Here is a 72089-nt window from a genome sequence, read left to right as displayed (position 1 = left end):
GGACCCCTCCGGTGGTCCCGGTACAATACCGATAACCCCGAAACTTGTCCCGATGACCGAAACAGCACTTCCTATATATAATTCTTTACCTCCGGACCATTCCGGAACTCCTCGTGACGTCCGGGATCTCATCCGGGACCCCGAACCACATTCGGGTTACTGCATATACATATCTTCATAACCCTAGCGTCACTGAACCTTAAGCGTGTAGACCCTACGGGTTCGGGAGACAAGCAGACATGACCGAGACGACTCTCCGGTCAATAACCAACAGCGGGATCTGGATACCCATGTTGGCTCCCACATGCTCCACAATGATCTCATCGGATGAACCACGATGTCGAGGATTCAATCAACCCCGTATGCAATTCCCTTTGTCAATCAATATGTTACTTGCCCGAGATTCGATCGTCGGTATCCCAATACCTCGTTCAATCTCGTTACCAGCAAGTCACTTTACTCGTACCGTAATGCATGATCCCGTGACCAGACACTTGGTCACTTTGAGCTCATTATGATGATGCATTACCGAGTGGGCCCAGTGATACCTCTCCGTCATACGGAGTGACAAATCCCAGTCTTGATCCATGTCAACCCAACAGACACTTTCGGAGATACCCGTAGTCTACCTTTATAGTCACCCAGTTACGTTGTGACGTTTGGTATACCCAAAGCAGTCCTACGGTATCCGGGAGTTACACGATCTCATGGTCTAAGGAAAAGATACTTGACATTGGAAAAACTCTAGCAAACGAACTATACGATCTTGTGCTATGTTTAGGATTGGGTCTTGTCCATCACATCATTCTCCTAATGATGTGATCTCGTTATCAATGACATCCAATGTCCATAGTCAGGAAACCATGACTATCTGTTGATCAACGAGCTAGTCAACTAGAGGCTTACTAGGGACATGTTGGTGTCTGTTATTCACACATGTATTATGATTTCTGGATAACACAATTATAGCATGAATAAAGACAATTATCATGAATAAGGAAATATAATAATAATGCTTTTATTATTGCCTCTAGGGCATATTTCCAACAATGTTCCAGGAGTTAAAGTTAACATTTCAAGCAAATACCTGAGTTGAGAGATATGAAGTCTCCAACAAGTTCTATAGCTAAAAGATGGAGGAGAATCGCTTAACTAGTGAGCATGTGCCCAGATTGTCTGAGTACTACAATCGCTTGAATCAAGTGGGAGTTAATCTTCCAGATAAGATAGTGATTGACAGAATTCTCGAGTCACCATCACCAAGTTAGTAGAACTTCATGATGAACTATAATATGCAAGGGATGACAAAAATAATTTCCAAGCTCTTCGTGATGCTGAAATCGACGAAGGTAGAAATCAAGAAAAACATCAAGTGTTGATGGTTAACAAGACCACTAGTTTCAAGAAAAGGGCAAAGGAAAGAAGGGGAACTTCAAGAAGAACGGCAAGCAAGTTTTTGCTCAAGTGAAGAAGCCCAAGTCTGGTCCTAAGCCTGAGACTAAGTGCTTCTACTGCAAAGGGACTGGTCACTAGAAGCGGAACTACCCCAAGTGATTGGCGGATAAGAAGGATGGCAAAGTGAACATAAGTATATTTGATATACATCTTATTGATGTGTACTTTACTAGTGTTTATAGCAACCCCTCAGTATTTGATACTAGTTCACTTGCTAAGATTAGTAACTCGAAACGGGAGTTGCAGAATAAACAGAGACTAGTTAAGGGTGAAGTGACGATGTGTGTTCCAAGATTGATATGATCATTGTCGCACACTCCCTATACTTTCGGGATTAGTGTTGAACCTGAATAAGTGTTATTTGGTGTTTGCGTTAAGCATGAATATGATTTGATCATGTTTATTGTAATACGGTTATTCATTTAAGTAAGAGAATAAATTGTTGTTCTGTTTACATGAATAAAACCTTATATGGTTACACACCCAATGAAAATAGTTCGTTGGATCTCGATCGTAGTGATACACATAATCATAATATTGAAACCAAAAGATGCAAAGATAATAATGATAGTGCAACTTATTTGTGGCACTGCCGTTTAGGTCATATTGGTGTAAAGCGCATGAAGAAACTCCATGCTGATGGGCTTTTGGAATCACTTGATTATGAATCACTTGATGCTTGCGAACCATGCCTCATGGGCAAGATGACTAAGACTCCGTTCTCCGGAGCGAGCAACTGACTTATTGGAAATAATACATACTGATGTATGCGGTCCGATGAGTGTTAAGGCTCACGGCAAGTATCGTTATTTTCTGAACTTCACAGATGATTTGAGCATATATGGGTTTATCTACTTGATGAAACATAAGTTTGAAACATTTGAAAAGTTCAAAGAATTTCAGAGTGAAGTGGAAAATCATCATGACAAGAAAATAAAGTTTCTACGATCTGATCGTAGAGAAGATTATTTGAGTTACGAGTTTGGCTTTCAGTTAAAAACAATGTGAAATAGTTTCACTACTCACGCCACCTGGAACACCACAATGTAATGGTGTGTCCGAACGTCATAACCATACTTTATTAGATATGGTGCGATCTATGATGTCTCTTACCAATCTACCACTATCGTTTTGGGGTTATGCATTAGAGACAGCTGCATTCACGTTAAATAGGGCACCATCTAAATCCGTTGAGACGACACCGTATGAACTATGGTTTGGCAAGAAACCTAAGCTGTTGTTTCTTAAAGTTTGAGGTTGCAATGCTTATGTGAAAAAGTTTCAACCTGATAAGCTCAAACCCAAATCAGAGAAATGTGTCTTCATAGGATATCCAAAGGAAACTATTGGATACACCTTCTATCACAGATCCGAAGGCAAGACTTTTGTTGCTAAATTCGGAAACTTTCTAGAGAAGGAGTTTCTCTCGAAAGAAGTGAGTGGGAGGAAAGTAGAAAACTTGATAAGGTAATTGTACCTTCTCCCTTATTGGAAAGTAGTTCATCACAGAAATCTGTTCTTGTGACTACTACACCAATTAGTGAGGAAGATAATGATGATGATCATGTAACTTCAGATCAAGTTACTACCGAATCTCGTAGGTAAAACAGAGTAAGATCCGCACCAGAGTGGTACGGTAATCCTGTTCTGGAAGTCATGTTACTAGACCATGACGAACTTGCGAACTATGAGGAAGCGATGATGAGCCCAGATTCCGCGAAATGGTTTGAGGCCATGAATTTTTTGATATGATCCATGTATGAGAACAAAGTATGGACTTTGATGGATTTGCCCGATGATCGGCAAGCCATAAAAATAAATGGATCTTCAAGAGGAAGACGGATGCTGATAGTAGTGTTATTATCTACAAAGCTAGAATTGTCGCAAAAGGTTTTTCGACAAGTTCAAGGTGTTGACTACGATGAGATATTCTCACTCGTATCTATGCTTAAGTCTATCCGAATCATGTTAGCAATTGCCGCATTTTATGAAATCTGGCAAATGGATAAACAAAACTGAATTTCTTAATGGATTTATTGAAGAAGAGTTGTATACGATGCAACTAGAAGGTTTTGTCAATCCGAAAGGTACTAACAAAATGTGCAAGCTCCAGCGATCCATCTGTGAACTAGTGCAAGCATCTCGGAGTTGGAATATACGCTTTGATGAGTTGATCAAAGCATATAGTTTTATACAGACTTGCGGTGAAGCCTGTATTTGCAAGAAAGTGAGTGGGAGCACTACGACATTTCTGATAAGTATATGTGAATGACATATTGGTGATCGGAAATAATGTAGAATTATTCTGTAAAGCATAAAGGAGTGTTTGAAAGGAGTTCTTCAAAGAAAGACTTCGGTGAAGCTGCTTACATATTGAGCTTCAAGATCTATAGAGATAGATCAAGACGCTTGATAAGTTTTTCCAATGAGTAGATACCTTGACAAGATTTTGAAGTAATTCAAAATGGAGCAGTCAAAGAAAGAGTTCTTGCCTGTATTACAAGGTGTGAAGTTGAGTAAGACTCAAAGCCCGACCACGGCAGAAGATAGAAAGAGAATGAAAGTCATTCCCTATGCCTTGGCCATAGGTTCTATAAAGTATGTCATGTTGTGTACCAGATCTATTGTATACCCTGCACTGATTTGGCAAGGGAGTACAATAGTGATCTAGGAGTAGATCACTGGACAGCGGTCAGAATTATCCTTAGTGAAATAAGGATATGTTTCTCGATTATGGACGTGACAAAAAAGGTTCGTCGTAAAGGGTTACGTCGATGCAAGTTTTTGACACTGATCTAGAAGACTCTAAGTCTCGGTCTAGATACATATTGAAAGTGGGAGCAATTAGCTAGAGTAGCTCCAAGCAGAGCATTGTTGACATAGAAATTTGCAAAATACATGCGGATCTGAATGTGGCAGACCCGTTGACTAAGATTCTCTCACAAGCAAAACATGATCACACCTTAGTACTCTTTGGGTGTTAATCACATAGCAATGTGAACTAGATTACTGAATCTAGTAAACCCTTTGGGTATTGGTCACATGGCGATGTGAACTATGGGTGTTAATCACATGATGATGTGAACTATCAAAGTTAATCACATGGTGATGTGATCTAGATTATTGACTCTAGTGCAAGTGGGAGACTGAAGGAAATATGCCCTAGAGGCAATAATAAAGTTATTATTTATTTCCTTATTTCATGATAAATGTTTATTATTCATGCTATAATTGTATTAACCGGAAACATAATACATGTGTGAATACATAGACAAACAGAGTGTCACTAGTATGCCTCTACTTGACTAGCTTGTTAATCAAAGATGGTTATGTTTCCTAACCATAGACAAAGAGTTGTTATTTGATTAACGGGATCACATCATTAGGTGAATGATCTGATTGACATGAACCATTCCATTAGCTTAGCACCCGATCGTTTAGTATGTTGCTATTGCTTTCTTCATGACTTATACATGTTCCTATGACTATGAGATTATGCAACTCCCGTTTGCCGGAGGAACACTTTGTGTGCTACCAAACGTCACAACGTAAATGGGTGATTATAAAGGAGCTCTACAGGTGTCTCCAAAGGTAAATGTTGGGTTGGCGTATTTTGAGATTAGGATTTGTCACTCCGATTGTCGGAGAGGTATCTCTGGGCCCTCTCGGTAATGCACATCACTTAAGCCTTGCAAGCATTGCAACTAATGAGTTAGTTGCGAGATGATGTATTACGGAACGAGTAAAGAGACTTGCCGGTAACGAGATTGAACTAGGTATTGGATACCGACGATCAAATCCCGGGCAAGTAACATACCGATGACAAAGGGAACAACGTATGTTGTTATGCGGTCTGACCGATAAAGATCTTCGTAGAATATGTAGGAGCCAATATGGGCATCCAGGTCCCGCTATTGGTTATTGACCGGAGACGTGTCTTGGTCATGTCTACATTGTTCTCGAACCCGTAGGGTCCGCACGCTTAAGGTTTCGATGACAGTTATATTATGAGTTTATGAGTTTTGATGTACCGTAGGAGTTCGGAGTCCCGGATGAGATCGGGGACATGACAAGGAGTCTCAAAATGGTCGCGACGTAAAGATCGATATATTGGACGACTATATTCGGACATCGGAAAGGTTCCGAGTGATTCGGGTATTTTTCGGAGTACCGGGTAGTTACGGGAGAAGGAATGGGCCTTGATGGGCTTTAGTGGGAAGAGGAGAAAGGGCCAAGGGGTTGCTGCGCCCCCCTCCCGTCTAGTCCGAATTGGACTAGGGAAAAGGGGGCCGGCCACCTCTCCTTCTCCTCCACTTCCTTCTCCCTTCCTCCCCTCTTGGTGGACTCCTACTAGGACTTGGATTCCTAGTAGGACTCCACATCCTGGCCGCACCAATTGCCTTGGCCGGCCTCCTCCTCCTCCATCCTTTATATACTGAGGCAAGGGGCACCCCATAGACACAAGTTGATCTTCATGATCGTTCCTTAGCCGTGTGCGGTGCCCCCCTCCACCATATTCCACCTCGGTCATATTGTAGCGGTGCTTAGGCGAAGCCCTGCGACAGTAGTACATCAAGATCGTCACCACGCCGTTGTGCTAACGGAACTCTTCCCCGACACTTTGCTGGATCGGAGTCCGGGGATCGTCATCGAGCTGAACGTGTGCTAGAACTCGGAGGTGCCGTAGTTTCGGTGCTTGATCGGTCGGGCCATGGAGACGTACGACTACATCAACCAAGTTAACGCTTCCGTTGTCGATCTACAAGGGTACGTAGATCACACTCTCCCCCCTCTCGTTGCTATGCATCACCATGATCTTGCGTGTGCGTAGGAATTTTTTTGAAATTACTACGTTTCGCAACAAGTCGCCACACGGGGTGAGTCATGACGGATGTCACTAGGCAATACCGCTTCTGCCCCATAAACCATGAAGATGGGTGTGTAACCCGTAGACCTGTTGGGTGTAGTATTGATGCTCCATAACACTGAAGGCAACTCCTCTACCCAACAACCCGGCGTTCACTGTAAAGGAACCATAAGCTGGGGTTTTAGCCCTTTCAGAATTTCCTGATTGGCTCTCTTAGCTTGACCATTGGATTGAGGATGAGCTACAGAAGAAACATCAAGCCGTATGTGCTCTCGCTGACAAAACTCTTCCATAGCCCCTTGGGATAGATTGGTGCCATTGTCTATGATAATACTGTGTGGAAAACCGAAACGGAAGATTATTTTCTTTATGAACTGAACCGCCGTGGCTGCATCACACTTACTCACAGGCTCTGCCTCAACCCATTTAGTGAACTTATCAGCAGCCACCAGGAGATGTGTCTTCTTGTCCTTAGACCTTTTGAAAGGTCCCACCATGTCAAGCCCCCAGACCGCAAATGGCCAAGTGATTGGAATCACTCGGAGCTCTTGAGCCGGCACATGCGCCCGTTGTGCGAATTTCTGACATCCGTCACATCTACTGACTAGATCCTCCGCATCAGCGTGAGCCGCCAGCCAGTAAAAACCGTGATGAAACGCCTTGGCCACCAAAGATTTTGACCCGGCGTGATGACCACAATCACCTTCATGGATCTCACGAAGAATTTCTTGACCTTCTTCGGGGTAAACACACCGTTGAAACGCTCTAGAAACACTGCGATGAAATAACTCTCCATCCGAAATCGTCATGGACTTAGACCATCGGGTTATCTGTCGAGCCAGGGTCTCATCCGCTGGCAATTCTCCCCGGGTCATGTAAGCCAAAAATGGCACCGTCCAATCTGGGATGACATGAAGAGCCGCCACCAACTGCGCCTCCGAGTCAGGAGCAGCTAAATCTTCTTCTGTGGGCAATTTGACAGAGGGGTTGTGCAAAACATCTAAAAAGGTGTTGGGTGGTACCGGCTTACGTTGAGACCCCAGCCGGCTCAAAGCATCAGCTGCTTCGTTCTTTCGACGGTCAATGTGTTCCACCTGATAGCCTTTAAAATATCCTGCAACAGCATCGACCTCTCGGCGATAAGCCGCCATGAGAGGGTCTTTGGAATCCCACTTGCCAGACACCTGTTGAACCACTAGATCCGAATCACCAAGACATCTGACCCGGCTCAAGCTCATCTCCTTTGCCACTCGAAGACCATGGAGCAATGCTTCATACTCTGCTGCGTTGTTAGTGCACGGAAACATCAATCGTAACACATAACAAATTTTATCACCTCGTGGGGAAGTTAATACAACACCAGCCCCCAAGCCCTCCAATTGCCTGGACCCATCAAAATGAATAGTCCAATATGTGCTGTTCGGCTTTTCTTCTAGCATCTGCATCTCTGTCCAGTCATTGATGAAGTCAACCAGGGCTTGAGACTTAATTGCAGTGCGTGGAACATAATTCAGCCCATGAGACCCAAGCTCAATTGCCCACTTGGCAACTCGCCCTGTAGCTTCTCTATTTTGAATAATGTCTCCCAAAGGAGCAGAGCTAACCACAGTGATTGGATGTCCCTGAAAATAATGCTTAAGCTTCCGGCTTGCCATGAACACCCCATAAACAAGCTTCTGCCAATGTGGATATCGTTGCTTAGACTCAATTAGCACTTCACTGACATAATAAACCGGTCGTTGAACCGGATGCTCTTTGCTAGCCTCCTTGCGCTCTACCACCATAGCCACGCTAACAGTGTTGGGGAACGTAGTAATTTCAAAAAAATTCCTACGCACACGCAAGATCATGGTGATGTATAGCAACGAGACGGGAGAGTGTGATCTACGTACCCTTGTAGATCGACAACGGAAGCGTTTGGTTGATGTAGTCGTACGTCTCCACGGCCCGACCGATCAAGCACCGAAACTATGGCACCTCCGAGTTCTAGCACACGATCAGCTCGATGACGATCCCAGGACTCCGATCCAGCAAAGTGTCGGGGAAGAGTTCCGTCAGCACGACGGAGTGGTGATGATCTTGATGTACTACCGTCGCAGGGCTTCGCCTAAGCACCGCTACAATATGACCGAGGTGGAATATGGTGGAGGGGGCACCGCACACGGCTAAGGAATGATCACGAAGATCAACTTGTGTCTATGGGGTGCCCCTTGCCTCAGTATATAAAGGATGGAGGAGGAGGAGGCCGGCCAAGGCAATTGGTGCGGCCAGGATGTGGAGTCCTACTAGGACTCCAAGTCCTAGTAGGAGTCCACCAAGAGGGGAGGAAGGGAGAAGGAAGTGGAGGAGAAGGAAAGGTGGCCGGCCCCCTTTTCCCTAGTCCAATTTGGACCAGGGGGGAGGGGGGATGCAGCAGCCCCTTGGCCCTTTCTCCTCTTCCCACTAAAGCCCATCAAGGCCCATTGCTTCTCCCGTAACTACCCGGTACTCCGAAAAATACCCGAATCACTCGGAACCTTTCCGATGTTCGAATATAGTCGTCCAATATATCGATCTTTACGTCTCGACCATTTCGAGACTCCTCGTCATGTCCCCGATCTCATCCGGGACTCTAAACTCCTTCGGTACATCAAAACTCATAAACTCATAATATAACTGTCATCGAAACCTTAAGCGTGCGGACCCTACGGGTTCGAGAACAATGTAGACACGACCAAGACACGTCTCTGGTCAATAACCAATAGCGGGACCTGGGTGCCCATATTGGCTCCTACATATTCTACGAAGATCTTTATCGGCCAGACCGCATAACAACATACGTTGTTCCCTTTGTCATCGGTATGTTACTTGCCCGAGATTCGATAGTCGGTATCTCAATACCTAGTTCAATCTCGTTACCGGCAAGTCTCTTTACTCGTTCCGTAATACATCATCTCGCAACTAACTCATTAGTTGCAATGCTTGCAAGGCTTATGTGATGTGCATTACCGAGAGGGCCCAGAGATACCTCTCCGACAATCAGAGTGAGAAATCCTAATCTCGAAATACGCCAACCCAACATGTAACTTTGGAGACACCTGTAGAGCTCCTTTATAATCACCCAGTTACGTTGTGACGTTTGGTAGCACATAAAGTGTTCCTCCGGCAAACGGGAGTTGCATAATCTCATAGTCATAGGAACATGTATAAGTCATGAAGAAAGCAATAGCAACATACTAAATGATCGGGTGCTAAGCTAATGGAATGGGTCATGTCAATCACATCATTCTCCTAATGATGTGATCCCGTTAATCAAATAACAACTCTTTTGTTTATGGTTAGGAAACATAACCATCTTCGATTAACGAGCTAGTCAAGTAGAGGCATACTAGTGACACTTTGTTTGTCTATGTATTCACACAAGTATTATGTTTCCGGTTAATACAATTCTAGCATGAATAATAAACATTTATCATGATATAAGGAAATAAATAATAACTTTATTATTGCCTCTAGGGCATATTTCCTTCAGTCTCCCACTTGCACTAGAGTCAATAATCTAGTTCACATCGCCATGTGATTTAACAGCAATAGTTCACATCACCATGTGATTAACACCCATAGTTCACATCGATATGTGATCAACACCCAAAGGGTTTACTAGAGTCAGTAATCTAGTTAAAATCGCTATGTGATTAACACCCATAGAGTACTAAGGTGTGATCATGTTTTGCTTGTGAGATAATTTTAGTCAACGGGTCTGTCACATTCAGATCCGTAAGTATTTGGCAAATATTTATGTCAACAATGCTCTGCACGGAGCTACTCTAGCTAATTGCTCCCACTTTCAATATGTATCTAGATTGAGATTTAGATTCATCTAGATTAGTGTCAAAACTTGCATCGGCGTAACCCTTTACGACGAACCTTTTTTCACTTCCATAATCGAGAAACATATCCTTATTCCACTAAGGATAATTTTGACCGCTGTCCAGTGATCTACTCCTAGATCACTATTGTACCCCCTTGCCAAACTCAGTGGTAGGGTATACAATAGATCTGGTACACAGCATGGCATACTTTATAGAACCTATGACCAAGGCATAGGGAATGACATTCATTCTCTTTCTATCTTCTACCGTGGTCGGGCTTTGAGTCTTACTCAATTTCACACCTTGTAACATAGGCAAGAAACTCTTTCTTTGTCTGTTCCATTTTGAACTACTTCAAAATCTTGTCAAGATATGTTTATATTGAAAAACCTTATCAAGCGTCTTGATCTATCTCTATAGATCTTGATGCTCAATATGTAAGCAACTTCACCGAGGTCTTTCTTTGAAAAACTCCTTTCAAACACTCCTTTATGCTTTGCAGAATAATTCTACATTATTTCCGATCAACAATATGTCATTCACATATACTTATCAGAAATGTTGTAGTGCTCCCACTCACTTTCTTGTAAATACAGGCTTCACCGCAAGTCTGTATAAAACTATATGCTTTGATCAACTTATCAAAGCGTATATTCCAACTCCGAGATGCTTACACCAGTCCATAGATGGATCACTGGAGTTTGCATTTTTTGTTAACACCTTTAGGATTGACAAAAACTTCTGGTTGCATCATATACAACTCTTATTTAAGAAATCCATTAAGGATTGCAGTTTTGTTATCCATTTGCCAGATTTCATAAAATGCGGCAATTGCTAACATGATTCGGACAGATTTAAGCATAGATACGAGTGAGAAACTCTCATCGTAGTCAACACCTTGAACTTGTCGAAAACCTTTTACAACAATTCTAGCTTTGTAGATAGTAACACTACTATCAGCGTCCGTCTTCCTCTTGAAGATCCATTTATTCTCAATTGCTTGCCGATCATCGGGCAAGTCAACCAAAGTCCATACTTTGTTCTCATACATGGATCCCATCTCAGATTTCATGGCCTCAAGCCATTTTGTGGAATCTGGGCTCATCATCGCTTCCTCATAGTTCGCAAGTTCTTCATGGTCTAGTAACATGACTTCCAGAACAGGATTACAGTACCACTCTGGTGCGGATCTCACTCTGGTTTACCTGCGGGATTCGGTAATAACTTGATCTGAAGTTACATGATCATCATCATTAGCTTCCTCACTAATTGGTGTAGTAGTCACAGGAACAGATTTCTGTGATGAACTACTTTCCAATAAGGGAGAAGGTACAATTACCTTATCAAGTTTTTTTACTTTCCTCCCACTCACTTCTTTCGAGAGAAACTCCTTCTCTAGTAAGTTTCCGAATTTAGCAACAAAAGTCTTGCCTTCGGATCTGTGATAGAAGGTGTATCCAATAGTTTCCTTTGGATATCCTATGAAGATTTACTTCTCCGATTTGGGTTCGAGCTTATCATGTTGAAACTTTTTCACATAAGCATCGCAGTCCCAAACTTTGAGAAACGACAGCTTAGGTTTCTTGCCAAACCATAGTTCATATGGTGTCATCTCAACGGATTTAGATGGCGCCCTATTTAACGTGAATGCAGCTGTCTCTAATGCATAACCCCAAAACGATAGTGGTAGATCGGTAAGAGACATCATAGATTGCACTATATCCAATAAAGTACGGTTATGACGTTTGGACACACCATTATGCTGTGGTGTTCCATGTGGCATGAGTTTGTGAAACTATTCCACATTGTTTTAATTGAAGACCAAACTCGTAACTCAAATATTTGTCTCCGCGATCAGATCGTAGAAACTTTGTTTTCTTGTCACGATGATTTTCCACTTCACTCTGAAATTCTTTGAACTTTTCAAATGTTTCAGACTTATGTTTCATCAAGTAGATATACCCATATCTGCTCAAATCATCTGTGAAGTTCAGAAAATAACGATACTTGCCGTGAGCCTTAACACTCATCGGACCACATCATCAGTATGTATTATTTCCAATAAGTCAGTTGCTTTCTCCGGAGAACGGAGTCTTAGTCATCTTGCCCATGAGGCATGGTTCGCAAGCATCAAGTGATTCATAATCAAGTGATTCCAAAATCCCATCAGCATGGAGTTTCTTCATGCGCTTTACACCAATATGACCTAAACGGCAGTGCTACAAATAGGTTGCACTATCATTATTAACTTTGCATCTTTTGGTTTCAATATTATGATTATGTGTATCACTACGATCGAGATCCAACGAACTATTTTCATTGGGTGTGTAACCATATAAGGTTTTATTCATGTAAACAGAACAACAATTTATTCTCTTACTTAAATGAATAACCGTATTACAATAAACATGATCAAGTCATATTCATGCTTAACGCAAACACCAAATAACACTTATTCAGGTTCAACACTAATCCCGAAAGTATAGGGAGTGTGCGATGATGATCATATCAATCTTGGAACCACTTCCAACACACATCGTCACTTTACCCTTAACTAGTCTCTGTTTATTCTGCAACTCCCGCTTCGAGTTACTAATCTTAGCAACTGAACTAGTATCAAATACTGAGGGGTTGCTATAAACACTAGTAAAGTACACATCAATAACATGTATATCAAATATACTTATGTTCACTTTGCCATCCTTCTTATCTGCCAATCACTTGGGGTAGTTCCGCTTCCAGTGACCAGTCCCTTTGCAGTAGAAACACTTAGTCTCAGGCTTAGGACCAGACTTGGGCTTCTTCACTTGAGCAGCAACTTGCTTGCTGTTCTTCTTGAAGTTCCCCTTCTTCCCTCTGCCCTTTTCTTGAAACTAGTGGTCTTGTCTACCATCAACACTTGATGTTTTTCTCGATTTCTACCTTCGTCAATTTCCGCATTACGAAGAGCTTGGGAATCGTTTCCGTTATCCCTTGCATATCATAGTTCATCACGAAGTTCTACTAACTTGGTGATGGTGACTAGAGAATTCTGTCAATCACTATCTTATCTGGAAGATTAACTCCCACTTAATTCAAGTGATTATAGTACTCAGACAATCTGAGCACATGCTCACTAGTTGAGCGATTCTCCTCCATCTTTTAGCTATAGAACTTGTTGGAGACTTCATATTTCTCAACTCGGCTATTTGCTTGAAATATTAACTTCAACTCCTGGAACATCTCATATGCTCCATGACGTTCAAAATGTCTTTGAAGTCCCGATTCTAAGCCATTAAGCATGGTGCACTAAACTATCAAGTAGTCATCATATTGAGCTAGCCAAACGTTCATAACGTCTGCATCTACTCCTGGAATAGGTCCGTCACCTAGCGGTGCATCAAGGACATAATTCTTCTGTGCAGCAATGAGGATAAACCTCAGATCACGGATCCAATCCGCATCATTGCTACTAACATCTTTCAACACAATTTTCTCTAGGAACATATCAAAATAAACACAGGGAAGCAACAATGTGAGCTATTGATCAACAACATAATTTGCAAAATACTACCAGGACTAAGTTCATGATAAATTTAAGTTCAATTAATCATATTACTTAAGAACTCCCACTTAGATAGACATCCCTCTAATCCTCTAAGTGATTACGTGATCCAAATCAACTAAACCATGTCCGATCATCACGTGAGATGGAGTAGTTTCATTGGTGAACATCGCTATGTTGATCATATCTGCTATATGATTCACGCTCGACCTTTCGGTCTCCATGTTCCGAGGCCATATCTGTATATGCTTGGCTCGTCAAGTATAACCTGAGTATTCTGCGTGTGCAACTGTTTTGCACCCGTTGTATTTGAACGTAGAGCCTATCACACCCGATCATCACGTGGTGTCTCAGCACGAAGAACTTTCGCAACGGTGCATACTCAGGGAGAACACTTCTTGATAATTAGTGAGAGATCATCTTATAATGCTACCGTCAATCAAAGCAAGATAAGATGCATCAAAGATAAACATCACATGCAATCAATATAAGTGATATGATATGGCCACAATCATCTTGTGCTTGTGATCTCCATCTTCGAAGCACCGTCATGATCACCATCATCACCGGCGCGACACCTTGATCTCCATCGTAGAATCGTTGTCGTCTCGCCAATCTTATGCTTCCACGACCATCGCTACCGCCTAGTGATAAAGTAAAGCATTACAGCGCGATTGCATTGCATACAATAAAGCGACAACCATATGGCTCCTGCCAGTTGCCGATAACTCGGTTACAAAACATGATCATCTCATACAATAAAATTTAGCATCATGTCTTGACCATATCACATCACAACATGCCCTGCAAAAACAAGTTAGACGTCCTCTACTTTATTGTTGCAAGTTTTACGTGGCTGCTACGGGCTTAAGCAAGAACCAATCTTACCTACGCATCAAAACCACAACGATAGTTTGTCAAGTTGGTGCTGTTTTAACCTTCGCAAGGACCGGGCATAGCCACACTCGGTTCAAACTAAGTTGGAGAAACTGTCACCCGCTAGCCACCTTTGTGCAAAGCACATCGGGAGAACCGGTCTCGCGTAAGCGTACACGTAATGTCGGTCCGGGCCGCTTCGTCCAACAATACCGCCGAACCAAAGTATGACATGCTGGTAAGCAGTATGACTTATATTGCCCACAACTCACTTGTGTTCTACTCGTGCATATAACATCAACACATAAAACCTAGGCTCGGATGCCACTGTTGGGGAACGTAGTAATTTCAAAAAAAATCCTACGCACACGCAAGACCATGGTGATGTATAGCAACGAGAGGGGAGAATGTGATCAACGTACCCTTGTAGATCGACAACGGAAGCGTTTGGTTGATGTAGTCGTACGTCTCCACGGCCCGACCGATCAAGCACCGAAACTACGGCACCTCCGAGTTCTAGCACATGTTCAGCTCGATGACGATCCCAGGACTCCGATCCAGCAAAGTGTCGGGGAAGAGTTCCGTCAGCACGACGGCGTGGTGACGATCTTGATGTACTACCGTCGTAGGGCTTCGCCTAAGCACCGCTACAATATGACCGAGGTGGAATATGGTGGAGGGGGGCACCTCACATGGCTAAGGAACGATCACGAAGATCAACTTGTGTCTATGGGGTGCCCCTTGCCTCAGTATATAAAGGATGGAGGAGGAGGAGGCCGGCCAAGGCAATTGGTGCGGCCAGGATGTGGAGTCCTACTAGGACTCCAAGTCCTAGTAGGAGTCCACCAAGAGGGGAGGAAGGGAGAAGGAAGTGGAGGAGAAGGAAAGGTGGCCGGCCCCCTTTTCCCTAGTCCAATTCGGACCAGAGGGGAGGGAGCGCAGCAGCCCCTTGGCCCTTTCTCCTCTTCCCACTAAAGCCCATCAAGGCCCATTGCTTCTCCCGTAACTACCCGGTACTCCGAAAAATATCCGAATCACTCGGAACCTTTCCGATGTCCGAGTATAGTCATCCAATATATCGATCTTTACGTCTCGACCATTTCGAGACTCCTCGTCATGTCCCCGATCTCATCCGGGACTCCAAACTCCTTCGGTACATCAAAACTCATAAACTCATAATATAACTGTCATCGAAACCTTAAGCGTGCGGACCCTACGGGTTCGAGAACAATGTAGACATTACCGAGACACGTCTCCGGTCAATAACCAATAGCGGGACCTGGATGCCCATATTGGCTCCTACATATTCTACGAAGATCTTTATCGGCCAGACCGTATAACAACATACGTTGTTCCCTTTGTCATCGGTATGTTACTTGCCCGAGATTCGATCGTCGGTATCTCAATACCTATTTCAATCTCGTTACCGGTAAGTCTCTTTACTCGTTCCGTAATACATCATCTCACAACTAACTCATTAGTTGCAATGCTTGCAAGGCTTATGTGATGTGCATTACCGAGAGGGCCCAGAGATACCTCTCCGACAATCGGAGTGACAAATCCTAATCTTGAAATACGCCAACCCAACATGTACCTTTGGAGACACCTGTAGAGCTCCTTTATAATCACCCAGTTACGTTGTGACGTTTGGTAGCACACAAAGTGTTCCTCCGGCAAACGGGAGTTGCATAATCTCATAGTCATAGGAACATGTATAAGTCATGAAGAAAGCAATAGCAACATACTAAACGATCGGGTGCTAAGCTAATGGAATGGGTCATGTCAATCACATCATTCTCCTAATGATGTGATCTCATTAATCAAATAACAACTCTTTTATTTATGGTTAGGAAACATAACCATCTTCGATTAACGAGCTAGTCAAGTAGAGGCATACTAGTGACACTTTGTTTGTCTATGTATTCACACAAGTATTATGTTTCCGGTTAATACAATTCTAGCATGAATAATAAACATTTATCATGATATAAGGAAATAAATAATAACTTTATTATTGCCTCTAGGGCATATTTCCTTCAAACAGCCCGTGAGTTGGCAGCTACATATAACAATAGCGGCTCTTTCTCAATTGGAGCAGCTAGGACCGGCGGCTTAGCTAGTTGTGCCTTCAGATCTTCAAAAGCGGCGTTCGCAGCATCACTCCAAACAAACACATCTGTTTTCTTCATCAACTGATACAGAGGCATAGCTTCTTCCCCTAACCGGCTTATGAACCGGCTCAAAGCAGCCACACGACCCGCCAGTCGTTGAACATCATTAACGCAGGTTGGTTTGGCCAGGGATGTAATTGCTTTGATCTTCTTCGGGTTAGCTTCAATGCCTCGGTTAGACACCAGAAAACCCAAAGCTTGCCGGCTGGCACTCTAAAAACACATTTGGCCGAGTTAAGCATCATCTTGTACACCCGAAGATTATCAAAAGTCTCTTTCAAGTCTGTGACCAAGGTTTCCTCTTCCCTGGATTTCACTAGTATATCATCCACATAGGCATGAACATTGTGCCCAATTTGATCATGAAGACAATTCTGCACACACCGTTGGTAAGTCGCCTGAGCACTCTTGAGCCCAAAAGGCATAGACACATAGCAAAAAGCCCCAAAAGGTGTTATGAACGCCGTTTTCTCTTGATCCTTGACTGCCATCTTAATCTGATGATACCCGGAGTAAGCATCTAAAAAACTCAACCGTGCACAACCTGCCGTAGCATCAATGATCTGATCAATACGGGGAAGAGCAAAAGGATCAGCCGGACAGGCCTTGTTTAAATCTGTGTAATCCACACACATACGCCAGGTGCCATTCTTTTTGAGCACGAGCATCGGGTTAGCTAACCATTCTGGGTGAAAGACCTCCACAATGAACCCGGCCGCCAAGAGTCGGGACACCTCTTCTCCAATGGCCTTACGCCTTTCTTCATTGAACTGCCGAAGAAACTGTCTGACAGGCTTGAACTTTGGATTGATATTAAGAGTGTGCTCAGTGAGTTCCCTCGGGACACCCGGCATGTCTGAAGGTTTCCATGCAAAGATGTCCCGGTTCTCACGGATGAACTCGATGAGCGCGCTTTCCTATTTCGGATCCAAGTTTGCGCTGATGATGAACTGTTTTGATGAGTTGCCAGGCACAAAGTCAACCATCTTAGTGTCATCAGCTGATTTGAACTTCAACTCTGGCTCATGCTCTGTGGTTGGTTTCTTTAATGACGTCATGTCCGCCGGGTCGACATGATCCTTATAGAATTTCAACTCCTCTGTCGCACAAATGGATTCAGCATAGGCAACATCCCCCTCTTCACATTCCAAGGCGATCTTCCGGCTCCCATGGACTATAATGGTGCCCTTGTGACCCGGCATCTTGAGCTGTAAATACACGTAACACGGCCGAGCCATGAAATTGGCATAAGCCGGTCGCCCAAACAGAGTATGATATGGGCTTTTGATCTTAACCACTTCAAAGGTTATTTTTTTCTGCCCTGGAGTCATACTCATCCCCAAAGGCTGCCTCCAGCTCGATCTTACCAACTGGGTATGCCGACTTACCGGGTACTACACCATGAAAAACAGTGTTGGATTGTTTAAGATTTTTATCCGTCAATCCCATCCGGCGGAACGTCTCATAGTAAAGGATGTTGATGCTGCCGCCTCCATCCATAAGTACCTTAGTAAACTTGTACCCACCAACCTGAGGTGCCACTACCAAAGCTAAGTGACCCGGATTATCAACCCGGGGCGGGTGATCCTCTCTGCTCCACACAATAGGCTGCTCCGACCAACATAGATAACGTGGGATTGCCGGTTCAACGGCATTGACGGCCCTCTTGTGGAGTTTCTGGTCTCTCTTACATGAACTGGTAGTAAAGACACGATACTGTCCGCTACTCAACTGCTTCGGGTTGCTCTGATAGCCGGATTGTTGCTGCTGTTGATTCCCTTGGTTGTGTTGCTGATTATATCCCCCCTGGTGACCAGGATGACCATGAAAACCTCCTCCGCTTGAACCGGCGCCCGGGCCCTGAAAGCCGCCTGAGCCGCCACCCGAACCATGACCCCCATCAAATGCGTTTGAATTTTTAAATGCCTTCATGATCATACAATCCTTCCACAAGTGGGTAGCTGGCTTCTCCCTGGTGTCGTGTCTAGGACAAGGTTCATTCAATAGCTGCTCAAGGGTGGGGCCTGACCCGCCCGATCGAGGGGGCTGTCTGCCCTTGCGCCACTGATTACTGCCCTGTGCATTAGTATTAGCAACAAACTCATCAGCCTTACGCTTATTACCTCCTTGATTTGCCAGGTTATGCTGGTGACCCTTGCCATTGTCCTTCTTCTTTCCCTTTGTTGCTTTTTCCTCATCAGACGCCGGGTCTTTGGTGGTATTAGAATCGGCATACTTGACAAGAGCCGCCATCAACGTTCCCATGTCATTACAGTCTCGTTTAAGCCGCCCCAACTTCTGCTTCAGGGGCTCAAAACGGCAATTCTTCTCCAACATCAAAACTGCTGAAACGGCGTCTATTTTATTAGACAAATGTATTATTTCCTTGACCCGGCGCACCCAATGAGTCGTAGATTCTCCATCCTCTTGCTTGCAATTGGTCAGGTCCACAATTGACATTGGCTGCTTACACGTGTCTTTAAAGTTCCGGATGAACCGTGCCTTTACGTCTTCCCATGAGCCAATGGAATTAGGTGGCAATCCTTTCAGCCAGGTCCGAGCCATTCCATCCAACATCATGGTAAAGTACTTGGCCATTGCAGCATCACTAACTTCCAACAGCTCTATAGCCATCTCATAACTCTCAATCCAAGCCCCTGGCTATAAGTCAGCCGTGTAGTTCGGTACCTTACGAGGCCCCTTGAAATCCTTGGGCAACCGTTCATTGCGTATGGCTGGGACCAGGCAAGGTACGCCTCCGGTTCTCGTAACTACACCTGCCTCCACCGAAGTCGCTGGGTAAGCCGGAAAAGTCTGGTGAGCCGCCTGCTCCGCTGCTATCTGAGCCACCCGTTCCGCCTCTTGACGAATTCTCTCCTGATCCGCCAAGTTGAGGGCTCCAGCCCGCACCGGCTCATGCCTATATGGTCGGTTGTGGCGTTGAGCGTTACTTGACATCTCTGCAGATTCCATGTGCCAACTGTAACTTGGGCTCCGGCTTGGGCGAGGAGTTGAATGAATCATGTCTCGACTGTAGGAGTATGCATCTTGCTGGGCCAAAGTTTTCTGAAGTAGTTCTCTTACCCTCTGGGTTTCAATTGCTGCTGGCGAGTCGCCTTCCATCGGGAGAGCTGCCAAACGAGCTGACGCCGCAATGAGGTTCTCCATGGGGTTGGAGAAGTGACCCAGGGGTGTTGATATATAACGGGGAGGAGCCGTATTCATGCGCGGTGGCTCCATGGTGCGTGGCTGAACTGGTGCTCCGGGTGTCTCGACCCGGTTTACCTCCGGCAGGTTGCTCCCTCCAGCCCCGGGTGTATGGAACATATTCCTCGGATCCAGTGTTAGAGACAGACGCGACTGAGTTTTCTGACGCCTCCTCCTCATGACTTCGTTTGACACATTAAGATCCATGGAGAGCCGGAAGGTTTCTGCTTGAAGCTGCTGAGCACGAGCATCCAAGGCTGCTCGTTCTGCTGCCATCCGGGTTCCCTCCGCAGCCAAATTTTCCTTAGCTTGCACCATCCCCTCCCGCACGCATGCCACTTCCACGTCATGCTGGGCTTTATCCGCCGGCTCTACCGCAGCGGTTAACAGAGTCGTCAGTTTATCCATGAGGTCCATGAGAACCTGATCCGGGGGGCGCGCGGGGTCTCCTGACCCGGCAGCTGCCGACCCGGTGGTGGCTACTGTCACTGCGGTGGAGTTCTGCCGGGCTGCGTCCCTGCCATGAAGACTCCGGCCCAATTTGGCGGCTCAAGGGGGTCCGGAATACTACTGCCATCGGAACAGCCCCCGAGCATGCCGTCTTGCATTTGGTAAAATGAGCCCGTCTCACCCGTTGAAGATGCAGTATCAGAGCAGATGGCCGTCTCCCCGCCTTCCATCGATCCTTCGGAGTATTCACCGCCATGGACGCAGCCTACGAAGGCATGCTTCACGACAGATTGAACACGGGTGGACCCGGCACGCTGAGCCGTTTCGATGAGGTCGGTGTGGACATCCGGCTCAGGGCCTGACTCACCGATCCCGCCGATGAAGACGTGGATTCAGCCGAAGGGGACCCGATACCCGTACTCGATTGAGCCGGCCTCGGGGCCCCAGCCTTTGTCGTCGATGTAGATCTTGCCGTGACGACTCTTGGTCATCCGGCCCACAGCGTATCCCTTGAGCCCTTTGAAGTTGCCCTTCAAGAACTCAAATCCACCGTGCGTTGGCCCCACAGTGGGCGCCAACTATCATGGAATTGTCACGACAGATGTCCTAGAGCAAGGACTTAGTCGTAGGGCCATCGCACTAGGAAGCTTAAAGGGGTTAATCGGGACAAAGGACACGAGAGAGTTTTATACTAGTTCGGCCCCTTACGACGAAGGTAAAAGCCTACGTCTAGTTGGGTTTGGTATTGCTGGGGTTTCGATCACCAAGAGGCTTAACTCGCCGGCTTGGTTATCGACTTGTTGTTTCTTGCCCTAAACCGCCACCGGGTCGTCCCCTTATATACACGGGTTGACGCCAGGTGGCCTACAGAGTCCCGGCCAGCTCATAATCATGTCCGGCTCGGTGACTTTCTTTACATGTCTTTCTGTACAAGTATTTCCTTACATGTGGCGTTTTACAATATCCGGCCTTAAGCCGGCCCCTGGCCTTTGGGCCTTCTATAAGACTTAATAAACTACAAACTTGGATGTTTACTGAACTTCTTGCGTAACCCTCCATTGAAGCTGACCCGGCCCCTCCTGGGCGGGTCTCAGCTAATAGTAACATCCCCAACATTTTTGCTTTGAGCTCTGGCACCTCTACAAATCCCTACTTCCCTCTGCGAAGGGCCTTTCTTTTACTTTATGCAATTTTTCTTTTGAGTCTTCATTTTCTTTTATAAAAGCACCAACTAGGAGGCAATATGATCGTGCTGAAGTGTTGGGTGTAGCTAATATTCAAGTGTGTTTCATTAATGGATCAATGTTTGAGCATGATGGGCTAGGGATAACTTATTTTAGCGTTGATATTTTGAAAGACATGGTTGCTTGTTGATATGCTTGAGTATCTAAATTATCATGTCAAAACTAGACTATTGCTTTGAAAAACAAAAAGTCCAAAATGTCCATGCTATAAAGAAAGAAATATGATATGACATGTTAGGCAGCATTCCACATCAAAAATTCTGCTTTTATCACTTACCTACTCGAGGACGAGTAGGAGTTAAGCTTGGGGATGCCGATACGTCTCCAACGTATCTATAATTTTTTATTGTTCCATCCTGTTATATTATCAATCTTGGATGTTTTACAATCATTTATAGTCATTTTATATCATTTTTTGGTACTAACCTATTAACATAGTGCCAAGTGCCAGTTGCTGTTTTTTCCATGTTTTTTACATCGCAAAAAATCAATATCAGACGGAGTCCAAATGCCTCGAAACTTTACGGAGAATTTTTATGGGCCAGAAGGAACACAACGGGCCCTGGTTGCACCTGGGGGTGCCCTAAGGGAGGCACAACTCACCAGGGTGCGCCAAGAGGCCCAGGCGCACCCTGGTGGGTTGTGCCCACCTCGGGTGCCCCCCGGACCACCTCTTTGCTCTATAAATACCCCAATATTCTAGAAACCCTAGAACAAGCGAGAAAATATTCATCCATCCACCGCAGAGTCTAGAACCACCAGATCCAATCTAGACACCATCTCGGATGGGGTTCACCACCTCCATTGGTGCCTCTCCGATGATGCGTGAGTAGTTCTTTGTAGACCTTCGGGTCCGTAGTTAGTAGCTAGATGGCTTCCTCTCTCTCGCTGGATTCTCAATACAATGGTCTCTTGGAGATCCATATGATGTAACTCTTTTGCGTGCGTTTGTTGGGATGAATGAACTTTGAGTTTATGATTAGATCTATCTTTTTATATCCATGAAAGTTATTTGAGTTTCTTTGATCTCTTATATGCATGATTGCTTGTAGCCTCGTATTTCTTCTCCGATATTTGGGTTTTGTTTGGCCAACTTGATCTATTTATCTGGAAACAGGAAGAGGTGCCTGGTAGTGGGTTCGATCTTACGGTGCTTGATCCCAATGACGGAAAGGGAAACAACACGTATGTATCGTTGCTACTAAGGATAAAACAACGGGGTCTATCTCTACATAGATATATCTTGTCTACATCATGTCATCATTCTTATTGCATTACTCCATTTCTCCATGAACTTAATACACTAGATGCATGCTGGATAGCGGTCGGTGTGTGGAGTAATAGTAGTAGATGCAGGCAGCAGTCAGTCTACTAATCTTGGACGTGATGCCTATATAATGATCATTGCCTGGAATCGGCATAATTATTTGAAGTTCTATCAATTGCCCAACAGAAATTTGTTCACCCACTGTTTGCTATTTTTCTCAAGAGAAGCCACTAGTGAAACCTACGACCCTCGGGTCTTCTTTCTCATATATTTGCCTTTGCGATCTACTTTTCTCTTGCATTTATTTTTAGATCTATTAAACCAAAAATACTTTGCTGCACTTTATTTTATTTGTGATCTATTTATTCAATCTATTACAACTTTCTCCTGTCCACGCACCAATTTCTAGCACCGTTACCCGAAAGGGATTGACAACCCCTTTAACACGTCGGGTGACGAGTAGTTGTTATTTGTTTGCAGGGGCTATTTATGTTGTGTTGCTTGGTTCTCCTACTGGTTCGATAACCTTGATTTCATATCTGAGGGAAATACCTACCACCGCTGTGCTGCATCATCCCTTCCTCTTGGGGGAAATACCGACGTAGCTTCAAGCGACATCACTGTCTCAAGATCCACCCCTGGACACAATAATAGATAGCATAAGTCTGATGGTTGTAGCTTTAACAACGGTACTGAAGGTATCCTCACAATCTAAACCATAGCGTTGGTTAAAACCCTTTGCAACTAGAAGTGCTTTGTACCTATCAATTAAGAAAAAGGGTTTCCCCCCGCTTTGTATTCCAAAGCAACCATCCGATACATCCAACGATAGATGCTGGGGCGGAAGCAGTACAAGCATGCCAAAAAAAAGAAAAAGAAAAAGGAAAAGAAACAAATGCCGATAACGGCGGATCAACAAAAACGACGAAGCCTCGCGACCGCTGCGTCCACTGGAGATCGCCCACCAAGCTTCGAGACTCCGAAGCATCGGTACCAATCAACACCTCCAGGAAGGAACGCGATGATGACGACGCTGCTGCCAAGGGTTTCCCCCGGTACGCGGCGAGGAGAGAGGAAGGGTAGCCCCGACGCCCTCCAGGAATGTCTGGCGGCACCCTCAAGCGCCACCGCTCGGTGTCGGCCAAACCAACATGGATTTCTCCCGATCCCATCCTCTACCTTAGGCACTTCGGAGCTCGCCACCAAACCGACCACCGCCGAGCGCCAACACGGACACGAAGCTTCCCACGCTGTCTCACCACCGCACCGCGAAGATGGCCTGCACAACGAAGAAGAGGAGCCGGGACTAGTGCAGCAGCACCGTCGGCATACGGGAGGGCCCCACCTCCACCGTCCACGACGGTAGCCGATTGGACACCATAGCAGGAGCCTACCGGGCCCGTGGCCCCACAGGCCCGGCCGGGCCCTCAAAGGCCCGGACAGCTCCCGCCTTCGCGTAGCAGCTAGCATGCCGACGGCGCCACTTTCCCAGTCCAAGCCACTCCCCTGCCTTCCCATACAGAGGACGTCGCAATCACGCCGGAGTCGACCCGCAAGGACCCAAACGGGACCCTACGGGCCCTGATCTGGGCTGGGGACATGGCGCCGACCGACCAGCACCACCGGACTGCCCTGTCGCCAAGAGGCGGCACCACCACGGTGAGCGCCGCCGGCCACCACAACAGGCCGTCGGACCACCACCGACTGAGCAGCACCGCCGCATCGCCCCATGCTACGTCTTGAGCTTGCGTTGGTTTTCCCCGAAGAGGAAGGGATGATGCAGCAGAGTAGCGTAAGTATTTCCCTCAGTTTTTGAGAACCAAGGTATCAATCCAGTAGGAGGCCACACTCAAGTCCCTCGTACCTGCACAAAGCGATAGCTACTCGCAACCAACGCGATTAGGGGTTGTCAATCCCTTCACGGTCACTTACGAGAGTGAGATCTGATAGATATAATATTTTTGGTATAAAGATGCAAAGTAAAAAGCAAAGCAAGATTAAAGTGATGGAGATTGATATGATGAGAATAGACCCGGGGGCCATAGGTTTCACTAGTGGCTTCTCTCAAGAGCATATGTATTCTACGGTGGGTGAACAAATTACTGTTGAGCAATTGACAGAATTGAGCATAGTTATGAGAATATCTAGGCATGATCATGTATATAGGCATCACGTCCGTGACAAGTAGATCGAAACGATTCTGCATCTACTACTATTACTCCACTCATCGACCGCTATCCAGCATGCATCTAGAGTATTAAGTTAAAAATAGAGTAACGCCTTAAGCAAGATGACATGATGTAGAGAGATAAATTCATGCAATATGAAATAAACCCCATCTTGTTATCCTCGATGGCAACGATACAATACGTGCCTTGCTGCCCCTTCTGTCACTGGGTAAGGACACCGCAAGATCGAACCCAAAGCTAAGCACTTCTCCCATGGCAAGAACTACCTATCTAGTTGGCAAAACCAAACGGATAATTCGAAGAGACTTGCAAAGATAATCAATCATACATAAAAGAATTCAAAGAAGATTCAAATATTATTCATAGATAGATGCCACTCATCGACCGCTATCCAGCATGCATCTAGAGTATTAAGTTCATGAAAACACAGTAACGCCTTAAGCAAGATGACATGATGTAGAGGGAAAAATTCATGCAATATGATAAAAAACCATCTTGTTATCCTCGATGGCAACAATACAATACATGCCTTGCTGCCCCTACTGTCATTGGGAAAGGACACCGCAAGATTGAACCCAAAGCTAAGCACTTCTCCCATTGCAAGAAAGATCAATCTAGTAGGCCAAACCAAACTGATAATTCGAAGAGACTTGCAAAGATAACCAATCATACATAAAAGAATTCAGAGAAGATTCAAATATTTTTCATAGATAATCTTGATCATAAACCCACAATTCATCGGTCTCAACAAACACACCGCAAAAAGAAGATTACATCGAATAGATCTCCACAAGAGAGGGGGAGAACTTTGTATTGAGATCCAAAAAGAGAGAAGAAGCCATCTAGCTACTAACTATGGACCCAAAGGTCTGAGGTAAACTACTCACACTTCATCAGAGGGGCTAGGATGATGTAGAAGCCCTCCGTGATGACGGCCCTCTTCCGGCGGAGCTCCGGAACAGGCCCCAAGATGGGATCTCGTGGATACAGAAAGTTGCGGCGGTGGAATCAGGTTTTTGGCTCCTGTTCTGATCGTTTGGGGGTACGTGTGTATATATAGGAGGAAGAAGTACGTCGGTGGAGCACCGAGGGGCTCACGAGGCAGGGGGCGCGCCCTAGGGGGGACGCCCCCACCCTCGTGACCTCCTCTTTGACCCCCTGGAGTAGGGTCCAAGTCTCCTGGATCACGTTTGGTGAGAAAATCACGTTCCCGAAGATTTTATTCCGTTTGGACTCCGTTTGATATTCCGTTTATCCGAAACACTGAAATAGGCAAAAAACAGCAATTCTGGGCTGGGCCTCCGGTTAATAGGTTAGTCTCAAAAATAATATAAAAGTGGAAAATAAAGCCCAAAATAGTCCAAAACAGTAGATAATATAGCATGGAGCAATCAAAAATTATAGATACGTTGGAGACGTATCACCCCACCCCGGGAAGGAGGAGCGCGCGCGGGGAAGGAACGACCCTTCGCCGCCGACACCACCTGGCCAAATCCGCGGGCGCGGGGGAGCGGGGCGCCGCGCCGAGCGGGCGGCGGCGGCGGGGATGGCCTAGGGCCCGCTGGCGGGGAGGGGGGAACCCTAGCGGGGGCGGGGGCTCTGTCAATCTCACCCACCAGTTCTCCGGAGAGGTTGTCTTTTCTTGATTCTATAGACCGACTTGCAGTAAATTATATTTTTACCTCTTAGATTTGGTACAAGATGCCATGTTTTGTTTCTCATGAGTGTAGAGTATTCTTCATCCATTACCTTCTTCCATTTGGGATATCCAAATGCATCTTCAAGCTTTATTGGTTCTCTTATAACACACAACATGCCCCATGGTATAGTACCATCAATTCAAACTTTTGGATTACATATACCTTTGTGTAGTCGGGTTGCAACATGCGAAGTCACAATTGATTGAGGCCTAGAAGGTTGTGGTGGTTGTTGCACAGGAGATGTTGTAGGAGATGAAACCATGGATGATCCTGGTGAGGAATTAGATACACTTTGCACATCAGATGTCGATCTAGAGGCAGTAGCCTCTTGTGTGTCCAACAAGCTACTGGTTGTTGAGCCTTGACGCACAGAAGATCCCGACCCAGGGGTTGTCTCCTGCGTGCGCGTGGGCTGCCGTGATCCCGAGCTGGCAGCTATCACGGGCCCGTGCATGGGACGCGGGATCTCGCTTGGCCCAACTGGCCCCTGCGGCACATTGGGGATTCTGATCCAGTCGATGTTGTACCGGTCGTTGTCACGGGCCCGCGCGTGGGACGCGGGGTCTGATTCCTGTGCGCCGACGTGTCCCGTTGCGGTTGGCCTGGCCTGGGGCTGCAGTTTGCCAGATCCGAGGGAGATTCCTAGTGAACGTGATCTGAGGCCTGGCGCGTAGGAGTTCCAGGTGGATCCAAATCCACCTCGTGTCCAGCGGATGTTTCTTCTTCCTCTAGCACATGAAATATGCCTTCGTTTTCAGCGATATTTTGATCATTTTCTGCACTTTTTTCTTCTCCGTTTTCTCCATAAACCTGCATAGGTGTAGGAAGAACACTTGAACTAGCAAAATCATTAGTTGGGCCAGTACAATTGTCACCCCCATGATCAAAGTCTCAGGGATTTGGAGGAAGAAGAAGAATTTCTTTCTTGAGAGTTGCTCTGGCATTAGGATGAAGGGACTCAAAAGGGAAAATAGACTCGTCAAAGACAACATCATGAGATATATAGACCCTGCCTATAGATATGTCAAGACATTTTACTCCCTTGTGAATTGGGTTATAGCCTAAAAAGGCATGTCTTTTAGAATGAAAAGCAAGCTTACGTGTATTATATGGCCAAAATTATGTGTGATAGATGTTGGGGGTATAACCCCACCATATAACCTGCCACGATGGGCCGGTGCTACCTCTTGAGCACTGCGTTGGTTTTACCTTGAAGAGAAAAGGGTGATGCAGTAGAGCAGCATAAGTATTTCCCTCAGTTTTTGAGAACCAAGGTATCAATCCAGTAGGAGACCACGTGCGACTCACCTCGTACCTACACAAACAAATAAGAACCTCGCAACCAAGGTGGTAAAGGGGTTGTCAATCCCTTCACGGCCACTTGCAAGAGTGAGATCTGATAGAGATGATAATAATAAGATAAATATTTTTGGTATTTTTATGATATAGATTGAAAGTAAAGATTGCAAAATAAAATAGATTGGAAACTTGTATGATGGAGAATAGACCCGGGGGCCATAGGTTTCACTAGTGGCTTCTCTCAAGATAGCATAAGTATTACGGTGGGTGAACAAATAACTGTCGAGCAATTGATAGGAAAGCGAATAATTATGAGAATATCTAGGTATGATCATGTATATAGGCATCACGTCAGAGACAAGTAGACCGAAATGATTCTGTATCTACTACTATTACTCCACACAACGACCACTATCTAGCATGCATCTAGAGTATTAAGTTCATAAGAACAGAGTAACGCCTTAAGCAAGATGACATGATGTAGAGGGATAAAGTCATGCAATATGATGTAAACCCCATCTTTTTATCCTCGATGGCAACAATACAATGTGTTGTTTCCCTTTCTGTCACTAGGATCGAGCACCGCAAGATTGAACCCAAAGCTAAGCACTTCTCCCATTGCAAGAAAGATCAATCTAGTAGGCCAAACCAAACTGATAATTCGAAGAGACTTGCAAAGATAAACCAATCATACATAATAGAATTCAAAGAAGATTCAAATATTGTTCATAGATAAACTTGATCATAAACCCACAATTCATCAGATCTCGACAAACACACCGCAAAAGAAGATTACATCAAATAGATTTCCAAGAGAATCGAGGAGAACTTTGTATTGAGATCCCAAGAGAGAGAAGAAGCCATCTAGCTACTAGCTATGGACCCGAAGGTCTGAAGCAAACTACTCACACATCATCGGAGGGGCCATGGACTTGATGTAGAGGCCCTCCGTGATCAATGCCCCCTCTGGTGGAGCTCCGGAAAAGGCCCCAAGATGGGATCTCTGGGGTACAGAAGGTTGTGGCGGTGGAAATAGGGTTTCGTGGTGCTACTGGATGTTCTCAGGGTATATGGATATATATAGGAGGAAGAAGTAGGTCGGTGGAGCAACGAGGGGCCCATGAGGGTGGAGGGTGCGCCCAGGGGGGTAGGCGCGCCCCCTGCCTCGTGGCCTCCTCGATTGTTTCTTGACGTCCACTCCAAGTCCCCTGGACCATGTTTGTTCCAAAAATAACGCTCACGAAGGTTTCATTCCGTTTGGACTCCGTTTGATATTCCTTTTCAGCGAAACACTAAAATAGGCAAAAAACCAGCAATTTGGGCTGGGCCTCTGGTTAATAGGTTAGTCCCAAAAATAATATAAAAGTGTAAAATAAAGCCCATTAACATCCAAAACAGATAATATAATAGCATGGAACAATCAAAAATTAGAGATACGTTGGAGACATATCAGTCGGGTCATTTAAATGGCGACTTACGATCAAGACTCGAGATCGGCCAAGGCGTCAAGATATCAAGACCTGCGGGGCGGCTCGCAGAGTGGGCCGGCTTAGGGCCCAACACTTGAAGGTGGCGGCTTGATGGCCCAGAAGTACAAGTCGCCACGTGGAGTTTCCCTTACTTAGAGAATAAGATAAGTAGGAAGTATATTAGTACACGGGTCGCAATACGACCCGGACTCTGTTGTAAGCCCAGGGTCTGAACCTATATAAAGGGAGCCCCTGAGGCAGAAAGGACCAGGTTAGAATCTCTCAAGTACTAGGTGTTGGAAATATGCCCTAGAGGCAATAATAAATTGGTTATTATTATATTTCCTTATTCATGATAATCGTTTATTATCCATGCTAGAATTGTATTGATAGGAAACACAGATACATGTGTGGATACATAGACAACAACATATCCCTAGTAAGCCTCTAGTTGACTAGCTCGTTGATCAATAGATGGTTACGGTTTCCTGACCATGGACATTGGATGTCGTTGATAACGGTATCACATCATTAGGAGAATGATGTGATGGACAAGACCCAATCCTAAGCCTAGCACAAAGATCCTGTAGTTCGTATGCTAAAGCTTTTCTAATGTCAAGTATCATTTCCTTAGACCATGAGATTGTGCAACTCCCGGATACCGTAGGAGTGCTTTGGGTGTGCCAAACGTCACAACGTAACTGGCTGGCTATAAAGGTACACTACAGGTATCCCCGAAAGTGTCTGTTGGGTTGGCATGAATCGAGACTGGGATTTGTCACTCCGTGTAAACGGAGAGGTATCTCTGGGCCCACTCGGTAGGACATCATCATAATGTGCACAATGTGACCAAGGAGTTGATCACGGGATGATGTGTTACGAAACGAGTAAAGAGACTTGCCGGTAACAAGATTGAACAAGGTATCGGGATACCGACGATCGAATCTCGGGCAAGTACAATACTGCTGGACAAAGGGAATTGTATACGGGATTGATTGAATCCTTGACATCGTGGTTCATCCGATGAGATCATCGTGGAGCATGTGGGAGCCAACATGGTATCCAGATCCCGCTGTTGGTTATTGACCGGAGAGTTGTCTCGGCCATGTCTGCATGACTCCCGAACCCGTAGGGTCTACACACTTAAGGTTCGATGACGCTAGGGTTATAGGGAAAGTATGTACGCGGTTACCGAATGTTGTTCGGAGTCCTGAATGAGATCCCGGACGTCACGAGGAGTTCCGGAATGGTCCGGAGGTAAATATTGATATATAGGAAGTATGGTTTTGGCCACCGGAAGTGTTCCGGGCATCACCGGTAGTGTACCGGGACCACCGGAGGGGTCCGGGGGTCCACCGGGAGGGGCCATGAGCCCCGGAGGCATACATGGGCCAAGTGTGAGAAGGGACCAGCCCCTAGGTGGGCTGGGGTGCCTCCCCACCAAGGCCCATGCGCCTAAGGGAAGAGGGGGCAAACCCTAAGGGCAGATGGGCCCTAAGGCCCATGCCTGGTGTGCCTCCCTCTCCCCCTCCCCTTGGCCGCCTCCCAGATGGGATCTGGGGGCTGCCGCCACCCCTAGGGAGGAACCCTAGGTGGGGGCGCAGCCCCTCCCCTCCCCCTATATATACTTGAGGTATGGGGCTGCCCAACACATGTGATTTGCTTTCCCTGTTAGCGCAGCCCTACCTCTCTCCCTCCTCATCTCTCGTAGTGCTTGGCGAAGCCCTGCTGGAGTCCCGCGCTCCTCCACCACCACCACGCCATCGTGCTGCTGCTGGATGGAGTCTTCCCCAAACTCTCCTTCTCCCCTTGCTGGATCAAGGCATAGGAGACGTCACCGGGCTGTACGTGTGTTGAACACGGAGGTGCCGTCCGTTCGGCACTAGGATCATCGGTGATTTGGATCACGACGAGTACGACTCCATCAACCCCGTTCACTTGAACGCTTCCGCATAGCGATCTACAAGGGTATGTAGATGCACTCTCCTTCCCTTCGTTGCTAGATTACTCCATAGATTAATCTTGGTGATGCGTAGAAAATTTTGAATTTCTGCTATGTTCCCCAACAGTGGCATCATGAGCTAGGTCTATGCGTAGTTTCTATGCACGAGTAGAACACAAAGCAGTTGTGGGCGTCGATATTGTCAATTTACTTGCCGTTACTAGTCTTATCTTGATTCAGCGGCATCGTGGGATGAAGCGGCCCGGACCGACCTTACACGTACTCTTACGTGAGACTGGTTCCACCGACTGACATGCACTAGTTGCATAAGGTGGCTAGCGGGTGTCTGTCTCTCCCACTTTAGTCGGATCGGATTCGATGAAAAGGGTCCTTATGAAGGGTAAATAGAAATTGGCATATCACGTTGTGGTTTTCACGTAGGTAAGAAACGTTCTTGCTAGAAACCTATAGCAGCCACGTAAAAACTTGCAACAACAATTAGAGGACGTCTAACTTGTTTTTGCAGCATATGCCTTGTGATGTGATATGGCCAAAAGGATGTGATGAATGATATATGTGATGTATGAGATTGATCATGTTCTTGTAATAGGAATCACGACTTGCATGTCGATGAGTATGACAACCGGCAGGAGCCATAGGAGTTGTCTTTATTTATTTATGACCTGCGTGTCAACATAAACGTCATGTAATTACTTTAATTTATTGCTAAAGCGTTAGCCATAGTAGTAGTAGAAGTAATAGATGACGAGACAACTTCAAGAAGACACGATAATGGAGATCATGATGACGGAGATCATGGTGTCATGCCGGTGACAACGATGATCATGGAGCCCCGAAGATGGAGATCAAAAGGAGCAAAATGATATTGGCCATATCATGTCACTATTTGATTGCATGTGATGTTTATCATGTTTTACATCTTATTTGCTTAGAACGACGGTAGCTTAAATAAGATGATCCCTCGTAATAATTTCAAGAAAGTGTTCCCCCTAACTGTGCACCGTTGCGAAGGTTCGTCATGTCGAAGCACCACATGATGATCGGGTGTGATAGATTATAACGTTCGAATACAACGGGTGTAAGCCAGATTTACACAGCAAAAACACTTAGGTTGACTTGACGAGCCTAGCATGTACAGACATGGCCTCGGAACACGGAAGACCGAAAGGTCGAGCATGAGTCATATAGAAGATACGATCAACATGAAGATGTTCATCGATGTTGACTAGTCCGTCTCACGTGATGATCGGACACGGCCTTGTTGACTCGGATCATGTTTCACTTAGATGACTAGAGGGATGTCTATCTGAGTGGGAGTTCTTTAAATGAACTCAATTATCATGAACATAGTCTAAATTGTCCTTGCAAATATGTTGTAGATAAATAGCTCACGTTGTAGCTCCCTGTTTCAATACGTTCCTAAAGAAAGATTAAGTTGAAAGATATTGTAAGCAATGATGCAGACTAGGTCCGTAGTCCGAGGAGTGTCCTCACTGCTACACAGAAGGCTTATGTCTTTGATGCACCGCTCGATGTGCAAACCCCTACAACGTCGTCTGTGGATGTTGTGAACACCTGACAGACACATCCTGATGACTACTTGATAGTTTAGTGCACCATACTTTACGGCTTAGAATCGGGATTCCAATGACGTTTTGAACGCCAGAGAACATATGAGATGTTCCAAGAGCTGAAATTGGGATTTCAGGCTCATGCCCGTGTTGAGAGGTATGGGACCTCTGACAAGTTCTTTTGCCAACAAGATGGAGGAGAATAGCTCAGCTGGTGAGCATGTGCTCAGAATGTCTGGGTGCTACATTCACTTAAATCAAGTGGGAGTTAAACTTCCAGATAAGATAGTGATTGATAGAGTTCTCTAGCCACTATCACTAAGCTGCTAGATCTTCGTGATGAACTATGAAATGCAAGGGATGGAATTGATCCCGGAGCTGTTCACGGTGCTTAAGACCGCAAAAGGTAGAAATCAAGAAGAAGCATCAAGTGTTGATGGTTTAACAAGACCACTGGTTTCAAGAAGGGCAAGGGCTAGAAGGGAAACCTCATGGATGGCAAACCAGTTGCCGCTCCAGTGAAGGAACCCAAGGTTGAACCCAAAACCGAGATTAAGTGCTTCTATTGTAAGGGGAACGGTCATTGGTAGCGGAATTACCCCAAATGCATGGTAGATAAGAAGGGTGGTAACTTCAACAAAGTATATACGTGTTATTAATGTGTACCTCGCTAGTACTCCTGGTAGCACCTGGGTATTGGATACCGGTTCAGTTGCTATTATTGGTGACTTGAAGCTAAAGCTACGGACTAAACGGAGACTGGCTAAGGGCGAGGTAACGATGTGTGTTGGAAGTGTTTCCAAAGTTGATGAGATCACCATCGCACGCTCCATCTGCCTTCGGGATTAATATTGAACCTAGATAAATGTTATCAGGTGTCTACGTTGAGCATGAATATGATAGGATCATGTTCATTGCAATATGGTTATTCACTTAAGTTAGAGAATACTGGTTATTCTGTTTACATGAATAATACCTTTCATGGTCATGCACCCTATGTGAATGGTTCATTGAATCTCGGTCGTGGTAATACACATGTTCACGCCAAAAGATGTAGAGTTAATAATGATAGTACCACTTTCTTGTGGCACTGCCGCTTAGGTCATATTGGCATAAGATGCATGAAGAAACTCCATGTCGATGGATATTTGGAGTCACTTGATTTTGAATCGCTTGACACATGCGAGCCATGCCTCATGGGTAGGATGACTAAGACCCCGTTTTTAGGTACAATGAAACGGGCAAGTGACTTGTTGGAAATCATGCATGTTGATGCGTGTGATCCAATGAGAATTGAAGCGTGCGGTGGATATCGCTATTTTCTCATCTTCACTGACGATTTGGGTAGATATAGGTATATCTACTTAATGAAGCACAAGTCTGAAACGTTTGAAAAGTTCAAGCATTTTCAGAGTGAAGTTAAGAATCATCATAACAATAAGATCATGTTCCTACGATCTGATCAAAAGGGGATTTTCTGAGTTACGAGTTTGGCAATCACTTAAGACATTGTGGAATTGTTTCACAGTTGAAGCCACCTGGAACACCACAAGGTAATGGTGTGTCCAGACGTCGTAGTCGAACCCTATGAGATATGGTGCGATCTATGATGTCTGTTACCAATCTACCGTTTTCATTTTGAGGTTATGCGTTAGAGACAGCTACATTCACTTTAGATAGGACACCATCTAAGTCTGTTGAGACGATGTCGTATGAACATTGGTTTGGCAAGAAACCAAAGTCATCGTTTCTTAATGTTTGGGGCTACAATGCTTAAGGCTTCAGCCGGAGAAGCTCGAACCCAAAGCGGACAAACACATCTTCATAGGATACCCAAAGGTGACAGTAGGGTATACCTTCTATCTCAGATCCGAGCGCAAAATTGTTTGTCGCTAAGAACGGGTCCTTTCTTGAGAAGGAGTTTCTCTCGAAAGAATTGAGTGGGAGGAAGAGAAAACTTGATGAGGTTGTCGAACCTTTACTTCAACCAGAGAGTGATGCAACACAGAAAGATGTTTTCTGTGGCGCCTACGTCTGTTGAATAGGAAGTTAATGATAGTGATCATGAAGCTTCGGATCAAGTTGCTATCGAACCTCGTAGGTCGACAAGGATATGTACTACTCCTAAGTGGTACGGTAATCCTGTCTTAGATATCATGTTGTTAGACAACAATGAACCTATGAGCTATGGAGAAGCGATGGTGGGCCCGTATTCCGACAAATGGTTAGAAGCCATGAAATCCGAGATAGAATCCATATATCAGAACAAAATATGGACTTTGGTGGACTTGCCCGATGATCGGCAAGCCATTGAGATAAATGGATCTTTAAGAATAAGACGGGCGTGGGTGGTAATGTTACCGTCTATGAAGCTCGACTTGTGGGAAAGAGTCTTTTCACAAGTTCAAGGAGTTGACTACGATGAGAATTTCTCACCCATAGCGATGCTTAAGTCCGTCGGAATCATGATAGCATTAGCTATATTTTTCGATTATGAAATCTTACAGATGGATGTCAAAACAAGTTTTCTTACCAGTTTTCGTAAGAAAAGTTGTATGTGATACAACAAAAGGTTTTGTCGACCCTAAGGATGCTAAAAGGTGTGCTGGCTCCAGCAATCCTTCTATGGACTAGAGCAAGCATCTCGGAATCGGAATATATGCTTTGATGGAGTGATCAAAGCTTTTAGGTTTATACAATGTTTGCTAGAAACTTGTATTTACAAGAAAGTGAGTGGGAGCACTACAACATTTCTGATAAGTATATGTGGATGACATATTGTTGATCCGAAATAACGTAGAATTTCTGGAAAGCATAAACGGTTGTTTGAAGAGTGTTTTTCAAAGGAAGACCTGTATAAAGCTGCTTACATATTGGGCATCAAGATCTATAGAGATAGATCAAGACGCCTGATGGTACTTTCAAGGAACGCACACCTTGACATGTTTTTGAAGGAGTTCAAAATAGATCAGTCAAAGAAGGGGTTCTTACCTGAGTTGTAAGGTGTGAAGTTGAGTAAGACTCAAAGATTGACCATGGCAGAAAAAAAGAGGAAGGACGAAAGGTCGTCCCCTATGCTCTTGTCATAGGCTCTATACGGTATGCCATGATGAAGTACCGCACCTATTGTGTGCCTTGCCACATGTCTGGCAAGAGGGTACAAAGGTGATCTAGGAGTGGATCACCAGATAGCAGTCAAAATTGTCCTTAGAGGAATAAGGAAATGTTTCTCGGTTATGGAGGTGATAAAGAGTTCGACATAAAGAGTTACGTCGATGCAAGCTTGACACCTATCCGGATAGCTCTGAGTAGAGATACCGGATACGTATAATGGAGCAATAATTTGGAATAGCTCCAAGTGGAACGTGGTAGCAACATCTACGATATAAAGTTTTGCGAAATACATAGGGATTTGAATATGGCAAGACCCGTTGACTACAACCTCTCTCACAAGCATAACATGATCAAACCCAGAACTCTTTGAGTGTTTATAACATAGTGATGTGAACTAGATCATTGATTCTAGTAGACTCTTGGATGTTGGTCACATGGTGATGTGACCTGTGAGTGTTAATCACATGGCGATGTGAACTAGATTATTGACTCTAGTGCAAGTGGGAGACTGTTGGAAATATGCCCTAGAGGCAATAATAAATTGGTTATTATTATATTTCCTTGTTCATGATAATCGTTTATTATCCATGCTAGAATTGTATTGATAGGAAACTCAGATACATGTGTGGATACATAGACAACAACATGTCCCTAGTAAGCCTCTAGTTGACTAGCTCGTTGATCAATAGATGGTTACGGTTTCCTGACCATGGACATTGGATGTCATTGATAACGGGATCACATCATTAGGAGAATGATGTGATGGACAAGACCCAATCCTAAGCCTAGCACAAAGATCGTGTAGTTCGTATGCTAAAGCTTTTCTAATGTCAAGTATCATTTCCTTAGACCATGAGATTGTGCAACTCCCGGATGCCGTAGGAGTGCTTTGAGTGTGCCAAACATCACAACGTAACTGGGTGGCTATAAAGGTACACTACAGGTATCTCCGAAAGTGTCTGTTGGGTTGGCACAAATCGAGACTGGGATTTGTCACTCCGTGTAAACGGAGAGGTATCTTTGGGCCCACTCGGTAGGACATCATCATAATGTGCACAATGTGACCAAGGAGTTGATCACGGGATGATGTGTTACAGAACGAGTAAAGAGACTTGCCGGTAACGAGATTGAACAAGGTATCGGGATACCGACGATCAAATCTCGGGCAAGTACAATACCGCTGGACAAAGGGAATTGTATACGGGATTGATTGAATCCTTGACATCGTGGTTCATCCGATGAGATCATCATGGAGCATGTGGGAGCCAACATGGGTATCCAGATCCCGCTGTTGGTTATTGACCGGAGAGTTGTCTCGGCCATGTCCGCATGACTCCCGAACCCGTAGGGTCTACACACTTAAGGTTCGATGATGCTAGGGTTATAGGGAAAGTATGTACGCGGTTACCGAATGTTGTTCGGAGTCCCGGATGAGATCCCGAACGTCACGAGGAGTTCCGGAATGGTCCAGAGGTAAAGATTGATATATAGGAAGTATGGTTTTGGCCACCGGAAGTGTACCGGGACCACCGGAGGGGTCCGGGGGTCCACCGGGAGGGGCCATGAGCCCCGGAGGCATACATGGGCCAAGTGTGAGAAGGGACCAGCCCCTAGGTGGGCTGGGACGCCTCCCCACCAAAGCCCATGCGCCTAAGGGGAAGAGGGGGCAAACCCTAAGGGCAGATGGGCCCTAAGGCCCATGCCTGGTGCGCCTCCCTCTCCCCCTCCCCTTGGCCGCCTCCCAGATGGGATCTGGGGGCTGCCGCCACCCCTAGGGAGGGAACCCTAGGTGGGGGCGCAGCCCCTCCCCTCCCCCTATATACACTTGAGGTATGGGGCTGCCCAACACATGTGATTTGCTCTCCCTGTTGGCGCAACCCTACCTCTCTCCCTCCTCATCTCTCATAGTGATTGGCGAAGCCCTGCTGGAGTCCCGCGCTCCTCCACCACCACCACGTCGTCGTGCTGCTGCTGGATGGAGTCTTCCCCAACTTCTCCTTCTCCCCTTGCTGGATCAAGGCGTAGGAGACGTCACCGGGCTGTACGTGTGTTGAACACGGAGGTGCCGTCCGTTCGGCGCTAGGATCATCGGTGATTTGGATCACGACGAGTACGACTCCATCAACCCCGTTCACTTGAACGCTTCCGCTTAGCAATCTACAAGGGTATGTAGATGCACTCTCCTTCCCTTCGTTGCTAGATTACTCCATAGATTAATCTTGGTGATGCGTAGAAATTTTTGAATTTCTGCTACGTTCCCCAACACTAGGCTTGCTAAGACGCGCCCTTGTAATCGAGATCATCATCATCAATATCAATCAATCAGGAATAGGCTTTTACCTCCACCGTGAGGGGCCGTACCTGGGTAACCCTTGTCTCTTGATTCCGATCTTCCCCATTCAAGCAATCACCTAGCAGCGATGGCCTCACGACTAAGTCCTTTCACGAAGACATTTGTCATGACAAAATCGCAAAAATATGAATATCAAACTTGATGACTTTGATAGGGAGCAAATTTAATAAGATAAGTGGCAGTCAAGAAGGCTTCATCCCAAAATTTTAGTGGCATAGATGCATTTGCTAGTAGAGCTAGCCCTACTGAAAGTGCTAATGGCACTTAAGCTATATTTTGGTGTGATGACAATGTGGTTAGTTGAACTAATATCGGTTGCTAAAGTTTATCTCAGGTTATTGGTTCTAAGTGCCCGCGATGGAGATGTGTGACCCCCCCCCCCCATTTCAAAAAGGACAAAGACGTGGTCTTTCGACGCTTCGAAGGTTTAGTTTTGGTTTGCTTCGAGTCGTAGGAAAGACCGCACTATTAAGAGGGGTCTGTGTGGATAAATGTTGTGTGGGAATGCCTTTGCCGAGCCTTACTCTCTTACCCTTCCCACTCCAACCACCTCATATGAACCTAGTGTGTGTGTTGTGGTACTCAGAAAGTTGCAACAGTAAGTTACTGGGTACCACGTGCGCATGAGGTCCTTTGACCCCCCGTGCGCACGGGGTACTGGGTAACTCTCTGGGTACCCCGTGCGCACGGGGTCTTTTGACCCCCGTGCGCACGGGGTACTGTGTAACTCTCTGGATACCCCGTGTGCACAGGGTCTTTTGACCCCCGTGCGCACGGGGTGGTGCGATTGTCTCTGGATACCCCGTGCGCACGGGGTCCAACGGGCAGAAATCCCCACCTCACATGAACACTATAAAAGGCCCTTCTTCCTCCTCCAACCTTTAACCCTAATGTCTTGTTGAGCTCCACCATTGCTACACCCCATTTTGCTCAGTACTCTCAATCCCTCCACCCAAACTTGTTCAAACTTTGGGGATTGGGAGAGCAAGATCCGATCTACAACTTGACCAAACCAAATCGCGTTCCCCGCAACATTTCTTCCCCATTGAATTGTTACTCTTGGAGCTTGGGCTCCTAGGCAGTTAGAGGTTCCTTCGGAAGCTTCCTTGCTTGTGGTGTGCTCCGGAGAAGTTTGTAAAGGTGTGGTGGTCGCCTCCAAGACCAACCCCGAGTGGTTCGAGGCTCATCCGTTGGGGGTGACTCGAAGGAGAATACGGTGAGCCTTTGGTGGCATTCCGCAAGCTTTGGCTCCGGCATCGCTCCAAACGGAGATTAGCTCTTCCCCAAGGAAGAGTGAACTTCGGGTTAAAATCCGCGTCCTCGTCTCACTTGTGGTTAATCCTTTCCGCACCTTTCTTTGTTGTTGTATGCTTGTTGGCTTGCTAAGTAGCTTGTTGCCTAGCTTTTCTTCTTGGAGCTTGCTTGTCATATAGGTTGCATTCACCTAGTCGCATATCTAGTAAACTCTTTTATCTGCTAAGCCTTAAAATCTACTAGAAATATTAAAATTTGTAGTCTCCTATTCACCCCCCTCTAGTCGACCGTATCGATCCTTTCAATTGGTATCAGAGCCTTGTGCTCTAATATAAGGTTTTACAACCTTAGAGGATATGTTCGATCTAGGGAATGAGGGAGGTGGCCTACCCGTTGCGGGGGATGGTCAAAACCAACCCCCCGCCGCGACTGAGACACTTGGTGCTCCGGTCGTTGCTCCTGCCGCTACTACTAACCCGAATGTCCCCTTGACCATGGCCGATCTTCTTTCAATGTTTGCGGACCTCAAAGTCTCTATGTTGAAAGAGGTTAGTGCCTCTGTCAAGGAGGAAATTGATGCTTGCCTAAAGCCATCAATGTCCGCATCAAACTCGTTTAACCCAAATGAGGTTCATGATGCGGATGACTCGAGGGAACCTCTTGCTTCCCCGGCTCGTACTCAAGTTCCCCAGTACAATGCCGTGGAACCCTTTTACTCTCCTCAACCCTTGCAACATCCCCGCATTAATCCTATTGGGCCTCCGCCCCCTTTGAAAGCTAATGCATTTGCTAAGTGGAAGCTAGATATGGAGTCTCACATGCGCAGTGCTTCAACTCAATGGTGGTGGATTGTGGTCAATGGATTCAACCCCAAGGACCCAATGAATCTCACTCCAAGGGAAGCAGTTGACGATCAACTCAATGCTACCGCACACAACATGCTTCGCAACGCTGTGACTGAAGACTATGGTGATTCCATTGCTCTTCTCAAAACCGCAAAGGAAATTTGGGATTGCCTTGAGGAGGCTCTTGGAGGAGATGAAGCAATTCGAAGATCTCGGTTGGCCTTGCTCAAACAAGAAGTCAATCTCTTTGTGAGGAATGAGGGTGAGTCCGCAGAAGAGGTTTACCGAAGGTTGAAGTCCCTTGTGCTCAACTTGAGAACCTTTGGGTGCACTTGGGCAAATGATGAATTCATCAAGGACAAGTTCATATATGCTATGGTTCTCACTGAACATACCATGGTCATGATGGTTCATCAACGTCCGGACTATCACAAGTTGACTTTGTATCAAGTTGTTTCCACCTTCTCTACCCATGTTCTTTTGGAAACCAAGTCCAAGAAAACATTTGCAATAGCTCAAGCAACCAAGAACTCCAATCTTGCCTTGAAGGCCAAGAAAGTGATGAGCCAATCCTCAAGGGAGGAAGAAGTGAGTGAAGAGATATGTGAGGAGGATAATGATACCTCGTGCCCGGAAAATGATTTTGCAGAAGACTTGGCTCTCTTAGTCAAGAAGTACTCCGGGACCATGGCAAACAAAGGAAGAAATCTTCAAGGAAGATCTTTTGGACGAAGGAAATGCTACAATTGTGATAGCCCAAGACACTTTGTTCATGATTGTCCATATGAGAGACGTGAAGACAAGTCCTAGAAGCTTGTGCTTAAGAAGAAGAAGTTCACCAAGTTTGCAAAGAGGAAGGATGACAAGGCTCTTTTTCATGAAGAATACATGTCTGGAGATGAAGATGACGGTGATGATGATCAAGTGGGCACGGCCGCCTTCGCCATGCATGCCACTACCTCCTCCTCCACCAACGGCCTCTTTGACTCTCCAAACGAGGACAAGCCATTCACTCATCGATGCCTCATGGCCAAAGAGGTAAAAACAAAGTCCAAACCCAAGAGACCCGACAACTACACTCCCAATGTCTCATGTGAGATAGTGGAGGATGAGTGTGAGGAGGGTGTGGATAATGATGAGGAATCCTTAATGGCTTTCATGAAAACTCTTCATGGTGAAGCTCGTGCTCGTTTTGGCGATCTCCTTAAGTCACTCGCCGAACGCGATGATTTTATTGAGAATGTCGAGAACCTCCTTATAGAGGAAAAAGAGAGAGTTGATCTCCTCGAGCACGAACTTAATGAAGATAGTGTCATGAGAGCATCACTTGAGGAAGCCTTATCTTCTCATCAAATTGACTTTGTTAAAACCAACGATGCTTGGCAACTTGCTCTTGAAAATAAAGATGCTCTTAACGTTAGAGTTGAAAAACTTCTAGTTGACCATACAAGACTTGTTGAGGAGCATGAGTTCCTTGTGATTAGTTCCAAGGTTGTCAAAGGTGACCTCATTGCTCTCACCGAGTCTTATGCTCAATTAAAAGCTACAACCATTAAGGCTCTCACTTCCGTACCTCATATTGATTTAAATGATGATGCTTGTACGGCTAACTTTGCTCATGATTGCACCTCCCTTCAAGAGGAAAATAAGAAGTTGAAAGCTCAAATTGAGAAAGGGCTTGTATCATGCATCCAAGGGGAGAAAAACCTAAACGATCTCTTGAGCAAACAAAATGAGTGTGTTGCCAAGGAGGGAGTTGGGTTTAATCCCGCATCTAAGAGTGGTAAGAACAACAAGAAGAACAACAACAAGAAGATCGGTCCGACTCCTTCCCCTCCCTAAAAGGTAGTGTTTGTGCAAGAAGGGCATAAGGAGAAGGAGAAGGAAATGAAGGGTGTTGGGAATGGTAAGGTCATTAGGGACAAGGCTATTCCCAAGAATTTTGCCGGCAAGAACAATCCATCATATGTTCTCATGAGAGGAGATGATGGCTATACCTTTACAAAATTTGTTGGAACTAACTATGATGATTATGCTTGGACTATTTGGGTTCCCAAGACCTTTGTTGCTAACTCACCAGGACCAATTGCAAAATGGGTACCTATAACCAAAGCTTGATTATTGTAGGACTATGTCTCCGGTGGAACTCAATGGGTGATCGACAGTGGATGCACCAATCATATGACCGGAGAAAGGGAGATGCTTGTGGAGTTCGTTGATTCACTCAAGGCCTCTTCGAACATCTCCTTCAGTGACAATAGCAAGGGAAAGGTATTGGGTTTGGGCAAGGTGGTAATCTCTAATGATTCATCTCTTGCAAATGTCATGCTTGTCCAATCCCTTCACTACAATTTACTTTCAACTATTCAATTGGCTCGTGCCGGATATGATTCACATTTTGGTGAATTCCATGTGACCGTCTTTAAGAGGAGCAATCTCAAAGTGGTCTTTGTTGGGCATGTTGAAGACAACCTTTATGTGGTTGATTTCTCGAAAGAGAAAACTCATCTTGCAACATGCCTAATGGCCAAGGCCGACGTGGGGTGGCTATGGCACCGTAGGCTAGCCCACGTGGGCATGAGAAATTTACAAGCTCTCTTAAAGGGGGAGCACATTCTTGGACTAACGAATGTGTCTTTTGCCAAAGATCGTCCTTGTAGTGCTTGCCGGAAAGCTTCATGAAGAAGCTCATAAAGTGAAGACTATCATCACCACCTTGAGGCCCCTCGAGCTTATCCATTTGGATCTATTTGGGCCTCCAACATATGATAGTTTGGGAGGAAGGAGATATTGCCTTGTCATTGTTGAGGACTTCAGAAGATATACTTGGGTGTTCTTTCTCAAGACTAAAGATGAAACTCAAGAAACCTTCATCAACTTTGCCAAAGAAGCTCAACGTCAACATAACTGTGAGATCAAGGCAATCCGAAGTGACAATGGCACCGAGTTCAAAAGCTATACAATGGATGAATTCTTGAGTGAAGAGTGGATAAAGCATCAATATGCCGCACCATATACTCCCCAACAAAATGGTGTTGCAGAGAGGAAGAATCAGACTCTTATTGAGATGGCTAGGACCATGCTTGATGAGTACAAATCACCATACAAGCTTTGGGCAGAAGCCATCAACACCGCGTGCCATGCTTCAAACCGGCTTTATCTTCGCAAGCTCAAGAACAAGACCCCTTATGAGCTCCTAATTGGGAGAAAGCCCAACGTCAAATACTTTCAGGTATTCGGTTGTAAGTGTTTCATTTTAAACAAAAAATCCCAGTTAGCTAAATTTGAGTCTAGAACTTATGAGGGCATATTTGTTGGATATGCATCAAACTCTCATGCTTACCGAGTTCTCAATAAATCCACCGGATGCATTGAGGAAACGGTAAATGTGGAGTTTGATGAAGATAACGGCTCCCGCATGGAGCAAATTGTTCCTAGTGTTGTAGGTGATGAGGCTCCTTCACAAGCTATAAGGACAATGGGGATAGGCCACATTCTCCCACAAGAAACACCCCATGTCCAAGTAGAAGAAGAAGGAGTAAGAGCCCCTCTTGAGGATTTTCCACAAGGGAAGTCATCACCGACACCACTTGTACAAGATGCCTTGGGAAGTAATGAACCTATCCAAGAACAAGATCAAGACCCTCATATTCCTGAGCAAGATCAAGACCCTCATATTCCTGAGCAAGATCAAGAGCAAACTCTTCCAAATAATGAAGAACCAATCGTTGAGGCTTAAGATCAAGCTCAAAGTCATGATCAAGATCTAGATCAACCCCAACCACAAGTGCCTTCATCATCATCACTTCCTACTGAGCAAGAACCTGTGGTTGTAAAGAGAAGAGTGTCTCCAAGGCTAAAGCAATCTCAAGGGCAAGCTTCTTCATCAAGTCCAAAACCAAGTGAAGAAGAGCTTGGCCGCAAAGAGCAAAAAGTGGCCGCCAAGCTAAAACATCTTCAACACCTCACCGAGAACATCTACGGAAGCATCAAAAAGGGGGTAACTACTCGTAGACGTTTGGCAAACTTTTGTGAACATCACTTGTTTGTCTCTTGTGTTGAACCCCTTAAGGTGGAAGATGCCCTTGACGATCCGGATTGGATATGTGCGATGCATGAAGAACTCAACAACTTCGCACGCAACAAAGTATGGACCCTTGTAGAAAGACCCAAGGAATTTCATAATGTCATTGGAACAAAGTGGATTTTGAAGAACAAACAAGATGAATATGGACAAGTAATAAGGAACAAGGCATGGTTAGTGGCACAAGGTTTCACCCAAGTTGAAGGTTTGGACTTTGGTGAAACTTTTGCCCCCGTTGCTCGTCTCGAATCCATTCGCATCTTGCTTGCTTATGCCTCTCATCATGATTTCAAATTATATCAAATGGATGTTAAGAGTGCATTTCTTAATGGTCCTCTTAAGGAGTTGGTGTATGTCAAGCAACCTCCCAATTTTGAAGACCCCGATCATCCCTCTCACGTTTATTAACTCCATAAGGCACTCTATGGACTCAAACAAGCACCTGGCTTGGTATGATCACCTTACGGCGTTCCTAAGCGAGAAGGGGTTCTAGATTGGGGTAATAGATTCCACTCTCTTTACGAAGAGGGTAAAAGGAGAGTTGTTTGTCTGCCAAATATATGTTGATGATATTATGTCAGAGTAAATGACCACGGGTAGCCTAGCCAGCTCCCCCTGGCCCTTCTGAAAAAATTGGGAGCCGATCCGGCCCTCAAGAATCCAAGACATGGGGTCGCCTTCCCCCTGCCGGCTGTCTCCCAGGCCGGCTATCGGAAGGCGACCCGACTTTAGCCCCCATGAAGAAAGCCGCGGGAGGGCCGGCTCCGAGAAGCCGGCCGCGAGAAGGCCGACTCCAAGAAGCCGGCACCCACAAAGCGGTCAGGATCGTACCCTCGAAGTCTGCATTCACATAACGGCGATGTGACGGGGCATGGCTACAGTAAAGCCTGCCACCCCCGAATCCCAGAGCATGCCTGGCACAGTGCGCCGTACGGGTGGCCATGACCCGTCCGGCGCGGCACTGTTGCCATGTTGACCCTGATGTCATCCACGACGGGCTGCCAGTGTGGCCCACGGGCGGTGGGCCCCTTCAGGCAGAGAGATGCCCGAAGGCGGCCAGGCCTCCCCCAGTCGGCCCAAGACAGAGCCGGCTCTCCACAGCCGGCTTGCCACCTCCCTCGAAGGAGACGCCCCATTAAGGAGACAAGACGCGGTGAGGCTACAGCGATCACCTGCCGGACGGCGGCACTGTAGCCACGCCCACCTCGGCGAAGCCCTCGTCACCAGGATTGAGCAACAGTAACCAGCCACCGACAAGGCCCTGGACAGTGGGGCCTGCCTGTCGACCAAGGAGCCGGCAGCCAGCGGGACCCACCAGCCGGCAGGCCCCAGCAGCCGGCGCAGAAGCCGGTGAGTGTAGCCACAGACGGCTGGGCCCCACGCCCAGCCGGATTACCATTGCACCCCCGGGGGTAGGCCTATATAAACCCCCCGGGACACCCATGCAAAGGGTTGATCCAAGCTAGTTCTAGACACCACATAGAGAGGGGAGGAGGGCTAGTCGTGCTCTGCTTTTTCTCCTCACAAAACAGCTCAAGGAGCATCGTGTAGCTACTTGTTCATCTAGTGATCATGCGGAGACCCCGCAGAGCAGCAGTAGGGTTGTTATCTCCACGGAGAGCCCCGAAGCTGGGTAAGATTCGCCGGCGTGCATGTCTTCGCCTCATCCCGCTTCCATGCACCGGCAACGTCTTACTGGTTCCCACAATGATAAGCCACCCGTTGGCATATGTCGCACCTACCACCCGACATTTGGCGCCCACCGTGGGGCCAGGTGCACCGTCGCTCGGAGACATGTTCTGGATGGGAACCCTCTTCCTCCCCAGCGAGCGTAGCCAGCCCGGCACGCCCGATGGCGCTTGCCACGACGCGCTGCAAGGCGTCACCAATGTTTGCGCAGCGAGCGGCCTCGCCAATCTCCTTGACAAGACCCTCATCTCCGACGAGCTCGCCTCTGACACGGGCACCGACCACCTCGTCAACCTCCTCGGCCAGCTCCACATCTCCGGCGAGCCTGCTGTGGACTTGGAGTCGGTTGGCTCCACCGATCCGATGCCTGTCGACTCCGACACGGCCTCACTCGACACTTACCCCACCGACGTCACGATCTACAATGACCCGCTTCCCCGGGCCGATGGCTGCGACGCTATCACCACCGAGGTGATGGTCATCGGCCACGGCGACGCTTCTGACGAGAGCGCCCACGACGCCCCGCATACGGCGGTCCATGACTTGACCATCCCCCTCCCGGCCGATGCCGATGCCGAAGCACTGGAGGCTCGCTGCCTCGCCCTCCTCGCGGAGGGCCGGAAGTTGGCTTCCATGAGACGCCTCACTGAGGCCCACCGGCGCGAAGCCGACCGCGCCGCCTTTGGCACGCCGCCACCAGGCGGGCCTAGCCGGGCCGGCGTTGTCAGACAGCACGGCGCTGTCGTCGCCGACACACTAGGAGTCGACCGCCCATTCTATGCCACTCCACTCGAGAACCTGCGTGCCGCCCAGGCGGCCGTAGACGAGCTAGACGGATTGGGGGCCGAAGAACTCCCCCACATGACCAGACGCATCCAGCAGCTAATCAATGCGGCCACGCAGCGGCACGAAGGCGACGCCCGCGTGGAAAGCTCTCCCCCGCGCCGAGATCACGGCATGACGTCCCGGACGCCAACTACGGGTAAAACCCGCGCGTGGCACGAGAAAAAGCCGGCTGCCAGCCGAACCCGAATCTCCATCGAGCGAGACGTAGAAGGCCATCCCCGGGCCATGGAGTGGCGGGGCAACCCGCCTCCGCCTCGGCCCCGTGGGGAGAGATATCCCACCCCACCGCCTGTTGCGCATCCGACTCTCAGCAGCCGACTAGGCCGCCGCGAAGGAGTCGGCGAGAACGACGCCCGCCATCGGATCAACCGCCTAGCATGATCCCTGGCGCTGGAAGAAGAAGATGATGTTGGCCCGCCTTGCTTCGGCCCCCGCATCCGCGACGAGCCTTTCCCCAAAGGGTTCTCGCTCCCAAGAGACACGCCCAAGTACAACGGCTCCATGAAGCCGGAAGATTGGTTGATCGACTACTCCACGGCGGTTAGCATAGCAAACGGCAACAGGCGTGTTGCCATGAAGTACGTGCCCCTCATGCTGCAAGGCACGGCGTGGACCTGGCTCAACAGCCTCAAGCCATACAGCATCAACAGCTGGCTAGACTTCACAGAAGCCTTCGTCCACAACTTCACCAGCACCTACAAGCGGGCTCCCAGGCCCAGACAGCTTTCCTTGTGTGTACAAGGCCCCGCCGAGTCCACTCGCGACTACCTCACGCGTTGGGCCGAGCTTCGCAACTCTTGCGAAGGGGTGCACGGGGTGCAAGCCATAGAATACTTCACTGCCGGGTGCCGAGAAGGCACCCTCCTCAAGCACAAGCTTCTCTGCGACGAGCCGACTACCCTCGACGAGCTACTGGACATAGCGGACCAGTACGCCACCGCCGACTCCTCAATGAAGACCGAGCTCCGGGTAGATGCGTCCGGGAAAGTACTCAACCCGGCGCCCAAGACGCCGGCTGGGGACTCCGGCCGACGCCCACACCAGAACGACCACAAGTGCAAGGGCCCCGTGCCACCCTCCACCAGTCGGCAGGTGGCCACAGTCAAAGACGAGCAGCCCGAAGGGCGGCCCGCACCCAAGAACCAGAGGGGCGGCAAGCCGGCATGGCAGCCGGCCTTTTCCTACGAGCAAACTCTCGACGCCCCATGCAAGTTCCACAGCGGCGCGAAGCCGTCCAACCACACAACCCGGAAGTGCCACTGGCTCACCCGAATCTCCAAAGGTGAAGGGCTCGCGCCGCCTCCGCCTGCCGGTCCGCCACCTCCGGCTCCGCAGCCGCCGACCGCTCGGCCTGCAGTCGGAGCCGTGCACGATGAGTTCCCCGACGAGCATGCCGCTTATGTCGTCTTTACAAGCCAGCCCGGAGACCGGCGCGGCAGACGCCGAGAGCACCAGGAGGTCAGCATGGTCGCTGCCAACCCTGCCGAGCACATGCACTGGTCAGAAAAACCTATCAGCTGGAGTCGGGCCGACCACCCAAAGGTGATGCCATCTCCCGGCTCTTATGCATTGGTTCTGGATGCCACCCTTGCAACGGACAGACGCGCTGCCCGTTTCTCCCGCGTGCTGATAGACGGCGGGAGCAGCATCAACATCCTGTACCGTGACACCCTGGAGAAGCTAAATGTCAAGACGAAGCAACTCGTGCCTACTCGGACTGTGTTCCATGGCATCGTACCCGGCCTGTCCTGCGCCCCCATTGGCAAGATCAAGATTGATGTACTCTTTGGGGACAAGGAGCATTTCCGCCGGGAGGCGATCTGGTTTGAAGTGGTGGACCTGGAGAGCCCCTACCATGCATTGCTTTGCCGACCTGCCTTGGCCAGGTTCATGGCTGTTCCCCACTATCCTTACCTCAAGATGAAGATGCCGAGCACCAAAGGCATCATCACCATAGCCGGCGATTACAAGAAATCTTCCGAGTGCGTAGCAGCCAGCAGCCGGCTGGCCGAGTCCCTTGTGATTGCCGAAGAAAAGAAGATGTTGGACCGAGTCGTGGCCATGGCCGGAAAACAGTCAGCCTTGTCCCCCGATCCCAAGGAGTATGATGCCCAAGGATCTTTCCAGCCGGCCAAGGAGACGAAGAAGATACCTTTTGACCCCGAGCACCCGGAGAGGTTTGCCGTCATCAGGGCAAACCTAAACAGCAAATAGGAAGGCGAGCTCGCCGATTTCCTCCGTGAGAATCAAGACATCTTTGCATGGTCCCCCAAGGACATGCCGGGCGTTCCGAAGGAATTCGCCGAGCACAAGCTACACGTCTGAGAAGATGCAAAACCAGTCAAACAACCCCTCCGCCGACTGTCGGAGGAGAAAAGAAGGATCGTAGGAGAAGAGATAGCCCGGCTTTTGGCAGCCGACTTCATTATGGAAGTTTTCTTTCCAGAATGGCTCGCCAACCCGGTCCTCGTGCTAAAGAAGAACAACAAGTGGCGCATGTGCATAGACTACACGAGCCTCAACAAGGCCTGCCCCAAAGATCCCTTTGCCCTGCAAAGGATTGATCAAGTGATAGACTCCACGGCCAGATGCGAGCTGTTGAGTTTCTTGGATGCTTACTCAGGATACCACCAGATAAAGTTAGATCCGGCAGACCGTCTGAAGACTGCCTTCATCACGCCATTCGAAGCCTTCTGCTACCTGACTATGACATTCGGCTTGAGAAATGCCGGTGCCACTTTTCAGCGTTGCATGCAGAAGTGCCTCGTCAAGCAGCTCGGCAGAAATGCCCATGTCTACGTAGACGACATTGTGGTGAAGACGGAGAAGCGCGGCACCTTGCTGGAAGACCTCAAGGAAACATTTGAGAACCTACGCCGGTTCCAAATCAAGCTCAACCCCGAGAAATGCGTGTTCGGAGTGCCAGCCGGCCAACTCCTAGGCTTCCTGGTTTCCGAACGCGGCATCGAATGCAACCCAGTAAAGATCAAGGCCATTGAGAGAATGGCGATTCCCACCAAACTTCGAGACGTCCAGAAGTTCACCGGATGCTTGGCCTCCTTGAACCGCTTCATCAGCCGGCTCGGAGAGAAAGCTCTCCCCCTCTACCGCCTCATGAAGAAGACCACTCACTTTGAGTGGAATGACCAAGCCGACCAAGCTTTTCATGAGCTGAAGAAGATGCTGGCCACGCCGCCTATCCTGGCAGCACCGACTGAGAAAGAGCCCATGCTCCTCTACATTGCCGCAACCAGCCGGGTGGTCAGCACCGTCATCATAGTCCAACGCCCAGAAGAGGGCCGAGCCCAGCCGGTCCAGAGGCCGGTGTACTACTTGAGCGAGGTGCTGTCTACCTCGAAGCAGAACTACCCGCACTACCAGAAGATCTGCTACGGCGTGTACTTCGCTGCCAAGAAGCTGAAGCCCTACTTCCAAGAGCATCCCATCATGGTTGTATGCACCGCCCCACTGGCCGAGATCATAGGCAGCCGGGATGCATCCGGCCGGGTGGCGAAATGGGCCATCGAGCTGGCCCCGTACACGATTTTCTACCAGCCTCGCACCGCCATCAAGTCCCAAGCACTGGCCGACTTCCTCGTCGACTGGGCCGAGACCCAGTACCTGCCGCCAGCTCCCGACTCCACTCATTGGCGTATGCACTTCAATGGGTCCAAGATGCGCACCGGCTTGGGAGCCGGCGTCATCCTCACCTCTCCCGAAGGCGACAAGCTCAGATACACGCTGCAAATTCACTTTGCCGCCTCCAACAATGTGGCCGAGTACGAGGCGCTCATACACGGGCTCCGGCTTGCCAAAGAGCTCGGCATTCGCCGGATCCTATGTTATGGCGACTCGGACTTGGTGGTCCACCACTCATCCGGTGACTGGGATGCCAAGGACGCAAATATGGCAAGCTACCGCTTCCTCGTTCAGCAGATCAGTGGGTACTTTGAAGGATGCGAGTTCCTCCACGTACCGCGAGCCGACAACGAGCCAGCTGATGCCCTGGCTCGAATAGGCTCCACTTGGCAAGCAATACCAACCGGTGTCTCTCTACAACGCCTCCTCAAGCCGTCTATCAAGCCGTCTCCAGAGTTCGATTCCATCTTCGTGCCGCCTGACCCCGATACAGCCGGGTCTGGCTCGAAGAACCAAGTGGGTGACCCGGGAACTTCGATAGTCGGCCCGGGGACATCAGCAGGCGGCTCGGGGACTTCCGTAGTTACGCCCGACCCGGGGACTGCCACACCCGGCTCGGGGACTGCGGTAGTCGGCCCGGAGGCTGCACCAACACAGCAGGCGGCGGCCGACTCCAGCATTTCACCACCCAGCCCGCCCGCCCTGGTCGTAGTAGCCGTGTTGGCAATAGAAGAAGTCGCAGCTCCATCATGGGCTCAGTCCATCCTCAACTTCCTAATAAACCAAGATCTGCCAGCTGACGAAACAGAGGCAAGACAAGTCCAACGCCGAGCCAGAGCATACACAATCGTCAATAGAGAGCTCATCAAGCGCAGTGTCACTGGAGTCCTCCAGCGATGCGTCGAGCAAGAGAAGGGCATTGCAATCCTCAGAGACATCCACCAAGGAGAAAGCGGCCACCATGCGGCCTCAAGATCACTCGTCGCCAAAGCTTTCCGCCATGGTTTCTTTTAGCCAACTGCTTTGGATGACGCCAAGGAGTTAGTTAAACATTGCAAAGGGTGCCAACTCTTCAGCTCCAAGCAACACATGCCGGCTTCAGCACTCAAGACCATTCCCCTCACTTGGCCCTTCGCCGTTTGGGGACTGGACATGGTGGGCCCATTCAAGACGGCGCGCGGCGACATGGCACATCTGCTTGTCGCTGTGGATCAATTCACCAAATGGATTGAGGCAAAGCCGATCAAGAAGCTGAATGGGCCGACTGCCGTGACATTCATCGCAGAAATAACAACTCGGTATGGCGTGCCACACAGCATCATCACCGACAATGGCACGAATTTCGCCAAGGGAGCCTTGGCACGTTTCTGCGCGACGCAAGGCATCCGGTTGGACTTAGCGTCCGTTGCCCACCCGCAGTCAAACGGCCAGGTCGAGCGAGCCAACGGCCTCATCCTTTCTGGCATCAAGCCCCAACTGGTCATACCACTGGAGCGTTCAGCTGGCTGTTGGCTCGATGAGCTGCCGGCCGTCCTCTGGAGTCTGCGCACTACCCCAAACAAGTCAACCGGCTTCACTCCTTTCTTCCTCATGTATGGTGCCGAGGCGGTCATCCCAACTGACATCGAGTTCGACTCGCCTCGGGTAACCGTGTACATGGAGGCGGAGGCCAAGGAAGCACGAGAAGACGGCGTCGACCTGCTGGAAGAAGGCCGGCTGTTAGCCCTCAGCCGGTCCGCCATCTATCAGCATGGCCTGCGCCGCTACCACAGCCAGATGGTCAAGCCAAGATCCTTCCAAGAGGGCGATCTTGTGCTCCGGCTGATCCAGCGAACAGCCGGCCAGCACAAGCTCTCGGCCCCTTGGGAGGGCCCCTTCGTCATCGGCAGAGCTTTAGGCAACGACTCCTACTACCTGATCGACGCGCAGAAGCCGAAGGCACGAAAGAGAGACGACTCCGGCAAGGAGTCGGAACGACCATGGAACGCCAACCTCCTCCGAAGATTTTACAGTTGAAATGCAGTATGTATCACGCTAACTTTTGTCCTAAGTACGAGATAATAGGCCCCCCGAGGAGAGCTCGGGGACTGCCATCTTTTATCTATGAATGAAGAATATCATGCTTATGACCTTGTCATTACATTCACCTTTTTTCGTCCGGCACCGGGTTCGACTAGTCGGCCCGGGGACTGGCCGCCTAGAGTTATATTAAAAGTCCTACCCGCGGCCAGACAAGTAGTGTGCCGGCACCCTAGCCTTCTCTTGCCAAAAGTCGCAGTTCGAAGAACCGGCTGTCCGGCTGGCAAGAGTTAAAGGCAGGAGAGGACGCCCACATGAAAAACGGCTAGGGACTAACGGACTAATATAACAAAAGCCGGTTTTTCTCCCACCACCGACCGACTACCAGAGTAGCCGGCCAGCCGGCTTCCATTCGCCTCGCTTCAATCTAAGAAAGCTCGAGTACTTGCCTTCCCAAAAGGGGAAGGCGGCAAAGGAAACAGCCTAAGGATAAAAAGCATACATGAATGGAAACCAAACACGCACACGATCATATTTACACAAAAGACCTTGAAAAGGCCAGCATTCAACATAATCCGAATACACCCCCAGTGGGTGGAACTGCGCAAGTTTAATAAAAATTGTTCAAAGGGTAACAAGCAGGAAAAGCAAGGACGGCAGATTAAGCCAGGGGAGCAACTGGCGAGTCGGGCAGGTCGGTGGAGACGGCAGTGCCGGCTGGAGGAGTGGCCGGCTGGCGAACCTCGGCATGATCACCGCCTCCCGCAGAGGGCGCTCTAGCACGCGCCTCGTTGCTGGAAGCACGGTCAGGCTGAGGCTGGCTGGCCGCTTCACCGGCCGGCTCAACGTCTTCGCCCTCCTCTCCTTCATCGTCTTCGCCTTCATCGTTGGAGGCGATCTCCTCCGCCGAGTCCTCACCCGCTACCGGGTCCAGCCCGAACCACTCCTCCGGCTGGGCAACACCGTCGTCATTTATTTCAGGAGCGAAGACGCTGATGTCAATGCACTCGGCGATCGTCAAGGCACGCTGAGCGATAGCCGGCCGCACCTCCTCCATCTCCTCGTCGGCCTCCAGCCGCCAGGTGCGCAGCTGGTCCAGGTTCAGCCCGGGATACCAGGCTCGGACGAACTCCAGCGCCCTCCCAGCTCCAAGCCGGGCCGCCGATGCCTTCCAGGCTTCAAAGCGGCCAACCGCAACCTCCAGCCAGTCGGCAGTCCGACTCGGGGTGCGGGGAATCGTCTCGCCTAGCCAGAGGGCGGCCAACACCTGCGCCCCGGCGCGCTGGAGGCGGCGGAGCATACGGTGAGCCGGCTGCAGCCGGGCTTGGACCGCCAAGAGTTGCTCCACAAGCGTCCGGCTCGCGTCCGGCGCGATTTCATCCCCCGCCTGCCGGCGTGCCTCGCAATGGGCCTCGATGCTTTGGGTGGCGAAGACGGAGTAGCCGGGAAAGTAGTCTGCACAGAGAACAAAAAGCAGCACAAATCAGAACACAAATCAGGGGCGAGGGGCAAGCAAGGAGTGAGGAAGGCGGCTTACCGTCGATCAGATCCTCGATATGACCGAAGCCCTCACTCAGCGCTTGCTTCGCCTCAGCCTAGCCCGCTGCTTCGGTCTCGAACTCGGCCTTCAGGGCGTCCTCGCTATCTTGCGCCTTCTTCAGGGCCGCCTTGTGGCTCTCCTCCTGGTCGGCCAACTTCTTGGCCAGGCGGTCAAGCTCCAGGACCAAGGCGTTGTACTCGGCTTCCTTTGCGCGAAGGGCGGCCTAGGCCCCGCTGAGCTGCCCCCTCAAGTCGGCATTGGCCCCTGCAAGCATGAAGGCAAAGGAAAATCAATAAGGAAGAAGTCGCCAAGGAAGATCCGACCCGATTGCTCAGCAGTCGGCCCGAATCTCGGGGACTACACCCAGTGGGTGCGCTGACGGGCCCCCATAGGAGATGAACGAAACAAAGCACGCACTCCGGCTGCTGGTCAAGTCTTCGGTTCTCCGGCCCAGCTCCTGAGCCTAGGAGTTGAAGGCGGCAGCGCGGAGGTTATGATACTCCTGGAAGATCAGACAGGAGGCGAGAATAAGATAGTTGTCAGGACCTAGTAAGTTCCAAGCCGCCTACGCAGCAGCCGACTCGAAACTAGGGGACTACACCCAGTGGGTGCGCTGACGCGCCCCCACGGAAGAAATCAAAAGAGCAAAACAACCAAGGCCAGAAGACTCACCCGGATGACAGCCCGTGTCACGAGGAACTCTTTGGTGTATTGCTGCAGCGAGGCGGCTTGGGCTTGAAGCCGGTTCCGGACCTCCTGGGCCGCCGCATTCAGCTTGCCCGTCCCCCCGCTGGGAGTCCACTCGGACGTGCTGACGCTGGCCGCCTCCAGGGCCTCCGCCGTCTGGCTGGAGCCCGCAGCTCGGTGCGGCTCCGGTGCGGAGGTGCCTCCCCCTGCGCGCCGGCGCAGTGCCGGCTGCACCTCGAGGCCGGCCCATGCCTCCGGCTCGCCCCCGGCCGGCTGCTCTGGCGCCGCGGCTGATTGGCCGCTTTGGCCCGCCCCAGTCGGCGCCGTTCGCGGCGCCCCCTCCACGAAGACCATGTGGTCCTCCCTCCTCTCCACCACCGGCGAGTCTTGCTCTACCTCCTCCGACGGAGGCACGGGGATGTCGGGGGCCACGGCGCGGAGGGGAACGACAAGCAGCGGAGGCTGGTTGTGCGAGGCCTCCGCCTCCGTCTCCGCGGCTGCCGCCTCCGCCCGGGCCTTGGCCGCCGCGTCGGCCTGCTCCTTCGCCGCCTGGGCGGTCCTTCGCTCCCCCGTCTCCCGCTCCTCCCGCACCTCCCATGCGTTCCGCTCCGTGGCCTCCCTAAGGTCGGCGCGGGGATCCACGCGGCGGGAGCCTGAAGACCCTCCAGTCGGACCGACAACGGAGCCGCCAGGACCCCGCTCAAGGGAAAGCGGTGCCCTGTCCGGCGAGCAAAGAAAGGTTCGGAAGAGCTTCAATCGAAAAGGACAACAAAATATATATATATACATATATATATATATACAAGACATTTGACGACTTACGCCGAGATCGCCTGCGGCTGTTTCACCGCCTTGCGGAAGCGGGCCGCCTTCACGGCCGCCTCATCCCGCTTGGTCGCCGCCGTGGAAGCCTTGGATTTTTTGGACCGGCTGCTGAAGAAGGTCGACGCGGCCCGGCGCTTCTGCACGCCGCCGTGGGCAGCCGGCGCGGCAGACGGGCCCGCGCCTTGATGATCAAGCACCGGCTGGCGGTGCGGGGCGGCTTCGACCTTGTCGTCATCCGACCAGTCCTCGAAGCCGGCTCCGGGCCCCGCGCCTCCTGCCTCGTTGCCTTCCCCCACGATGGCGTCTTCCATGGCAGCCGCTCCCAGGTCCGGGTCGTCGGCGTCGTCCACCGTGCGGTCGGGCAGGAGCTGGCGATGTACCCCTGCGGCCCCGGCCGTCGGCGGAAGAAGAGGGTTCTGCTAAGGGCAAACCAACTGATCAAAGGTCGGCTATCATGAGGCCGGCTACAAAAAGGAAGAAAAGAAGAAAAACTTACGGCAGGCGGAGGGTTGGCACGAGAATACGGCTCCTTGCCGTATCGCCAATCCTCGGCGAGCTTGCAGTTGGAGATGTAGTTCACCATGTAAGACACCTCTGCATGAGGCATCTCCCGGGTGCTCAGCCGGCACGGGTCGAAGCGGCCGCTCATCTGGCAAATCATGTGAGGCCGGCCTTGGAGCGGAAGTACCCGGCGCTCCACGAAGGCGGCCACCAAGTCGGCTCCAGTCAGGCCCTCCGACTGGATCATCACCCGGAGCCGGGAGACGGCTGCGTTCCCGGCCTGAGACAGCGACCTGGCCCGGTAGCTCCACGAAGGTTGCCTCCCAGCCGGCGGGCCGGCTACGTAAGCCGGCAGGTTGACGTAGTCGCCTTGCGGGGCGATGTTCTTCACGTAAAAGTAGGACTTTTGCCAGAGCTTCACCGACTGGATCAGCGGGATGGGCGGGAACGGATTGTTCTCGCCCGTCCACCTCATGGCAATGAAGGCTCCGCAGGGGGCGGGCACGCCCGCGACGACGGTGCCGAACTTGCTCTGGAAGAATTCCCCCCAGAGCTCGAGCGTGGGGAGAACCCCAAGAAAGCCCTCGCATAGGGTGACGAAAGCCAACAGCAGCATCACCGCGTTGGGCGTGAGGTGATGCGGCTGGAGGTGGTAGAATTCAAGGAAGGCTCGAAGGAATCCGCTCGCCGGGAGGCCGAAGCCGCGCAGGCAGTGCGAGCGGAAGATCACCCGCTTGCCCTCCTCTGGTGCCGGCGAAATCTCCCTCGCCGGCGCTTGACGAACCCGCACGAAGTTCTCGCCCGGCAGGCGCCATGTCCGGCGGAGGAACTCGACGTGGTCCTCGTGGACGTTGGAGCCATCCCACGAGCTCGACAGCGCCATGGGAGCGACGCGGCGAGGAGCAAGACAATGCGACGGCGGAGACGCGCACGACCCCGCTACTGCAGGACCGAAGGAGCCGAGAGGTCCGATGGCGGAATGGCGCGGCAATGGGTTGCTGCGGCGGCGGAAAGAAGAAGAAGGAAGGCGAGAAGGGGCGGAGCGAGGGAGAGCGTGCGAGCCTCTGCCGCTCCCCCTCCTCCCCCTACTTATAGACCTGCGCGGCGGAGCCGAGGAGGCGTGGCGTGGGGGAACGTGGGGATCAACTTCGCCCACTCCCCCACGTCCCGTGATTATTGCGCCCTGATGGCGTAATAAAACCGCCGCGGGAAGGCGAGCGGTCTGCGTGGGCCGCAGAAGATCCGCGCTCGGGCCGAGGCCTAGGAGTGGCGGGCCCAGGCCTGTGGCGGCGTCCTGTCGCGCGTGTGCGCTGGCAGGATTTCCTCGCCACGTGGCCCGCGGGATGGCGTGCGGTCAGCTCGCAGGCCGACCCGCGTTCCTGCCTACGAGAAACGGAGCTTTCCGAAGGTGGCGCGCACAAGCAAAGCCGGCCCCTCAGGATAGGAAGCTGACCAAGCTTCTCGTCCCTTTGTCAGCCTCGAAGCTCGATCAGCTTCGGGGACTACTGTCGGAGTAAATGACCACGGGTAGCCTAGCCAGCTCCCCCTGGCCCTTCTGAAAAAATTGCGAGCCGATCCGGCCCTCAAGAATCCAAGACATGGGGCCGCCTTCCCCCTGCCGGCTGTCTCCCAAGCCGGCTATCGGAAGGCGACCCGACTTTAGCCCCCATGAAGAAAGCCGCGGGAGGGCCGGCTCCGAGAAGCCGGCCGCGAGAAGGCCGACTCTAAGAAGCCGGCACCCACAAAACGGTCAGGATCATACCCTCGAAGTCTGCATCCACATAACGGCGATGTGACGGGGCGTGGCTACAGTAAAGCCTGCCACCCCCGAATCCCGGAGCATGCCTGGCACAGTGCGCCGTACGGGTGGCCATGACCCGTCTGGCGCGGCACTGTTGCCACATTGACCCTGATCTCATCCATGACGGGCTGCCAGTGTGGCCCACGGGCGGTGGGCCCCTTCAAGCAGAGAGACGCCCGAAGGCGGCCAGGCCTCCCCCAGTTGGCCCAAGACAGAGCCGGCTCTCCACAGCCGGCTTGCCACCTCCCTCGAAGGAGACGCCCCATTAAGGAGACAAGATGCGGTGAGGCTACAGCGATCACCCGCCGAACGGCGGCACTGTAGCCACGCCCACCTCGGCGAAGCCCTCGTCACCAGGATTGAGCAACAGTAACCAGCCACCGACAAGGCCTTGGACAGTGGGGCCTGCCTGTCGAGCAAGGAGCCGGCAGCCGGCGGGACCCACCAGCCGGCGGGCCCCAGCAGCCGGTGCAGAAGCCGGTGAGTGTAGCCACAGACGGCTGGGCCCCACGCCCAGCCGGATTACCATTGCACCCCCGGGGGGTAGGCCTATATAAACCCCCCGGGACACCCATGCAAAGGGTTGATCCAAGCTAGTTCTAGACACCACATAGAGAGGGGAGGAGGGCTAGCCGTGCTCTACTTTTTCTCCTCACAAAACAGCTCAAGGAGCATCGTGTAGCTACTTGTTCATCTAGTGATCATGCGGAGACCCCGCAGAGCAGCAGTAGGGGTGTTATCTTCACGGAGAGCCCCGAAGCTGGGTAAGATTCGCCGGCGTGCATGTCTTCACCTCATCCCGCTTCCAGGCACCGGCGACGTCTTACTGGTTCCCACAATGATAAGCCACCCGTTGGCATATGTCGCACCTACCACCCGACATATTATCTTTGGGTCAACTAACCATGCTATTAACGTTGAGTTTGAGAATCTTATGACTAAGGAATTTGCGATGAGCATGATGGGAGAGTTGAAGTTCTTTCTCGGTTTTCAAGTGAAGCAATTGAGAGGCGGAACCTTCATCAACCAGTCTCGTTATATCCAAGACATGCTCAAGAGATTCAAAATGCAAGATGTCAAGCCAATGAAGACACCCATGGCCACAAATGGTCAACTTCATCTTGATCCAAATGGTAAAGAAGTGGATCAAAAGGTATATCGCTCTATGATCGGTTCCTTGCTTTACCTTTGTGCATCTAGGCCAGATATTATGTTGAGTGTGTGTATGTGTGCAAGATTTCAATCCGCTCCTAAGGAGAGCCACTATTCGGCAGTGAAAAGGATCCTTTGATATTTGGTTCATACCCCAAACTTGGGCCTTTGGTATCCCAAGGGATCATCATTTGAGTTAATGGGTTACTCGGATTCGGATTGGGCCGGGGACAAGGTTGATCGCAAGTCCACATCCGGCTCATGTCAATTCCTAGGGAGATCGTTGGTAAGTTGGTCTTCAAAGAAGCAAAATTGTATATCTCTCTCCACAGCCGAAGCCGAGTATATTGCTGTCGGAAGTTGTTGTGCCCAATTATTATGGATGAGGCAAACTTTGATGGATTATGGTGTAAAATGTGACAAAGTGCCTCTTTGGTGTGACAATGAAAGTGCCATCAAGATCGCCGAGGATCCGGTTCAACATAGCAAGACCAAGCATATTGAGATTCATCATCATTTCATTAGAGATCATGTGGCCAAGGGAAACATTGAGTTACTCCATGTCAACACCGAGAATCAACTAGCAGACATCTTCACCAAGCCCCTTGATGAAGCAAGATTCCGCGAGTTAAGGCATGAGCTAAATATCGTGGATATTATTAACTTCAGATGAAACTCTTGCTCGCACACACATACTCATGTACTATCTGTTGGGTAACGTAGTAATTTCAAAAAATTTCCTACGCACACGCAAGATCATGGTGATGCATAGCAACGAGAGGGGAGAGTGTAATCTACGTACCCTTGTAGATCGACAACGGAAGCGTTAGCACAACGTGGTTGATGTAGTCGTACGTCTTCACGGCCCGACCAATCAAGCACCGAAACTACGGCACCTCCGAGTTCTAGCACACGTTCAGCTCGATGACGTTCCCCGGACTCCGATCCAGCAAAGTGTCGGGGAAGAGTTCCATCAGCACGATGGCGTGGTGACGATCTTGATGTACTACCGTCGTAGGGCTTCGCCTAAGCACCGCTGCAATATTATCGAGGACTATGGTGGAAGGGGGCACCGCACACGGCTAAGAATATGATCACGTGGATCAACTTGTGTGTCTAGGGGTGCCCCTTGCCTCCGTATATAAAGGATCAAAGGGGGGGTGCGGCCGGCCAGGAGAGGGCGCGCCAGGAGGAGTCCTACTCCCTCCGGGAGTAGGATTCCCCCCCCTTTCCTAGTTGGAATAGGATTTGGGAAGGGGGAAAGAGGAGAGAGAGAAGGAAGGGGGGCGCCACCCCCCTCTCCTTGTCCTATTCGGACTAGGGGGGAGGGGCGCGCGGCCCAGCCCTGGCCACCTCTCCTCTCTTCCACTAAGGCCCACTAAGGCCCATATACCTTCCTGGGGGTTCCGGTAACCTCTCGGTACTCCGGTAAAATCCCGATTTCACCCGGAACACTTCTGATATCCAAATATAGGCTTACAATATATCAATCTTTATGTCTCGACCATTTCGAGACTCCTCGTCATGTCCCCGATCCCATCCGGGACTCCGAACTCCTTCGGTACATCAAAACTCATAAACTCATAATATAACTGACATCGAAACCTTAAGCGTGCGGACCCTACGGGTTCGAGAACAATGTAGATATGACCGAGACATGTCTCCGGTCAATAACCAATAGCGGAACCTGGATGCTCATATTGGCTCCTACATATTCTACGAAGAGCTTTTATCGGTCAGACCGCATAACAACATACATTGTTCCCTTTGTCATCGGTATGTTACTTGCCCGAGATTCGATCGTCGGTATCTCAATACCTAGTTCAATCTCGTTACCGGTAAGTCTCTTTACTCGTTCCGTAATACATCATCTCACAACTAACTCATTAGTTGCAATGCTTGCATGGCTTATGTGATGTGTATTACCGAGAGGGCCCAGAGATACCTCTCCGACAATCGGAGTGACAAATCCTAATCTCGAAATATGCCAACCCAACATGTACCTTTGGAGACACCTATAGAGCACCTTTATAATCACCCAGTTACGTTGTGACGTTTGGTAGCACACAAAGTGTTCCTCCGGTAAACGGGAGTTGCATAATCTCATAGTCATAGGAACATGTATAAGTCATGAAGAAAGCAATAGCAACATACTAAACGATCGGGTGCTAAGCTAATGGAATGGGTCATGTCAATCAAATCATTCACCTAATGATGTGATCCTGTTAATCAAATAACAACTCTTTGTCCATGGTTAGGAAACATAACCATCTTTGATTAACGAGCTAGTCTAGTAGAGGCATACTAGTGACACTCTGTTTGTCTATGTATTCACACATGGATTATGTTTCCGGTTAATACAATTCTAGCATGAATAATAAACATTTATCATAATATAAGGAAATAAATAATAACTTTATTATTGCCTCTAGGGCATATTTGCTTCAGTCTCCCACTTGCACTAGAGTCAATAATCTAGATTATACAGTAATAATTCTAACACCCATGGAGCCTTGGTGCTGATCATGTTTTGCTCGTGGAAGGATCTTAGTCAACGGGTCTGCTACATTCAGATCCGTATGTATCTTACAAATCTCTATGTCTCCCACCTGGACTAGATCCCGGATGGAATTGAAGCATCTCTTGATGTGCTTGGTTCTCTTGTGAAATCTGGATTCCTTTGCCAAGGCAATTGCACCAGTATTGTCACAAAAGATTTTCATTGGACCTGATGCATTAGGTATGACACCTAGATCGGATATGAACTCCTTCATCCAGACTCCTTCATTTGCTGCTTCCGAAGCAGCTATGTATTCTGCTTCACACGTAGATCCCGCCATGACGCTTTGTTTAGAACTGCGCCAACTGACAGCTCCACCATTTAATGTAAATACGTATCTAGTTTGCGATTTAGAATCGTCCGGATCAGTGTCAAAGCTCGCATCGACGTAACCATTTACGATTAGCTCTTTGTCACCTCCATAAACGAGAAACATATCCTTAGTCCTTTTCAGGTATTTCAAGATGTTCTTGACCGCTGTCCAGTGATCCACTCCTGGATTACTTTGGTACCTCCCTGCTAGACTTATAGCAAGGCACACATCAGGTCTGGTACACAGCATTGCATACATGATAGAGCCTATGGCTGAAGCATAGGGAACATCTTTCATTTTCTCTCTATCTTCTGCAGTGGTCGGGCATTGAGTCTGACTCAATTTCACACCTTGTAACACAAGCAAGAACCCTTTCTTTGCTTGATCCATTTTGAACTTCTTCAGAACTTTGTCAAGGTATGTGCTTTGTGAAAGTCCAATTAAGCGTCTTGATCTATCTCTATAGATCTTAATGCCTAATATGTAAGCAGCTTCACCGAGGTCTTTCATTGAAAAACTCTTATTCAAGTCTCCCTTTATGCTATCCAGAACTTCTATATCATTTCCAATTAGTAATATGTCATCCACATATAATATCAGAAATGCTACAGAGCTCCCACTCACTTTCTTGTAAATACAGGCTTCTCCAAAAGTCTGTATAAAACCAAATGCTTTGATCACACTATCAAAGCGTTTATTCCAACTCCGAGAGGCTTGCACCAGTCCATAAATGGATCGCTGGAGCTTGCACACTTTGTTAGCTCCCTTTGGATCGACAAAACCTTCTGGCATATACAACTCTGCTTCCAGAAATCCATTCAGGAATGCAGTTTTGACATCCATCTGCCAAATTTCATAATCATAAAATGCGGCAATTGCTAACATGATTCGGACAGACTTAAGCATCGCTACGGGTGAGAAGGTCTCATCGTAGTCAATCCCTTGAACTTGCCGAAAACCTTTTGCGACAAGTCGAGCTTTGTAGACAGTAATATTACCGTCAGCGTCCGTCTTCTTCTTGAAGATCCATTTATTCTCTATTGCTTGCCGATCATTGGGCAAGTCAACCAAAGTCCATACTTTGTTCTCATACATGGATCCCATCTCAGATTTCATGGCTTCAAGCCATTTTGCGGAATCTGGGCTCACCATCGCTTCTTCATAGTTCGTAGGTTCATCATGATCTAGTAGCATGACTTCCAGAACAGGATTACCATACCACTCTGGCGCGGATCTCACTCTGGTTGATCTACAAGGTTCAGTAGTATCTTGTTCTGAAGTTTCATGATCATTATCATTAGCTTCCTCACTAATTGGTGTAGGTGTCACAGAAACCGATTTCTGTGATGTACTACTTTCCAATAAGGGGTTAGGTACAGTTACCTTGTCAAGTTCTACTTTCCTCCCACTCACTTCTTTCGAGAGAAATTCCTTCTCTAGAAAGTTTCCGAATTTAGCAACAAAAGTCTTGCCTTCGGATCTGTGATAGAAGGTGTATCCAATAGTTTCCTTTGGATATCCTATGAAGACACATTTTTTCGATTTGGGTTCGAGCTTATCAGGTTGAAGCTTTTTCACATAAGCATCGCAGCCCCAAAGTTTCAGAAATGACAACTTTGGTTTCTTGCCAAACCACAAATCATTAGGCGTCGTCTCAACGGATTTTGATGGTGCCCTATTTAACGTGAATGCGGCCGTCTCTAGAGCGTATCCCCAAAACAATAGCGGTAAATCAGTAAGAGACATCATAGATTGTACCATATCTAGTAAAGTACGATTACAACGTTCGGACACACCATTACGCTGTGGTGTTCCGGGTGGCGTGAGTTGCGAAACTATTCCACATTGTTTCAAATGTACACCAAACTCGTAACTCAAATATTCTCCTCCACAATCAGATCGTAGGAATTTTATTTTCTTGTTACGATGATTTTCAACTTCACTCTGAAATTCTTTGAACTTTTCAAACGTTTCAGACTTGTATTTCATTAAGTAGATATACCCATATCTACTTAAGTCATCTGTGAAGGTGAGAAAATAACGATATCCGCCACGAGCCTCAACATTCATCGGACCACATACATCTGTATGTATGATTTCTAACAAATCTGTTTCTCTCTCCATAGTACCGGAGAACGGTGTTTTTGTCATCTTACCCATAAGGCACGGTTCACAAGTACCAAGTGATTCATAATCAAGTGGTTCCAAAAGCCCATCAGTATGGAGTTTCTTCATGCACTTTATACCGATATGACCTAAACGGCAGTGCCACAAATAAGTTGCACTATCATTATCAACTCTGCATCTTTTGGTTTCAACACTATGAATATGTGTGTCACTACTATCGAGATTTAATAAGAATAGACCACTCTTTAAGGGTGCATGATCATAAAAGATATTACTCATGTAAATAGAACAACCATTATTCTCTGATTTAAATGAATAACCGTCTCGCATCAAACAAGATCCAGATATAATGTTCATGCTTAACGCTGGCACCAAATAACAATTATTTAGGTCTAATATTAATCCCGAAGGTAGATGTAGAGGTAGCATGCTGACTGCGATCACATCGACTTTAGAACCATTTCCCACGCACATCGTCACCTCGTCCTTAGCCAATCTTTGCTTAATCTGTAGTCCCTGTTTCGAGTTGCAAATATTAGCAACAGAACCAGTATCAAATACCCAGGTGCTACTGCAAGCATTAGTAAGGTACACATCAATAACATGTATATCACATATACCTTTGTTCACCTTTCCATCCTTCTTATCCGCCAAATACTTGAGGCAGTTCCGCTTCCAGTGACCAGTCTGCTTGCAGTAGAAGCACTCAGTTTCAGGCTTAGGTCCAGGTTTGGGTTTCTTCTCTTGAGCAGCAACTTGCTTGCTGTTCTTTTTGAAGTTCCCCTTCTTCTTCCCTTTGCCCTTTTTCTTGAAACTAGTGGTCTTGTTGACCATCAACACTTGATGCTCCTTCTTGATTTCTACCTCCGCAGCTTTCAGCATTGCGAAGAGCTCGGGAATAGTCTTATTCATCCCTTGCATATTATAGTTCATCACAAAGCTCTTGTAGCTTGGTGGCAGTGCTTGGAGAATTCTATCAATGACGCAATCATCTGGAAGATTAACTCCCAATTGAATCAAGTGATTATTATACCCAGACATTTTGAGTATATGCTCACTGACAGAACTGTTCTCCTCCATCTTGCAGCTATAGAACTTATTGGAGACTTCATATCTCTCAATCCGGGCATTTGCTTGAAATATTAACTTCAACTCCTGGAACATCTCATATGCTCCATGACGTTCAAAACGTCGTTGAAGTCCCGATTCTAAGCCGTAAAGCATGGCACACTGAACTATCGAGTAGTCATCAGCTTTGCTCTGCCAGACGTTCATAACATCTGGTGTTGCTCCAGCAGCAGGCCTGGCACCCAGCGGTGCTTCCAGGACGTAATTCTTCTGTGCAGCAATGAGGATAATCCTCAAGTTACGGACCCAGTCCGTGTAATTGCTACCATCATCTTTCAACTTTGCTTTCTCAAGGAACGCATTAAAATTCAACGGAACAACAGCACGGGCCATCTATCTACAATCAAACATGAATAAGCAAGATACTATCAGGTACTAAGTTCATGATAAATTTAGGTTCAATTAATCATATTACTTAAAGAACTCCCACTTAGATAGACATCCTTCTAATCCTCTAAGTGATCACGTGATCCAAATCAACTGAACCATGTCCGATCATCACGTGAGATGGAGTAGCTTCATTGGTGAACATCACTATGTTGATCATATCTACTATATGATTCACGCTCGACCTTTCGGTCTCCGTGTTCCGAGGCCATATCTGTATATGCTTGGCTCGTCAAGTATAACCTGAGTATTCCGCGTGTGCAACTGTTTTGCACCCGTTGTATTTGAACGTAGAGCCTATCACACCCGATCATCACGTGGTGTCTCAGCACGAAGAACTTTCGCAATGGTGCATACTCAGGGAGAACACTTCTTGATAATTAGTGAGAGATCATCTTATAATCCTACCGTCAATCAAAGCAAGATAAGATGCATAAAAGATAAACATCACATGCAATCAATATAAGTGATATGATATGGCCATCATCATCTTGTGCTTGTGATCTCCATCTTCGAAGCACCGTCATGATCACCATCGTCACCGGCGCGACACCTTGATCTCCATCGTAGCATCATTGTCGTCTCGCCAATCTTATGCTTCCACGACTATCGCTACCGCTTAGTGATAAAGTAAAGCATTACAGCGCGATTGCATTGCATACAATAAAGCGACAACCATATGGCTCCTGCCAGTTCCCAATAACTCGGTTACAAAACATGATCATCTCATAAAATAAAATTTAGCATCATGTCTTGACCATATCACATCACAACATGCCCTGCAAAAACAAGTTAGACGTCCTCTACTTTGTTGTTGCAAGTTTTACGTGGTGCTACGGGCTTAAGCAAGAACCAATCTTACCTACGCATCAAAACCACAACGACAGTTTGTCAAGTTGGTGTTGTTTTAACCTTCGCAAGGACCGGGCGTAGCCACACTCGGTTCAACTAAAGTTGGAGAAACTGTCACCCGCTAGCCACCTTTGTGCAAAGCACGTCGGGAGAACCGGTCTCGCGTAAGCGTACGCGTAATGTCGGTCCGGGCCGCTTCGTCCAACAATACCGCCAAACCAAAGTATGACATGCTGGTAAGCAGTCTGACTTATATCACCCACAACTCACTTGTGTTCTACTCGTGCAAATAACATCAACACATAAAACCTAGGCTCTGATACCACTGTTGGGTAATGTAGTAATTTCAAAAAAAATCCTACGCACACGCAAGATCATGGTGATGCATAGCAACGAGAGGGGAGAGTGTAATCTACGTACCGTTGTAGATCGACAATGGAAGCGTTAGCACAACGTGGTTGATGTAGTCGTACGTCTTCACGGCCCGACCGATCAAGCACCGAAACTACGGCACCTCCGACTTCTAGCACATGTTCAGCTCGATGACGTTCTCCGGACTCCGATCCAGCAAAGTGTCGGGGAAGAGTTCCGTCAGCACGACGGTGTGGTGACGATCTTGATGTACTACCGTCGCAGGGCTTCGCCTAAGCACCGCTGCAATATTATCGAGGACTATGGTGGAAGGGGGCACCGCACACGGCTAAGAATATGATCACGTGGTTCAACTTGTGTGTCTAGGGGTGCCCCTTGCCTCCGTATATAAAGGATCAAAGGGGGGGTGCGGCCGGCCAGGAGAGGGCGCGCCAGGAGGAGTCCTACTCCCTCCGGGAGTAGGATTCCCCCCCCCTTTCCTAGTTGGAATAGGATTCGGGAAGGGGGAAAGAGGAGAGAGAGAAGGAAGGGGGGGCGTTGCCCCCCTCTCCTTGTCCTATTCGGACTAGGGGGGGAGGGGCGCGTGGCCCAGCCCTGGCCACCACTCCTCTCTTCCACTAAGGCCCACTAAGGCCCATATACCTTCCGGGGGGTTCCGGTAACCTCCCGGTACTCCGGTAAAATTCCGATTTCACCCGGAACACTTCCGATATCCAAATATAGGCTTCCAATATATCAATCTTTATGTCTCGGCCATTTCGAGACTCCTCGTCATGTCCCCGATCCCATCCGGGACTCCGAACTCCTTCGGTACATCAAAACTCATAAACTCATAATATAACTGACATTGAAACCTTAAGCGTGCGGACCCTACGGGTTCGAGAACAATGTAGACATGACCGAGACATGTGTCCGGTCAATAACCAATAGCGGAACCTACATATTCTACGAAGATCTTTTATCGGTCAGAACACATAACAACATACGTTGTTCCCTTTGTCATCGGTATGTTACTTGCCCGAGATTCGATCGTCGGTATCTCAATACCTAGTTCAATCTCGTTACCGGCAAGTCTCTTTACTCGTTCCGTAATACATCATCTCACAACTAACTCATTAGTTGCAATGCTTGCATGGCTTATGTGATGTGTATTACCGAGAGGGCCCAGAGATACCTCTCCGACAATCGGAGTGAAAGATCCTAATCGCGAAATACGCCAACCCAACATGTACCTTTGGAGACACCTGTAGAGCACCTTTATAATCACCCAGTTACGTTGTGACGTTTGGTAGCACACAAAGTGTTCCTCCGGTAAACGGGAGTTGCATAATCTCATAGTCATAGGAACATGTATAAGTCATGAAGAAAGCAATAGCAACATACTAAACGATCGGGTGCTAAGCTAATGGAATGGGTCATGTCAATCAGATCATTCACCTAATGATGTGATCCCGTTAATCAAATAACAACTCTTTGTCCATGGTTAGGAAACATAACCATCTTTGATTAACGAGCTAGTCTAGTAGAGGCATACTAGTGACACTCTGTTTGTCTATGTATTCACACATGTATTATGTTTCCGGTTAATACAATTCTAGCATGAATAATAAACATTTATCATAATATAAGGAAATAAATAATAACTTTATTATTGTGTCTAGGGCATATTTCCTTCACTATCTTGCTTAGATGTAGGCACATGTCTAGGGGGAGCTAGCTCAACTCATGAGCTATCTTATCCTAGAAGTGCATAAAACAAACACAATCTTTCACATAAGCCACTTTAGGTGGTACTTGTGCTTCAAAGATGAGTATTGGTCTTGGGTTCATATCTTCGCGGTGCCATACCAAGTAAACTCAAACATGGTGGCCTCGGCCACCGCCCTCGCTTGAGGGTTTTGTCCGTGTTTGTTTCGTGTGTGTGGTGTGGTGTTTCTTTTCTTTTGTTGGTTCTCCTCGCTTCTTTTTGGTACAAGTGCTCCACATATACCCTTTCCATAGTGATAGGACTTTCCTCGCAGCGTGTTCAGAAACGTAGACCGAGTGCCTTGTGAAGTAGGGGTAAGAGTATACACTCAGCCCTGTATTTAAAGATCCACTCATGTCATGTTCCTGAATACCCCGTGCGCACGGGCCTGTACCGTGCCCACGGGGCCCCCGTGCCCACGGGCTCTGTACCGTGCGCACGGGACCCCCGTGCACATGGGGCTCACTTAGCCCGTGCGCACGGGGTCTGCGGTTTCTGGTCCTGTAGAGGTGGGGCGTGGGGGGGGGGGGGGGCTCGGGTTCATTCCCACCCATTCGCCCCCTCCACTCCCCAGGAAGCCTCCAGCGCCGCCGCCATCGCCTCCACTCGCCGGAGCTCCTCCGGGCCTTGTCGGAGTTCTTCCTCCATGGATCTGGATCCTGATGGGGTCCTCCTCCGGTTGGTCCTCTCCTCTTGTTCCATCTCCTCGAGTTCCCCTCTTTTGTTCTAGCTTTAGGGTTTCTTTGCTCCCTAGATTCGTTTGGCCTCAACTAGTTTGTAGATAGAAGTCTAGTGCGTAGATCCATTGGTCCCTCTGCTGCACCCACTCCCGGAGCTCTTTCTGGTAGTGGCTGCCGCTGGGAGACCCCCATGTCCACGAGGTGTTTGACCCCCGTGCGCATGGGGCCCCGTGTCTAACACCCCGGATGTAACTTTCCCAATTTGTACTCCAACTCTTGCCGTTTTCGGCGTTAAGTTATTTTATTTCCTTGGGTTCGGGTTTTGTCTCCGTGTGTTGTTGTCGTTGTCATGCATCTCATATCATGTCATCATGTGCATTGCATTTGCATACATGTTCGTCTCATGCATTCGAGCATTTTCCCCGTTGTCCGTTTTGCATTCCAGCGCTTCATTCTCCTCCGGTGGTCATTTCTAGCTTTCTTTCGTGTGTGGGGATTAAACATTTCCGGATTGGACCGAGACTTGCCAAACGGCCTTGGTTTACTACCGGTAGACTGCCTGTCAAGTTTCGTATCATTTGGACTTCGTTTGATACTCCAACGGTTAACCGAGGGACCGAAAAGGCCTCGTGTGTGTTGCAGCCCAACACCCCTCCAATTTGGCCCAAAACCCACCTAACTCTGCTCCATCATCTAGAGCGTTCGATCACGATCGCGTGGCCAAAAACCGCACCTCATTTGGACTCTCCTAGCTCCCTTTATGCCTATTTAAAGCCCCCCCCCCCCCCCGATTTTCGGATCTCCTCCTACCTCCGAAACCCTAAATATCATCTCCGCGCGGCCGGACGTGTCCGCTTGCTGCCGGACAAAAAATCCCGCCGCCACCGCCGCCACGTGGCAGCCTTCCATTCGCCCGCGCCCGGTCCCCAGATCCCCGCGCCGCCCGGGCCCGGGAAGCCCGAGGCCGGCCCCCGAGCCCATCCATCCGCCGCCCGCGCCTCCCTGCTCCCCGCCGAGCTCCGCCGCCGCCCGGCCGGACCGCGCCGCGCCGCCGCACCATCGCCGCCGCATCGCCGCGCCATCCCCGCCGCCTCGCCCGCCCGGCCGCCCCGCCTCGCCCACCGCCTCCGCCGCCGCGCCCCTCGGGCCCCGCGCTCCGGCCGCCACTCCGGCGAGCCCCGGGCCGGCCTCCTCCTCCCTCCAGTGAGCTCCGGCGTACAGGAAACTCCGGCGAGCCCGAATCAATCCTCGGTTCGCGTGCCTCGGGTCAAACCCTAGATCTGGGAGGTTGAATTTTCGTCTAAGTCCCTAAAATTTCCGTTTCAAGTGCCTCTGTTCTTAGTCCCGTAACTTTGCATCCGTAGCTCCGATTCATGCATATAGCATATCAAAATGTTCATCTCAGAGAGTATATCATTTAATTCCAGTGCATCATTTTCATTTGAGTTCATCTTGATGCCCGAAATGCTGTTAGAAGAGGGCTACTTGAGATTATTGTCAGATCTGCTACTCCGTTTAGCTTGTTGTCATTTTTGCCATGATTAATGTGTGCATGATATGCCCCTGAGTTCTACATATGTTTTGTTAAGGGTTTTGTCATCTTTCCAGAGGTGCAACCCATGTATTTTTGTGATGTTTGTGGTGACTTGTGCAAGCTTGCAAAGTGGTGCACTTGCTAATTCTGTTTTCAGGGACTTAGTAATTTCACCAAGTCCCGGAGCTGTTTATCTCATGATGCCATATGTTCTTGTTGTTTCCTAGTGATCCGTGCCTCTTTTGAGGATGATCAGTAAGGGAGTTTTGTTAATATTGTAGTGCTCTATCCATCCATGTCTTTGTTTGCAATTATGGAGCACCCTAGCTTGAGTCAATCGAGCTCTACTTTTGTTACTTTGTGAATCTAGGCAGATTGTCAACTTGTTTGCAATTTTGCCGGTGATGTTGTAGTTGATCCGTGCATGCTATGCTATTGTTCTTGCCATATCTAGCTTTCATTTTGTGCTTTCTTGATGGGTGTATGCTTTTCTTGCCATGACTTGCTCTGTACTGAGTGCATCGAGCTCGTAAACATGCCTACTTGAGTTATGTTTCAGCATGTGCCAGTTTTCACTAAGTCTGAAAACTGATTATGTTTTTGCTATGTTCACATGCTTGCAATTGTATTTTCTGATCCCTTTTGGCTCAAGGTCACCAAGGGACTTTTGGTTAAGCTCTTTGAGTAGCTCCATGCCATGCTTTACTTTGCCATGATCAGGTCCTGTAGCATGTAGTTTTGTTGCTCCGAAGTGGGCTATCTGATCTGAAATTCCAGACAAGTGTTAATTTCACTAAGTCTGAAATCTGTTTGCCATATGCATTTTTTGCCATGCTTGTTTGGACCTGTTAATGGATGAATTGGCCGTAGCTCAGTGCTAGACTTTTGTTAAGCATCTTGTATGCATCCCTGCCATG

The 72089-nt window shown here is 48.6% G+C and overlaps 2 pseudogenes; both read left to right on the top strand.

The window, feature by feature from the left end:
- Positions 1 to 40200: 40200 nt before the first annotated feature.
- Positions 40201 to 43371, top strand: LOC147972770 (uncharacterized; annotated as a pseudogene).
- Positions 43372 to 59386: 16015 nt separating this feature from the next.
- Positions 59387 to 60145, top strand: LOC147972769 (secreted RxLR effector protein 161 pseudogene; annotated as a pseudogene).
- Positions 60146 to 72089: the final 11944 nt, after the last annotated feature.

Source organism: Triticum urartu, chromosome 5A, assembly GCF_056163025.1.
Source record: "Triticum urartu cultivar PI428250 chromosome 5A, HENAU_Tu73, whole genome shotgun sequence".
NCBI lineage: Eukaryota > Viridiplantae > Streptophyta > Magnoliopsida > Poales > Poaceae > Triticum > Triticum urartu.
Note: the sequence above shows the minus strand (reverse complement) of the source record. Positions and strands in the feature narration are given on the sequence as shown.